The 72,089-nt window shown below is 41.1% G+C and overlaps 1 protein-coding gene and 1 long non-coding RNA gene across 2 annotated transcripts; one reads left to right on the forward strand and one right to left on the reverse strand.

Moving 5' to 3' along the window:
• Nucleotides 1-28,929: 28,929 nt before the first annotated feature.
• On the forward strand, nt 28,930-56,285 carry LOC311491315 (uncharacterized protein; the record flags this gene model as incomplete). The annotated part of the gene is made up of 3 exons (XM_084549221.1): nt 28,930-29,012; nt 46,564-46,784; nt 55,309-56,285. 3 exons carry the CDS (start codon nt 28,930-28,932, stop codon nt 56,283-56,285), a joined length of 1,281 nt encoding a protein of 426 aa, XP_084405347.1.
• Nucleotides 56,286-69,272: 12,987 nt separating this feature from the next.
• Nucleotides 69,273-70,289, reverse strand: LOC311491615. The gene is made up of 3 exons (XR_014699182.1): nt 69,679-70,289; nt 69,430-69,525; nt 69,273-69,349 (listed from the first exon to the last, which is right to left on the reverse strand). It is a non-coding gene; the product is annotated as an uncharacterized lncRNA (long non-coding RNA).
• Between the last annotated feature and the right edge of the window lie 1,800 nt (nt 70,290-72,089).

The following is a 72,089-nucleotide window of genomic DNA, read 5'->3' on the forward strand; positions in this document are numbered from 1 at the left end:
TCAGATCTGTTTCTCAGGTCAAGATCGTCTTCCCCGCAAGGATTCCCATCATACATGCTCCTACAACCGTGACCAATCCTCTCTCCTCGCCCCCACCCGGTGAGCTGAGATGTGGAGCTAAATGCACTTGACCTTGGCAGAACAGTGGGGCCACCCAACGGGGGGCCAGTACTGGCATCTTGGGTCCCTGGCTTTGTGCCATAGTGCTGATGGTGCTGGGAGGGTTTGGCAGGGATTGTGGTCTTTGGGTGAGGATCACTGTGGCATGTTGAAATAGAAGAGGAGGCTGGGCTGTTTTTCTGGGGCTCCATCTCACAAAACCACACACACAATCACTAGAAACACACACACATATATATATATATATATATATATATAAGTATGGATTGCTGCGGTATTCAAATACTTGCCGTTGCTTTTATATATGCAGCAGACGCTGACTCACTCACTTCCCTGTCTCATTTTCTGACAACTCTTTGTATTTAAGTAGACTATCACTCTATTAAACAGAAGCTTCTGCACAGTGACGGTGTGCAACACATATCCTTTATGTTCACATACGGGTAAGCAGAGAAGGACGTGGACAATTCTTGAGCAAACAGATCTTCGTACCGATCCACAGTAGATTTGAAATTGAACTGAAGATACTTTCAATGATGTGCTGAATCTTGAACAAGATTGTGTCTTGTGACTGAACATACTGTAATCCTAAATGTAGTTATATGTTAGGACTGTATTTACTGATCAAACACCTCTCTGCATGAATGACGCCCTCAACCTGGCACAGCACTGACTCCCTGCTGAAACACATTTTGGCAGCAGGCATTTTCTTTATGTTGAAATGTTCCATTGCAGTGTTTAACCAGAGCAGGTTAAATTCAAAGACAACGGAGCAAAGAAACCTGTTTATTTGTATCTAAGATAATCACAGATTTTGAGGACACAGGCTTCACAGGATGACTCCGAAAGAAACCTACGCCTCCTGGTACTTGTTCAATGAAGGAGAGCAGCAGTTTGCCAAGCTGAAAACAGAGCCATTTGGAGACACTTGCAGGGGCAGCAGTAACGATGGCAGACATTGGCAGGGGGCAGCCAGACTCATTAGAGTCATTAGTTTCAACTCATTTCTGTGTCAAGTCTTCTTTGCCACGCTCGCTAAGAGGGGGGTGAGAGTTAGGGCAGAGGGGGTGTTGGGGATGTTTTGGGAATGGTTGGGAGGGTGCAGCCATTAGCATCAGGCCGTGATGGATGCGACTGGCTGGGGTGCCGCCGAGGCAGAATTTGCACAGTCAGCAGCTCAAATTCCTCTCACTTTCTTTCATCCTTTCTTCCTCTCCCTTTTCTTAACACTAACAGGCTGGGGGAACATGATAGCATAAGGATGAATGTTTCAGACTGGTAAAACAAAAAGATACTTTTAATACTACTAGGTCATTACAAAGCACCAAAGCTTATTGTGAATTGGACAGTAACACTATCAGATGTGAATGCTACATTGAGATTCAGGGCGTCCCTTTCTGACTGTTTTCACAGATGGAATTCAGCTGTACTGTTTAGCACTAGAACCTAGCTCTAGAACCTCATGCTAATGATCAACCTACATCTGCTTTTAGTCAGATCAATGAGTTTAGCTAATTCATGTTTGAATATTTGATGGCAAGCATATTTGTCCCTCAAACACATGAAGTAAGAAATGGGTCCCCTTTCCGGTGAACTGTTCAATACATTATCAATAGTGTAAAGGCACGTTGTTAAGGAGGCCAATAAATATGAGAGAAAGACAGCTTGCACACAGCTGTCTAGAGTGTAATAGAGGATAACATATTATTATATTTGCTGATATTCTGAAGTGTTAAAATCCATTAGTATAACCTGCTTAAAACACAGTAAAAGCTTTATAAAAGCATTTGGCTTTTTTAATGAAATTGCACCATAATTTAGAACTGGATGCATTAAAAATAAGAATAATTATGTGATGTGGTTTTGTTGTGTTGGAAAGACAGAACTGCTCTAGTGTTTCATTTAATTCCTGGTCAAATACATTTTCTTAAGTTGTTATCCTCTGAGGCCATGTGGGAGGTGAACGATGAAGAATTTACTGTTAGATGGAAAATAATAATAGAAAATGCTGTGTATACACAGTAAGAAAAGCAGAATTCAAGCAAACTATCCGGTTACAATCTCATTTATCTTCAAATGTTTTCTGGAAAACAGCCAAAATAGGACTCATTTAGTGTAAATGAGCCCTAGTCCAAGACAACACATTTTATATAAACTACAAAGGTTGTTGTCTCTTTCCAAATGTATGATTCTGAGGAGTAAGGTTAAGTATTTAATATGATGGAACATTCAAGCCCATATGCCCACACAGTCTCTCTACAGCATCACTTAAAGATTGGTTGATTGCTTTGTACATTTGTGCTGCTTTTATTTATTCCATCAGCACTTTAGACAGATTGAAGCCATCATAATTCAATTCAATGAGTGTCAAGTCCTCACACAGGCATTAAAACCACAGAGAGGATAACACAAAGCTGCGTGTATTGCTAAATGCAGCCAAGCTGCTTTTGTTTGGTCTCTAGTATGACTATGTGGCCTGGACTATGTGTGCACCTTACACTCCCAGTGGGCAGCAGTCTTTAACAGACACCTGTTTTCTTCTCATCTTTCTTGTTTTCAAGCAGTCCCTCACACTGGGATAACACAGATTTAGTCTACGCTAGGCCCAGTTTTACTCTGTTTTCCCATCCCTCTTTATTTCTCTTTTTCTCTCACTGCAGCCATCTCAAGGCAGACAACCACCCTCTGTCCTCTTTCTCTGGCTTTCTATGCTTGGCTCTCATGCTTGCTGGTCTCATAGGTCAGAAGTGTCCAAGTGGATTTGCCTGTGGCCCAGCAACAACAGTAACATGAAATGAAATGCATGCTTATCCTGGACACTATAGCTTGTTTGCCCTCTTGATATTAAAGCCACCTTAGGCACAAATAACAAATACTGTAACTACACACACACACACACACACACACACACACACCCACACACACACACGTAGACAATAAAAGGTTTAATTACAAAAGAAGGTTGTGCCTTCAACTCCACATTCAGTGTGCCTTATTGGATGATATGCTGTGCCACTCTTCCTGTTCCAAGTTTTCTTTTAGCCTGATCATTGGCCTTAAAATGTTGTCCTAATCCTTTGCATACATTATATAGCGTATATGATAAAACCCCATAAGTCAAAGTGTCATTCTAAATCTATTGAACTGTTTGGCCACACGAGTGGGTTCATCTCCATCTTTACTTATAAAAAGGCCATCTCACAAAGTTTTTGGCTGCATCTGTCCTAGCATTTTTGGAAAAAATTAAATGAGAGCATTTTGTTAAAATAACTAAGCAGAAAAAATAATGTATTTCTTACTTTCAACATTAAAAATGTCTCTCTCTCTCTCGCTCTCTCTCTCTCTCTATACGGTCCGGTATGCACCTCGGTGTGGGGGTCAGGGTTCGGTACGGTTTGGTACAAGAGGAAAAAAGCAACAAAAACAAAAACTCACACATATGTAAGACTAGCTTTTTCATCTATTTTGAACAGACACCGACTGACCAAATGCTCCTTAAATCCTCCATCACACAGCACAGACAATACTAAATCTAATACTAACTGACTAAATGATGGGTTCTTTTTACAAATATGAAAATGTTTCACCTCGATCATCATCAAGAAAAACGCAGTAGTTTTCTTTGTTGTTGTAATTTTCTTGTTTATCAGTTAATTTGAGATAATTGATTAAACATAGCTTTATTTGGGACCATGGAGGTGCTCAGTGTGACTCTATGAACACATTTTTGACTACACAGAACAGTCTGAACGAACAAATACAGAAAAGATACCTTGGTATTTACTGTATTTACAGTTGCAAGCAAACACATAACTCAGTCACAGACTCTTTAAATTGAACTGAAACTGAACTCTTTAAATTAAAATGTGTGGAAATCAGACTCATTCTATTGTTTTTCTTTATTTCAACAATTATCTCAAGTGGAAAAATGGCTGAAATTATCTAAAGGGTTTTGTTAAAATATTCCTGTGCTGCAGAGAGTAAGTTCATTAGAGTTACTAGCCTCAAAGAACACCATTTAACGGCACCTCAGATTAGAGCCTAATGCTTCCAAGAGTTCAAGCAGCAGACACATCTCAATGTCAACTGCATGGAACAGGTCTTCACAGCTGAACTGCTGCAAAGAAACCACCACTGAGGGAAATGAATAGGAAGAGAACTTCTTTGGACAAGAAATACAGTGAATGGTCATTAGACTTTTAAGAATAAGAATAATCCTTATTATTATCATCCTCCTAGAGATAGAGAGATACATGTTGTTGTTGGTTCCTTTTTCATTTATTCAGTCCACTCTGCTGCACAATAAATAATAAATGTAAAGCTCTTCTGTCTGTAGCATCTGTCTTTGTTTTTCTTTTCCTATTTTCTGTTTCTTCAGTGCCATCCATGAAGGAATAATCTTTCTGTATTTTCCATTATCCATGAACAATATGTTTGTATCAGAGACTGATATGTTGAGATGGTTTTTGATCTTGTTTAAGTGCAAGAATGTGTATATTCTTTGGAGGGGCCGGGGGGCAATGGTTAAAAACATTTATTCCATTTTTAAGGCAATTTAAGAGTTTTATTGGGAGAATGAAGATGCTTTGCATTGTTTGTGGTTCTTTTTTTGCTTTTGACAGAAATCTACACGCTGTTTCACAGTAGTGTACCGTGGACTACAGAACGGTCTATCCAAACCTTTGCCTGTACATCCTCTTATACTTTGTATTATCAGGACTTCTAATAGAGTTATCACACTTCCATTTAGGTCTAAGTGCATGGCATACACAATAATAACAGCCATGGCTTGGGGCAGCTGTCCAGTTGATAAACTGAAAGAAGTCCTAGAACTTTCTTGAAGATGAACAGTGATGCACAGGCCCAATGACCTGCAAGTACCCTCATCCTTTTTCATGCAATCATAACATAAATCGTGCAATCTTTTCTTAAAGTGCATTGGCTCATTCCGGTTTATCCCGGTGTGGCGCTGCAGGCCCTGTTGGACGCTGTCCAGTTCAGGAGGAGGAACTGGCACTTTTCTGCTTTTCCAAAACCCAACCTCTCTGTGTTTCCATCTGTCTGTCTTTGTCATTGCATCTCTGGGGAAATCTGAGGCCCACTGCTGACACACCTCTCTCACTTTCTCTCTGTCTCACACACACACATACACATCCACTTTCTCTCTCTTTCAATACATCACTATTGTTATTTCCTTCTGTCCATCCATCTCCCTTCCTTGTGCCTCTCCTTCTCTAGGGTATTTGAGGCCAGAGCAGCCGCTGTCACATCAGGAGTCATCCAGTGTGACAGAATGACGAGCATCACACAGGCTCAGGCCTGGTGGACCAGCCAACAACAGACACATATACAGAGATAGAGGGATTCAAACATGTTGATTATACCCTTTCTATTCTGTCAGTACATCTTGAAGTCCTGTCTATGACACAATAAATAATAAATGCTAGGCTCTTCTTTCTGTAGCATCTGTCTTTGTTTTTCTTTCCATTCCTATTGAATATTATTCAATTATATACTATTCAATAATCTATCAAAAAATAATTAATATCTTATTCGTTTCCTTCCCCAAGATGTTCAGATGGTTTTTAATCTTATGCAAGTCCAAGAAAGCAAGTTTAACAATGGTTCAAAAGAAAAAGGAAAAAGACAATCAAAAGCATGAAACCTTTAGGTAGCAAAACATATCGTACCTAAAATCACAAAACCATATCACGCTTTACATGTATTGAGATATTTTGGTTGGTCAGCAGAACCAGAATAAAAGCTAAGAATAAGGGCATGGTCTTCTTTAGTGCTGCTTCAACTTTTTTCCACGCCGTGTTCCAGTTCAAACTATTTTCAGGCATTTACAAACCTTTAAGTGCACAAGTTCCTTATTCACACATATGAAGGACCATAATAGTTGAGTAAGTTAAAATATGCTGAAATAATGATTCAGTCAACTAATCACATTTTACCTCAAAACATCCATGCAACATTTTTTGTTTTAAAACACAAATATCACTGCAAATGAAGATGAATAATGGTCATGTGGCATGTACATGAAATATCTTCCAGTGCGTTGCCATGACAAGAAAGGGAAATGTGATGGGGATGTGTCACGCTGTTTTGTTTAATTTTTAATTCCGCGATATCACATACACGGCATCATGAGCTATTAAGCAATGTGTAGCTGATGTGTAGTAGTCTGTATGAAAGCCTGCTCTTGAGCTAAACGTTTCCTGTGACCGACAAAAGGATAAATCAACCCTCTAGAGTGCAAACCTTCGTGTACCAATAACTGACTTGAGGATTTAGGGAAAGGAGGGAGCACTGAAGTCTCACCTTGGTCAGACAGCCATCGGCAAAGATCTTTCTGCCTTCCTCGCCATCAGTCTCCTCTATCACTGTATTTCTATTATTTCATCTCCAAAGGTTTATAACTTCCTTCAAAAACATCATTCGAACATCAGTTCCTGGTTTGACTTTACCTTGCAGTCGCTCCTGCACATCTGCAGTTAAATGTCGAAAAAAAAAAAAAAAAAAAAGCTCTCTCTTCTTCTCTACAAGTCATTTGGCAGCAGAGGCGATGTATCCCACTCAGCACTTTCTTCTCTCCGCTGGCTGAGCTCCCAACCGGGTCTGTCCACATCATCTGTTTCTTAAAACTTTATAGTGCTATCACATACTGGGTCTCTGGAGGTAAGACAGCTGACTTTACTGAAGTAATCTGAGCCCTCCTTGACATCCATCCCTCTGTCCACGTCAGTGATGTCATGGCCAAGCAATCCCTCGAGATTCACCATGAACGTGAGTCGGAGGCCTCCACAGTTGGGAGCCTTATAAGAATGTGTTAATTTCTGCTCTCACTCCCTCTATATCCAAGAGCTTCGAACATTTTAGCTGCCTTTTCAGTTTGCTCCTGTAGTTGCTAAATTTTACTACTGTCCCTCTCCAAGGTTTATTAGTCATTCTGATTCTTTCTGGACCATGCAGGACCTACTTAAATATGATGGCTTTGCAGTGATGGGAAGCTAAGAGTGTTAGTTTAATTTTAAAGAACAGATTGCCTATTATTTTAATTTACAGACCTCCTAAATTTACACCCAGTTTTATTCAGGAATTTTGAGATCTTTAATCAGTCATTATGTAAAAGAGTTTTTTCATTTTTTTTTATTGATTTTATTATTCTTCATTTTTGTAACCTGTCCTCCTAGTTTGTTTTGGACTTTATCAAACATTGTGATTATTTTAATTTAACCTGTCATGCCATATACACACACCTGACCTCGTGCTCTCTCGTGGTTTCTCTCAAAGCAGGAACACAATGCATGTGGCGTCCAACGACAAGTGTTGTACTGAAGCACTGCCTTAGCACTCTTGGCCAAATTGTTGACTGTCATTGGTTTATTCTTTGTTTATTATTATTGTGCATTAAAACAAATCTCAGTTATTTTGGGGAAATGAAAATTGTTCCAGGACCAGATACTCTGTAGGAGGCTCCAGAGGAAAGCCAGGAGACTGAGCAGCTTCTCGGCAGCAGCATTGACCCAATGCAGTGCCAAACATCTAGACCTGCATGATGATGCTGTATTTAGGATTGATTCCACTGAATTTGAATTCTCAGATGTGAACTGTTGAGGTTTATCTGAGTAAAATCTTTCTCTAACATCTGAGCGGTTTAGTTGAGTGTGTGCTTATGTTTGAGAACATTTCCATTTGTTTTATTGTTTGACAGGCAGTGGGAGAGCACTCAATACATAAATCAATTAAACAAAGAACTAGAGATCATCAAATGCTCAAAAATATATACCTATCATTTAATTACTTCAATATGAAAACAGAAAGATGCAGAGTTGTGTTCTCATCCTGTGTCCCAGGTGAGCTGAAGTGGTGTTGTTGTCAAGCTGTTCTTCCGCTTACAGAAAGAACGTCCTGTGTCGTCCAGAGTTTGTAGTCTAGAAAAAGCTGCTGCCATGATAACCGTGTCCCCATTTAAAGAGTGAAATTCCTTATCAGGATGTTCATTCCAGATGCAAGATCTAATGACAACAGCAGGTGTATTCAGAAGGCATAAAGTTCAACAGAGCAAACAAAAGCGAGAGTGACAGACCGAGTGAGGCAAGAATAAACAAGCCACAGACTAGTTGAGCAAGTTTGATAGATAAACAGTGAAACAGAGAGGAGAAACATGTTACAGAAGGCTGAGGATTGGGGCAGGCATGTCAGCTGCTTGAGACACAATCGATTGACGGATAAAATGAAATTGGCTTGTCTATGTCCCTGTTTCACACCCAGCACTCTCTCCCTGGTACTGACAGCTTGATAGAAAACAACAAGAACAGAGGAATGAGGGAATGAATGAGTGCTGTAGCGGGAGGCAGACGCAGAGGGAATATGTGTTTGAGGGTTGACAAAGGAATGAGTCTTGGTGGAGAGTGGGTGCTCTCATTAGCAGGTATATAGGACATATCTGATTTGACATGTGTGACAACTAGATGCCAGATTATTGATCTGAGATAAAATAAGGCAAGTTAAGATAATCCTTTATTCATCCCACAGTGGGGAAAAAACACACACATCCACGCACGCATGGGGTTTCTGTCCGGGCCATTTGTGCTGGAGAATGGATGTGGTGTAGCTTTGCTTGTCTCAGGATATCAGCCAGATCTGGGTCAGTTGCACAGGAGAGACAGATAGAGAGGACAAGGAGGATTTACAATCAGCCACTCAGGAGCTATGAAAGGCACTTTGTGCTAGAAATTACAAAAACCCCATGAATATGTCCGGGTTTCATATAGACATGACTTATGTTTCTCAGATACTAAAAGCCAAATGGCTCGTATTCAGTGTGAAAATAGGTCACAGTTCCCCAAGGAACAATGGCATTTATCAAACGTGTCTTAATTGTCTTAAATGTGCCTTTTTCTCATTTCTTAGTTTTTTGGGTCACCTTACCCCTACTGACAGACATTATTGTGAAAACTATATATACATATATATATATACATATATATATATAAAAAATGAAGTCGTGTAAAATGAACAGTGTCGCTCATACAATTAGTGTTTTATGACCTTTCAGCTCGTGTGTTTGATGTTACAATCCATGTTAACTCTTGTGGTTCGTCTCAGTGGAGTCATCAGTCTGGAGCGAGGTGCTGTAACCTGCCTGCTCAGAAGCAAAGCAAGCGGCAGGCAGACAACTGGATCTGTCATTCACACCAGCTGGAGAAATAGTGGAGTGTTTGATTTTTCGGTTTTTGATGTGTGCAGCCGTGGTCACTGGCTAGGCTAAATAAACTGAAAACCACAATTGGAAGAATGATGGGACTGGTAATGTTTTCTTATTTCTTGTTCCTAAATATTCAGAGCAGGTATTCTGTAGTTGATGCAAAAAATAAACATGCAGTATTAAAATTATAGTTTTATGACTAAAATATTGGTGGTAATCCATCACAGTATTTCTTGTGTTTGCTGTGTTTCTCTTATTTTTTTTTTCCATTTCTTCATCCATATTTAGAGCATTTGCACATCCATTTGATGGTGCTCGGTGCTGGCACCTCTGCTGGGTTTGACTTAAACACTCAAATAAATAGAAACCAGTTGTTGCACTTACAGATGGTATGCTTTTACACTGTCATTTTTATACAGAGACATCTGTTGTTAGGTTCTAAAATTAGAAAAAGCCACAACCCTGGTATAGTCATTTAAGCAGAATCTATTGTTCCGGTGAATATCTGTCTTCAAGAGCTCAGGCATGCTCTCTGGCTCTCCCTGGTTAGGCCCCAGGCTACACTCACTATCATAATTTAATTTCCCCTCTCTTCTGCTTGACATCAAATTGCATGACTACTGTCCCAGCGTGCACCTCTCCACTAGCATATCAATACTGATTGTCAGCTGTAATTATAATGTAATGTTTGATAGAAACAGCCTCTGAATGAGACATTATCAATATTTATGCCACTGCTGATTTCATAACATCCCTATTTTAAGGGCACAGGGACGCATTATGCAAAATTATGGATTATGATAAAACAATAAGTGAAGCTCAAAGTGCTGACCTTATAGTTGTCCTTCCTTTGTTATCAGCGCTGCAGATAGCCTGATAAAACAATGGGCCTGCAAAATGTGACAACACAGAGAGGGGACAAAGACCTGAACATGAGACAAATAATAATAATATAATGAGACAAATATAAATGCACTATATAGCAGTAAGTACAAAGATAGTCTCTAGAATGCTCTGAAAAGGATACACACAGGGTCAGGGTCTCACAGGTGGTCTAAAGTTGCACTCTGCACTGTCTCTACTACTGTACCGCCTGCATCTCCACCAGCATGGAGCATATCAGCTTTACTTTTCCCTTGATTATATTAGTGGTGCAGAAAAGGATGGAATCTACTGCCTAGGCAACAGCTTGTCTCTATAAACATATGCAAGCCAGTGTTCCGGAGAGACCTCTCCAGGACTACGTCACTGTCACAATGATCATAGTTACTGGGAATAAGCCACATCATGATTTGGTGCCGAGTGCAGTGTTCCTACAGTGGGAGAGGTCTTGTACCTCACTGGGAAGCTACCATCAGCCTCTGAGGAAATCACTACACATTCTTCTGGCAGTAAAAGGCACCTGAAGAGAAGAGAGAGCGCAGCTTCTCCATCAGGAACAGCATCAGTAGTGGCATCACACCCCCGTCTGAAGGCCCCTGAATCTCTACTCCTCAGTCATCAGTGCTTACAATGCCATTTCACTTCCCCCTCAGTTTCCAAGGACAAGTTGTACAGGGAACTCACGGCCATAGTCCATGATTCGCCCCACCAGCTGTTCATTCAACTCAAATATCAGAGTGTGAGCAGCAGGCTATCCAGCCTGAATGGATGAGAGCCTTTACATTACCAGCACCCTCTTTGGAACACAACCAAGCCAGTCTCCTGCATGCATCCAAGGTCTAAGAACTGGCATTAGCGAGCCCTAATCCTAACAAGAGTCTGACACTGAGACAACTCAGAGAAACCACATCTACAGGAGACATACGCAACATCAGGGGTGTCACCCAGGGCCCCACCCAGTAAAAATCTTCCCTCTATTCAGCTCTGCCGTCCATAAACCAGGAGGGGCTCCACATTAATAGGATGTTCTCGTAGCCAGATGCATTGACAGAAAGAAACAAGCTAATGGCTAAGACAATTAATTGCACAGTTGAGAACTTCCTCCCTCCACCTCCTCCTACGTTCCTTAAATATGACTGTTTAATTAAGCAGCAATATTAATTAGGTCTTTATGATATTAAGATGTCTGGATGTGGGTGGGGAGGAGGGGGGCTAATCTGAGATTGGTTAGAGTAAATGAGTTTAAGACAAATGACATACAAGTAGATGTGTACCATGCTCAGTGCTTAATGACACCCAGAATGACAATGTGATAGAGCTAGTAGATGATGATGAGAAGCATCCATTTTCCACTGAGTTAATATGGTGTTAATGACAGTGGAGGACACCATTAGCGCCGTGCAGTAGGTGGATAGGCTGTGAGCGGCTAAATGGGTTCATGAGGTTTTGTTTGAATTGCCTGACTCCACAAAATATATCGTTCATGTGAGTTTTTTTATGTAAACCAACAAACAGTGAATCCCCTCACAATTACCCAGATCCACGTTGTCAGTATCTCTCAGAGAGTATCTTTGTGTCTGAGTCAAATCTTGTTAAATAATGGAAACAAGCAACCCAGATTCTTTTTGAAAGACAGAGTACTTTTTAATTTGTTACTGAAAGGCTTTTCATTACTAAATTAAATGGTTCTTGTATAAACATTCTAGTGCACTGAGCGATAAATTAGGTGTGCTGTGAGTTGCATAACAAAGTTCCCTGTCTCAGCACTGCACATGGTGATCCACCTTGCTCCGTGGGTAAAAGGCTGAATAGCCCTGTAATGCAGTCGATCTGGCAGTACATACTTGTTTCTTTAATTTGATTCCAGTGACATTCAAAAGATGTACCCAAAATAAATTCAACTTTATGTTCTGTTTAATCCAACTGTCAGTGTGTGCATGCTGGGTTACAGGTTTGGTTACAGAATTGGTAGGGAGCCATCAGATGGCTTTTCTGGGTTTTCAGGTTCAATTGAAAAAAAAAAATTAGCTTTCATTTAATGTGTTTACATAGACACCAGTGTACAGGTTATGGGCAGATTTTTAAAGTATCCCATGTTTGTCTTTGTACATGTAATAAAATAATTGATTTCACGAATGTGCATAAGCCCATATTCAGGTTTTGAGAAACAAAGTACAGTAGCTTGAGTTAAATAGTGTTGTATTTATATAATGCTTTTCTACCTACTGGTACTCAAAGCTCTAGACATTCTATGAAAATGAGTTGAAATGGAAATAAAAAAACATAAATATACATCTTTAAACATTTCCTTCATTTCAATACATTCAGCATGAAAAAGGTAAGTATACATTCATCACACCATAAATGGAGTAATAGCTTCTGAGGGCCATACTAGCGTCAGAGGCCAAAGTTGCTCTTAGTGACATCCATTCACTGTTTTGTTGAATAAATCTCTGAAAAAGAGACTTTATTTTTTTTTTTTTTTTCCGCAGTTGTATGCAGTACCACCGTTGCAGTCACTGTATGGGGTTTTTGATTTTTCATATTGTTGGTAATGTTTGATGATACTCGTAGTGATGGAGACAAATTGATTGACAGCTACAAGTCACGTTGTTGTTGTGTAACTAAGAGAGAGCTCAAATTCCCATTACGGATTCTCAGTGAATGTTGGTCCTTCCATACATCCACAATGTTTGTGAATGCTATGGAGATTGGAGATCATCTCTAGGTGTAGCTGAACAGCAGGATATAAAGGATCTTTTTTTTTCAACTGTGTCCCTGCTTTACTTAAAATGACTAATCTAACTGGCCCTGTTTATTAAAAGCAGGACTTCCATCAGTGCAGTTTATGTAAGATGATGAATCGGAGTGATATCACTGATGATCCGTTGGATTATGAACTCAGAACAGCTCATGTCAAGACTCAGTAACATCCACATGAATGCCAGGTCCAATAGTTTCCCAGCAGAACATTGGATCGTCACAAGATGGTCAATGTTATTTACTTCACCTTTCAGTGGTTCTAATGTTGTGGCTTAATATTTTGGCTCATCATTGTACATACTGTTTTTTTATGCAAGCAATCTAAATGGAAGTGGTTATTGTACTTTAGTATATAATTGAGACAAGCAGAAAATAAATAATTGTGTTTTATTTCTTTGAGATGTTGCCTGGATGTGAGAAAGTACCGTATAAGCAGCCAAACATCTGACTGCCTCAAAGCTAAATTGTAACATTTCTAGAACCTTAAATGTTTGGGACCACAAAGCCCAATAGTACATAAGCCAACATTGTGAAGATGATTCAAAGAGAAGACCTAGAGCAGCATCATAGTATTTAAATGAGACAGACTTATGTGCTCACTTTCTGCTGTAATGTCCTAAAGGCTCTTACTGGTCATTGAATCCCTTGACTGAGGCTTAAATGACAGACTAAATTCAATGAGGAACATATTCACCTTTATGACGACTAGCACTATTCTGTAAATACAGCATTTATGGTGGGGTGCCGGCACTCAGAGACAGCTCAGGAACTGCACCAGCCACTTTTAGAGAGCAAGAGGCCCAGAAGTGGCACAGAACTGGGAGGACAAAGATGTGGGAGTAAGTGAAGGAAGAACAAGGACTGGTGGACCTTGGAGGGTCCTTGACCTCGTCTCATGGGTCAACTATCCTGCATTAGCTCTGGTCAGAACGTGGTAATGAGCAGTCACATAGTATGAGGGCTGTTGAAAAACTAGGCCACATGAGTGGGGTTGGGAGTGGGGATAGATGGGGGGGGGGGGGGGGGGGGGGGGGGGGGTATGGTTGCTATGCCATCCACCACCAAGGTGAGTCTGGGCCGAGGTGAGTTACACTGCTAAGATATTGAACTTCCAGTTTGAGTTCTTGGAAATATTAGAAAGCAAAAGTCAGAGAATCAGGCAAAACAGAAATCCAAAGCTCCTGTGTGCTCTTCAATCCGTGTCTCTTTCTCTCTGGAATCCACTTTGTTGTATAAAATATGAGACGAGACTTTGGAATAGGAGTATTTTTTTTTATTTTATTTTTTTTCTCTAGAGCTGTCACACCAGAGATTTTGAATTCATGACATGGATCTGCATAATGGGGTGCAGGGGACATGCAAAATGAAAGAGAGCAAAGGAAAGGGAAAGAGACAGCGATAGGGGGAAAAAAAACTCAGTTGAAGGGGACTACACTTGTAATTAAATTTCAAGCTAAAAGCCCTGTTCATTGTGCACTCTCATTTGCATCCAAATATGCATGAATTTGTTTTGCATGAGCAGGCACAGTGTCTAAATGTGAGCCATCACACATTATTTGCCTGGAAAAAAATAAAGAAAAAGACAATATTTAACCATTTGGTCTGAGGTGAGCTATCAGAGAGACTTTTGGATGTTTTTAGTCTGACATTTTCACATCTTGTAAGAGACGCTCTGCAGCACCAACGTCAAACCAGTGCCCCAGTATATTCAATATTCTGTTTTGTAATATATTCTGTGTCTAACACAATATACTATATAATTCCTGGCCTCCTCTTCTAATATGCCTTTATAAGAATCTAATGAGCTGCAGATGATTGCTGTACAAGGATTAATAGGTTACATGCTTTAAAAACACAGACACACAGAACAACATCTATTGCAAGCTTTTCTGTGGAGGTTGAGAAACAACTGCGCCCAGATTTATATATAACTTTTATATAACTCATAATGGAGATAAAGGAGAATTAAAGCAGAGTGGAACTGAGCTTTTGCATGAAATACAAGGTAGTTCATTAATTTACAGTTTTTTGGATATCTGATCATATGTGTTTAGGCAATGGAGAAATGTGTCATCGGAGGAACAGAGTTGCTCTCTGATGCATTTCAATCATTTTGGGACAACAGTGAGAATCTAAACTTTAAAAATAAATGTTTTGGCTCAACGGCAAAAAAATAAAAAATAAAATAAAAAATCATAAAAATCTATGCAAAGGTGTGCATTAGTCTTTTAGTCTTTTTGACTTATGGCAGATTCTAATAAAATTAGTTTTTACCAAAGCTGAAAACTTAAAAACAAAAAACAGTACAAAAAAATAAATAAAATAGCTTCTTCACATTACTTAAAAGAATATTTCAGTGTTATATGCTTAATTTGGATATTTTTTTTAAGTTGGCCACCATTTTAATTTAAAGGTTCCAATTGCATGTTTCCATTAGCTTTCTCGTGCTTTCATTCGTGTAGAAATGAATTAATTCAACCACAGCACTTTAGGCTATTACATTTTGACTATTATTAAACTGCAGTATTTGAATGCACAATAACAAAAAAAATAAAAAATGACAGTATTAAAAAGATGACTCGCAAGTTGTAAACATACTCGAGTATCACAGCAAATTTCCAGAGTTTAACAAGCACAAAATCAAAATGCCTTTATTGTCCTTGCACGCAGTAGAATGACAGTTCAAAGTCATCTCCTATGTGGTTTGTGTTGGAGGAAAAGGCAGACAGCATAAAGGAAAGACATCAGAGTAAAAAAACACAATATGAAAAAAAAAAAACTGTGTAAAAAAAACACCATAAAATAAACAGTACATCAAAAATAGAATAAGGTGCAGATAAGAGAACACCGTATATATTAGAAAAACACTCAAGAACAACTTGACAGTAATAAATAGGTCAAACAGCAGGAATAAACATGTGTAAGTGAGGTGGATTTTTCGGGTGAGCATGTTAGAAATAAATTGGAGAATGGTTTTTAGACTGGAACTCTTAACTTCATTTCGAGAATACTCAGACGTTCTTGTATCTGTATTTAGTTTAGTTTTATCACAACAATAACCAAAATCTAAAATGATTTCACATGCAATCACATACAGTAGATATATCTTTCTGTACATGTTGTAGACATAAAAGGATCACTGGATACAGTGAGCAAGCAAGACAAAGACAAGAAACAGTCTGTCTTCGCTTCTTTTGTCTCTCTGTCCACTGTCTAAAAGCTAATATATCTGTACAAACAGCAATATACATTCTACAAAAGTAGAAGACTATCAAGTATGACACCAAAAACGAAATTACTTTACATGTGTTGATGGTTACCTAGCCATGCTTGTCCTCCACAGTCCAAAAGAGCCCCTAGCTTTAGCAGCACTGATTAGTTCACTTGTTCACACGTTAAACCAATTACACCACTAAAGAAGGCTGGAATTAACTCTGTACAGTAGTAAAGCCCAAGTTATGCTTCCGCGTTGACAGCGCGAGGGCGTGTACGGACCTATTACGGACCTATTGCGTCCTTGCGGACCCCCGTGCGTCCTACGCAAGGGCCAGACGTGCACCTCCCAAAAATCCTCGACGCGCGTCGAGGCGACGCAACACCAACGCAGCAGCAACGCAGCGGCATTGGCTGTGATTGGTCCGCTAACTACATCCGCTGGAGACCACTTTTCCGGTTTCCACTCATAAACATAATTGTCTCCTTTGTCGTGCCCTAATTTGCAATAGAAGTATTTCTTCCTCTGCTTGAATAATTTGGAGCTCCAACGCCAGTCTCTCTGTCTCGGTGTCCATCGTTCACTGTGACTACGACAAAAGCCGGAAGGTAAATAACGAGGCGAGATACGTCACAAGAGTCTCGGTCGGTCGGTCACAAAAAATCATAGCGCCCTCTACCGGTGTGGCATGCATTTCGACACGTAAACCCCACGCAGAACCATCATGGTCTCACGACTGCGTCCGAGCAACTGCGTGGCCATTGCGTGACCATTGCGTGATCACTACGCGGAAGCATAATCTAGCCTTAAAGCATTGACTGTTTTATCAAATGCATCCTAACGCCTGTACACAAGTTGGTTGGTTACAACTGAAGGTGTTCCCAAATACACTGCTTCTGTATAATTCATTTGTAAATGAGATGATACTCACCTTGAAACGTGCTTTGTATCAGAGTTCCCAAGTCTTAACTGAACTAACATGTTCAAAGCAGGGACACTGAGACTAGGGACTAGAAAAATCCTGATCTGGTGGACAAAAATGATGGCCATGAGGCCCCTCCAGTAATTTACTACAACATGAACTTTGTGTAATACTGAGTAAGGCAGAAATCTCAGTTTATACTGCACACAGTATCAAGCTAATTGTATTAGTCTCTACGCAATGCATCAAATATTGTTTGTAAATTAAAAGTTTTATCTAAATCAATGCATTTGATTTGATTTTTTATATTCCAACCAATCATTTCATTAAAATATGAATGTATGCGGAATAAGACGTCTCAGGTTTTGATACACTCACCATCAAACGATGTATGAGAATGTTTCATGGACTCGTTGTTGGTTTCTGCAAATAGTATTTGTTGACACTTAATCTTTAAGTTGCATTGTTGAGCTATCTGGGTCAACATAGAAAACCAGACAGGGAGCCAAAAGTAGAATTTCATGGACTGCCAGACACTGAATGAATAGCATCCCATTGTGAAGCCTCTGTGTTTTAATAAATCACCCGAGCAAATGCTTTGTGTTCACTAAATGGTCTGCTCTCTTTCTATTATCATCACATTTAAGCCCGGTGCTCTGTGAGGACAAGAGCATTCCGCACAACGGCATTCCACTACATATTTAACACCGTGGGAGCAGCAGAGGAAGGATCACACTTTGTAAATAAGTAAAAAACAAAAAGAATGAGTGTGTGCGCAAGAGAGGGAGAGCAAGACTGGGTGGGGGTTGCACATGAGGGAAAGACCTAGTCAGAGAGATTATTCATGGCTAGAAGTGTAACAATGCTTCTCTGTTCCAACTTGCATTATTCAAAAAACATCCTCATCCTGTTGTGTTCTGCTTCGCTTCAGGCTGGGTCCTGAGACACTTTGAGTTCTCTTCAATTGAGACATCATTGTACAGAGAAAGAGGGAGAGACAGACAGGGAGAGAGAGCGAGAGAGAAAGTGCATGACTCTATTTTGCTCGACGCTCGTTGGAGCAAATCACAGTTCCATGTTTACGGTGCAGCAACCATTTATTTTTTTCCTTCATTCCCAGAACACACTTTGCATTTTAATGAGGGCCTGGCCTGCATACTAAGTGCACATTAAGCTGGCTCTGTGGGGGTGAGTGCACCGATACATCACGGTCAAAGTGAAGAAGCACTCTTCAAATTTTAAAATGAACAAAAGCTGAAGTTTTTCAGTTCACGGGAGCAGGGGGACTTGAGGGGGGAGGAGGAGGGGCCCTAAGTAGATGTGTTGATGATTTGTAAGAGGTTATGTGGTTGCACTGGAGAGATTCGAAAGGCTGGTGGGTGGGGGTCGGGGGGACTGGTTGCTTTAAAAGGACAGCAGTTGTGGAGACGTGGAGAAGAGTTAGATTGCAGGGCTTCCTGAATAGTTTATTGTGAGGGTGATTACAGCTGAAGTGGTCGGTGATGAGGAGGGGGGAAAAAAAGAAAGATGAGGAGGGAAGGCTCACACACTCACGCACAGATTCACCACAGATACAAGTGGCTTCCCAACTCCATACTGATTGCAACCAGTGTCTAATACATGCTAACCGTCACAGTAAAAATGTACTTTACTATTTTGTACTAAAAGGAAATAACGGTACATGTGACAGGCGACTTTAATCAAATGACTACTGAGAAATGTCACTGCTAATTACACTTCATACAGTGAATGTGGCATAATTAATATAGTAAGGATAATAACTTGACCTTTACATGTTCAATTTAATTTCACTCCCACTCATGAATTCAACACATTTACAACTTAGACCTTGGTACACTGCCATTACAAAAGTGTGTGTATATTCCTCAGTGTCTGCAATGGGAAATATGCAACTATATAACTAATACTGATATAATTATAATGTATCTGGGGGGCTCCAGGGTCACTGTATGTACACTTATTTTTCCCACACCTCCAAACAAATGTGAGGATCCATAAATAGATGCAAAATGTCAAAGACTCTACATCAAAAGCTGCTTCACCTAAAGGAAAGAGACAGTCTAGATGCACTTTATTGCATGAGTTGGTCACGTTTCCTACTTGTAGTATCCATCCCATTTGATCTGAACACATTATAGGGATGTCAAGAACAGCCCTTTTCCAGAGTTTTTGTGTGATAAGTAATATATCTGCATTGTACGCCAACTCTCTCAGTGTTTTTTATGGTTGCAAAGAAAGAAAAGTGGTGTCAGTTACAGGGCAATTTCCCTTCAAGTTGATAATTACCTTGATGAAGCGACAAACAATTTAACACCAATACACTCTTGATACAACCTAGTGTGTCAACAACAACACCGACACCACACAAAGAGGAGGTGCAGGACCAACAACTCCTCCCCCCAACAAATGGTAAATGGTAAATGGCCTTGCTTTTATATAGTGCTTTTCTACCTATTGGTACTCAAAGCGCTTTACAGTCACAGACACATCTACCCATTCGTTCACACAAGCACACACACATTCACACACCAGTGCCACGCACTGGGAGCAACTGGGGGTTCAGTGTCTTGCTCAAGGACACTTCGGCATGTGGCACATTCCGGGGATCGAACCGCTAACCCTCTGGTTCGTGGACAACCCGCTCTACCTACTGAGCCACAGCCGCCAACAGCCCATTGACAGTCGACAGCTCTGTAGTGGAGAGGGTCAGCAGCACTAAGTTCCTGGGGGTGCCCATCTCCTGGAGCGAAAACACCACAGCACTCACCAAGAGGGCTCGGCAACGTCTCTACTTCCTGACGACACTAACGAGAGAACGTATCCCCCCACCCATCATGACAACCTTCTACAGAGGCACCATCGAGAGGATCTTAAATCAGTCTTTACTTTGATATTCATATATAAATAGCCAGTGGTGTGCGACTGACGGAGCAGTAGTTAAAAAGCCACAGTGTGAGTATGAAGAAACTGGAAACCTACATCTTTGCTGCTATGTGTTTTGCCAGGAGAAGTATCACACGCAAAGAGAGTCTATGGCAAAATGTCACATTTGAGTTTGAACATCTGAATTAATGTTAGCAAAGGGGTTAGGATTAGACAAGCAGTGGTTATGGTTAAAGTACATCTCCAGGCAATTAAAGTCAGTGTAATAGGTGGTTTAGGCTTCTGCGTCAATTTGAGACCGTAGCTATAGTGACAGCCTAGACCCTACGCAGACCCTACTCAGACCCTAATGCAGTAGCCTGACGTGCACCTTGATAGAACTACATGCCACGGTGAGGCGTACCGCAAGAGCTGTGATTGCTCCGCTTGGTAGTAGCGTGTTTCCACTTTAGTGTTTATGCTTCTCAATTTCCACAATTTTTGAATTGATTGTTTTGGATCAATAAAGATGGAACACATTGAGGAAAGGAGGTTCGGAGATACAAACATTTGTATGATGCACAATTATATGGCTCACACCGGCAAAGACTATGTGCGTATGTTACGGCTAGTCCCACAGAGGCATAAACTCCGCTGAAGCGTTCTTCGATAGAAACATGGCAGCGCATTCCAATGTCTCTAGGTGGTTTGACACATTCACGGAGAGGTTATGTCAGCCTTGTTTTGTACACACTTTACTTCAATCCTCTCTGACAGGCCCTGATTAAACATTACTGACGCTGAGAGCAGTTGGATATGGCTGTAGACTGAGAGGCAGAAGTTCAATTCATGGACACAAATGGCAAAGAGGGATAAAAAGCTTCTCATTTTATGCACATTCATATGGAAATTAAGGTTCTGGTTTTAATCCCCTCATGTGTCTCCATCAGTGATGGTGAGTGCATACTGTGTGTACTGTAGCATTTCTGCATTTTGGAGACATTCATAAAAGTAATCAAGTTAACCTAATAATCAGAAGTTGGAGCTTCTTGATACACTGACCTTATTTTTCTACCTTGAACTTTGCAATAAATGGAGACATATTTCTAAACACATTTCTACAACCTATGGGATGTATTAAGTCATTTTCAAGTGAAGTAATGGAACACAATAACTGGACAAAGAGACTGGTTTACTTAGGGGCCGTCCACACGGAAACGCAAAAACGCTGAAACGCATAAGTTTTTCATCGTTTTGGCCGATCGTCCACACGTATCCTGTAAACGCATTGCCCTAAAACGCACTTTTTTGAAAACGGGTCCCAGGGTGGAGAAATTCGCAAACGCAGCTCTTGCGTTTCTGTGTAGACGGCGAAAACGGGGAAAACGATGACATCATCGCCACACTCCCGAGCAGCCTTCCACCTCCCGCGAGACGTCTCGTAACAACATCAACAACAATGGCGGACTACATGCTAGTTTTCATGCTGGAGACGATATTGAGCCTATTAGGGTTACTAGGGCAAAATATCATGCTCCTGTGCCACCACGCTGAGCAAAAAAGGCGATTTGTAAACAGCGCTCAAGATTTGTGCGTATGCTCCGCCTCTTCCTCTCCATTTTTGGTGAATTTCTGAAACTGAAACAGCGCCACCTATAGGCCTGGAATATGAAGTAGCATTTTCGGTCGTGCTGAAACGGACCTGTGTGGACGCGGATATTTCTTGAAACGATGCCCTCGAAAACGGAGAGGGAAAAGACCGTTTTCGTACGTGTGGACGAGGCCTTAGAATACCACAGCACTCTGAAATGCTCTTTCCAAGAAAATGGGGGTTTGGATCAGCTGATAAACACAGTCACACTCCAGGGCTAAGTGATGCAGATGCGAAAGTGTGTTTTAGAAGCAGACGTGTGAGAGGCAACCTCTGAAAGGTTAGGTACTATTGTGTTTGAAGTCAGTTTTAATAAGCTTAAAACTAGCACCTCATTTGCTGGACAAGAAACCTCTAGACTACAGTTACCAATACTTTGAGGTATCAACACACGATACAAAAGTGTCTGATTGACTTTAGTTACAGGAATAACCTGGGCTTGTTTCATGGTAAATGGTAATGGACAGCCACAATGACACATTTACCCACAGGTTACCAGAAGCTGTCACTCAAAAATTAAAAATGAATCAAAGTCGCAGGATAAATTAAAATCCTAATTACGTGTTGCCATGCTTGCTCTCACATACAACAAATTTATCTTGGTGTAACAAAGACTAATAAGAGTGACAAAGCCACAGTGACAAAACGTGTTAACCAAAGACAAGCAGGCCCTTTTATTACCCGACATTCCAAAAGTAATTCTGTGAAGATGACCAGATTTAGTTTCAGATGGGATAAAAAAAAAAAATGTTCCTCAAAACTGGACCCAAATACACACACTGACACAAAGCCAAGGAATTGAACAGTTTAATAAAAGGGTAAAAAGAAACACAAGAGGTGGAAAATGGTTGAAGATAGTGGAATCCCCAGGCAGCTGAAGGCAGGTGGTCGCAGACTGGAGAGAGCAGGACTGAATGCAGAGGTTCGTAGAGGTTGATTAAAGCTCACCAAAGTGAACTGTGGATGAAGAATAAAACAAAGGTCAAAAAAGTCAAGAAGCAGGCAGGAACTAGAACAACCTAAGAAATCTCAAAGGCGTTGTCGCATAATCACCACTGAATGAGACGGAACGAACCGGTGAAGGTTGATTGAGAGGCTGGGTCTTAAATGGAGGCTTGATGAGCAGATGGGTTACAGGTGAGTTCAATCAACCAGCTGCCCTGGGATTAAGATGAGTGATGTGTTCTACAGAGATGGAGGTCCTGAAAGAAATACCAAAACCTTTATTTACCCTTTTAATAAAATTAAACAAAGAGAGTTCGAGTTTTTTTGCCTTTCATCAGTCCCAGCAACGTGCTTTCATGCGATTCCTCCATTTTGGTAGCGGTTATCCGAGCTCTGATGTGTGAATCAGGGTAAACAGTGTACCAGGAAATTGTGCTCTGACAAAAGTTCCGCGTTGTTTGGAATGCAAACTACGATTAAATGCGTTAACTCGTTCATTTTTTGTAATTAATTACTCGTAATTAACGCGTTAAAGTCCCACCCCAGATGAAACCATAATGAAGATATTTTGCAGTCTTACAGATTTAAGACACATGGGGATTATTGCATATTTTGGCGGAAGTAAATGAGTATCAGAGAGTAAAGTACTTTCTGGTTTTCTTCCATTAGCACCAGAAGAGAGCAGCTTTGTTATCTCCCTCCACTAACAGCCCTGGACCAGGCACAGTCGCAAACAAACAGTGCGTCCCCCACCCCTTTGAGTTGCAGACTCCATGGATCAGACTTCTTTATCCAGCACATCCTATAGATGCTCAATTGGGCTCCAAATTCTCTAGATTTCAATCCAAGTCAACACTTTGAACTTGGTGTGTTCCACAAATTGCAGTTTCTTGCTCTGTGAAAGAGTCCACCGCCACCAGGGAATGTCTGATCCATTAAATGGTGTACCAGGTCTGCCACAATGCTTAGGTAGGTGGGCCATCATTGTCACTCAGATGCTTCTACCTCTAACTAAATGTTATATCCACGACTTAAAAGCTATTTGGGAAAACATTAAATATACTAAAAACTGGAAATAAAAATAGTGCTATCAAAAATCTCACCAGCTTGTCACAACTGACCATGTGTTTTTTTTTGTCTGCTATCATCCACCAGAAATCTGACATTTCAACACAGCATTAAACTCTAGTTTTGTACATTACGTTCCGACCAGGCCGAGACATTCTCTGAAATTCATGTCTGAAAACTGGTTCAGTGAATCTATCATTTACTTTTCCCCAGTCAGTCTAACTGTTCAGGGCATCAGTATCAGCCAGCCTGCTCTCTTAAGCCAAACTATTACTTAAGTGTTTCTTCCAGAAAGCCTGTAACGACACAGCTCTTTCTGTTCATCAGCAGCCCCTCCAGTATGTTAAAAAACAATGTCTCTGTCTCTGAGTGTGTGTGTGTGTGTGTGGTTCTACTTAATGCATATTCCTCTTACACTTGTTGATGAATAAGAAATGAAGTGCCGAGCCAATCACTGCAGGGGAGAGATTCCCTGAGGAGGCCTTCCTAAAGGCACACAGGCACATGCTTACACACACAGCTTGTAGCTGCTTGCACACACTGTTAACGCTTCTCTGAGCTTACTTCTTGGTCTGTAGTAAAGCTCTTCATTTGACCATTTAAATATTCCCCAGGATGCGTGAGGAAGACAGTGCAGCACCCACATAATTACAACCTGGCAGCAGGCTGCAGGGTGTACACGTGTGTGTGTGTGTGTGTGTGCACATGGACGTCGGTATATTTATCTGTGTGTTTGTATCTGGATATGCATCTAAATGCTTATTTAAGCATTTGTGTTTGTTTTAAATCACCATAATTTATGTCACACAAGCTGTAGAGGGAACGTCCCCAGAGTGCCTTGGTTACTGTATGCTTTCTAACAAACAATAATTAATTAATTCATGAATTGTGTTCATTAGAAATGAGAAAACAGTTTTTGCATTGTGGCAAATGTGGTGCAAAATTGTAGCGGCAAGTATAAAACTGAACTCTAAGAAGAAAATAGAATAAAAAGAAAAACACTGCATGCAAACAGAGCATGCATGCAACAATAATGTGTAAACGTAATTACACAGTAACTGCTCAGTGCATCAATCTTACCGGTCAGACAACCAAATAAACAGTTGGCTTTAGACAGTTCTCCATCTGTCAACAACCAACAAAAATGGTCACATTTATATATTTAAAAAAAAATTGAAATGATTATAATTTTATATTCGGTGCAGAAGACTCCCTTTAAAGGATGTTAACCTTTGGATGAGACTCAGGGAGACAGCATAGAGAGTCTAGAAGTGGGAAACCATATCGTTTTCTAAGTTCTCTTGAGCTCACAAAAGAATGGTGCCATCCAGGTGGTGTGAAATTGTTCCATCTTTGCTACTTGGCTACATAATTATCGCTGTTTTTTTTTTTTCTGCTCCCAGATTTTCAGCTGTTCTCTGTTATGCTGCTTGTGTTCCTCTGCAGCTTTCCTCAAGAGGAAATTAAACAGGAAGTATAATGTTTCCCTTGGGAAAGCTGGTTAACATTCTTAATAAAAACATTTGACTTTTTTTTTTTTTCATGATGGCACAGCTAAAAATGTTTCTGTCATTAGCCAAAAGCGATCCCTGACATTTACCCATGGATTACTTTGAGCTATGAGTTTACCTATGAGCTTTGTGTCAATGGTGCTACTGCTCCAACTGCTGTCCATCTTGATTAGTTATTAAATGAGCATCCCAACTGTAATGACTAATTTGCCATTGTTTTACCTACAAAAAAAAAACCTGTCCCTTTCACGCCACACTCTGCGTATTCCTCAATTCCCTCCACCTTTGACACCTCACCGTTTGAAAATGCTGGCAGCACTGTTTCTAATGAACCAATTTGTCTCCCAAATTAAAAATTGTCCTTTTAATCCAGCGTCAGTCAAACCTTAGTCAATATTTGAAGAAGAAGAGACAGAAGGAGCCCACACACACAGCTGCAATTACAGTTTGTGGTAACTGTCATTTACAGAGTTTTAGAGGCATTGACAGATGAGTCCCGCTGCTGTCTGTCAGTCTGATGGATTAGAAAATAATGACTGTAGCTGCAACATGGTTACTTACATAATCTATCTTTTTTTTTTAAATGACAGTTTTACTTTACCCTAATCCTAACACTTTTAACCGGGGAAACCTTGTTCCAGTCTGAATTCCAGAGTAGTCTGTTCCACATGAAGGGGCAGTACTTTCTGACAGCCCAAAGTATAATGAGGTGAAGTTTGCACTAATGAACATCACTGGAATTTTGTTTTTAATATAATTTTATTTCTTTTTACCTTCAGATCAGTCAAACAATTTGTCTCACTGTAATAATGGGGACATATTCCAAGGGATCTCCCACAACAACCCTCTCAATGCTGTACTTCATTTAGCACAGTTGTTCACATGAAAATATGGTTTGAGTGTGCTGTACATGTATATACATGCTGGTGAGGTCCTCACAGCACAAAAATAAAAACATACATACAAATTATGGTTGTTGTTTTTTTTGTTGTTGTTTTTTTTTATTAGAGTGAATGAGTCACACACTTTTAAGCTCTGATTGTATCTAAGTATGGACAAACCCCACTCTTGATCCTCTAGCTCCAATAGCTAGGCCCTGTTTTTATAATAACAGGGCCCTGCCAATCTCGCTAACTGACAGGCAGCATTAGCATAACATCTGTTCCACTTGATTTTTCTGTGAAGAGCTAACGTGTTTTTATACAAAACTTCACTTTCCGTGATTACCAGGGGGCTTATGGTCAACATGCTGTCCCATTGTTGATCACACTTTATGGAAATAAGTCATTTGTTGTGTTCCGATTCTGCCTGAAGTTGGGGAATGGGGAAGAATGAGAACTTGTAGAAGAATTGTGAGTAGGCAATTAAGACTTGAGCAAAGCAGGAGTAATTAAGGGCTGAAACAATGCACTGCTCCATGATATGATATGATATGATATGATATGATATGATATGATATGATATGATATGGATAAATGAGTATTTTGTGTACATTTTGTGCAGTCTCCAGGACAGATTTCCATGCAGCTGTGTGATTCTCTGTGGAACTGTGATTAATCTACAAGTGAGTAAGTGACAGTGTGTGTGTGTGCGTGTGTGCGTGTGTGTATGTGTGTGTGTGCGCTCTCCTCCAGAGCAGGGATTAGCTAAACAGCATCTGGATGCTTACTAATTGGCTCTCCTCTGCACACAACCATGAAAAAAACAGCACACCTCACCTCCTTGTGTGTTTGTGTGTGTGTGTTTGTGTGAATGTAAAGTGCATCATGTGACACTAATTTGAGATATGGTGAGACATGTTCAGTGAAAAAAAAAATATCGCATACAGCTGTTAAAAAAAACAGTTAACTAGCTTCTGCTATTGTCTTCTGGTACACAACACTTTCACTTAACAATATGATGAACCTGCTGCCACTATCATTACACACTAGCTGCAACAATCAAGGATGTTAGGGAGGATGACTCACCCCAATGGAAAACCAATAATAGAAAGCAGTACAGACGAAATGTATGCAGAGGGAGCACGGAACCTACACAATAAATGTAAAAATGTCTGTTCAGTTCAATTCATTTAATTTCACTTCATTTCATTTGAATTTATACAGCTCTGATGACAGTCTAAATTGTCTCAGTGAGCATAAGGTGACAAGGAAAGACTCCCTTTAAGTCAGTGGCGATTATCTCAGCTTGTCACAAAGACCATTCAGATGAAGATGTAGAAAAGTCTATAGGTATGATTACAAATTTAGTGAATCAAGAGTATGTGTGATGAAATATTTATTACATGTTCATAGTCGGCTTTGGTGTTCTTAAGGATCTTGTCTAGAGAGCATCTGTCCTTCTCAGGGGCAGTCTTTGTCCACAGGTTCAGAAAGTCGTTGTATAAAGCCAGTTCCTTGAGGGCCATGCTGCACATGGTGTCTGCAGAGCATAACATTTTTCATTCAGAATTAATAATGAATTAATGTCGCTCTAAACCTTGACAGGTCAGATCATAGAACTCAATGGCCCGCCTCACTTTCGGTGCAGCGTCCACGTACATTTTGGAGACAGCAGTGAGGAAGCGTTCAGTGTAGCTCCTTCCTGTTGAAAAGATGTGAGCTGCTCCAGTGTTGTCCACCAGCTGGTGCAGGTGTTGTGCCATGTTCTCTCTTACAGCAACACAGCGATGACTGAGGAAAGACAAAGACAGAGGAATAAGAGACACACAAATCAAGTGACGATGTTTCGTTACACTTCACTTCAGTGTTTTCACTGATAATTAATACACCCTCTCCTCACCTCTTACCTCAGCCCTGTGTTCAACAGAGCGCTCACAATCTGACCATGGCTGCAGTGTTGCACCATGGCATCAAGGGCCAGATTGGTCTGTTGGTGAATGACGGCACTGGTTGTTTGTGCCAGTTTAAGCAGCAGGGCTCATCCTTTCCCTCCTCCTCTGGGTCCATGGCCTTCTGGAGGTGAACTTCTGGAAGCTCTGCTACGGTGTTCATAGCTGCATATGCAAGGGCAGAGCATAGGTTTTTCACCTGCACAGGAACAATGAACATCATCGGTCAGTGCAAACACTCACACACAAATGAACACACATAGAAACTGCATGAAATCATGAGACCTAGAACTGAAGAAGCTACTCGGATGAGTGGTGAAACGTCTTCTTGAAAAACTCTACAAGTCTAGTTGCCTTTCTTTAAACCTTTTTTTGTGGATGAAACCATAAAATAAAGATATAAAGAGGAAAGAGTGTAAAATATCTCCTCAGTGAAGAGAGGACACACTTCATGTAGTTTTGTCTCCAGTCTCAGAGTGGTGCTGGGCCAGAGGTTGGAGGATTTTCAAACCGCCCATTTTCTTCATCCTGTTTATTTAATATTAAAACAATTAACTGTAATGTCATGTAACTGACAAAAGAACCAGCACTCCCTCCGCTGGTGCAGACTTCTTTCTAGTGTCAGTGTCTTACCAGTCATCTGAGGAGAGCAGTGTGAAGCAGTGCGACAAACTCTACAGGTTTGGTCAGAGTCTTCACAGTCTTCAGGCTGCAGTCACTGGTTGCCTTAGATAAGATAGAACCGTCTGTTAAGATGGATAGAACCGTTCTAACTGATGTTCCTACAGCACGCTTACTAAGTAAAAATATAAATGCAGCTGATTTATGGTAAAGTAACCTTTCTAAAGACAATCCTCGATAGTTCAGAAAAGTAGCTCTTCTTTTCAGTCTCACCAACGCTGGCAGTCGAGACGCTCTGCTCCTAGATGCAGGAACTTGCCGAGGAGGAGATGGCAGGACGGGTGAAAACTCAACAGGGCTTTCCAAAAGACAGTTGCCCCTCAGCTCAGTAGGTGTGTGGGACTCCACAGAGCTGAGGACTGAGGCTGAGGCTGCTCTCTGAGCTAAAGGAAGACCTTGAGGTCTTGTGTCCGTCACCTGCCATTAGAGGCTTCCTGCAAGCAAGGGCAACCATCTGACTGCTGAGAAAGACTTGTACCCAGAAGTCTTCTGCTGGCACGGACAGACTTCTAGATGATGGGCTGGAGGAGAGGTCCTAATTTTTGTCTATTGAAAGTATTTTGAAATAGTTCATCACGTTTGCACTTAAGTAAAGGGACATAATAAGTACACAGTGTAAATGTAGCTGATGTCTATGTAGTAAATGTTATAAAACGTGTTTTATCGGTCAAAGTCTAAAGTTACAAGGAAACAAATCCATGATGTATAAGTGTATCTACAGACCAGTGTCAGTCATTGTCCTCCTCCATCCAGGAGAGGGCTGATCCTCCATCCTCCTGAGAACAGTTTCTTTCTTTGTGAAGGGCTGGTGTTGAGGTGAAGTCAGTGTGATAGGCTGAACGGTGAATCTCTCCAGAACAACATCTTTTCAGGCTTACTGCAAAGCGCTCAACCCCTCTGCATGTCACATTAATGCATCCCTCTTAGCTTTGTCAGCCTTTTGTACATCCAGTATCCTGGACTCTCCAGTGACACCAAAAGGGTGTTCCTGTCTACAATGGCTTCCAGTGTGCTGTGGAGCGTCGTGTTATAAAAGTATTATTACTGACTACATGTGTAAAAGTTTTTTCTGTGATTCAGTTTTTTTTGGGTTTTTTTTTGTTTTTGAGCGTTTGAGTGCTTTCAGTCAAAAACTTCAGTAGATCATTAGTGTTGTTACTTACACCACCATTGTTACACTTCATGTGGGTCCAGTGATAAAAGTGATAGAAGATATTTGATGATTTGTTTTTTTTCCATCTTCACAATGAAAGATGATGAAAGACCGGAGAAACCTGTGGTTAAACAAGATAAAATCTGAGGACTGGACGGAGGCAATCATCAAATGCTTGTGTCTGCGTTCACAAAATAGCATTTTCTAGCTCCTACTAGAAAGTTAGCTAATGTTAGAAAGATGAGCTTATGCTGCTACGTTGATAGCAAGCATAATTTATTTCATATTTTGCTAAATATCACACAGCTAACAGCATTTTGTTTTTGTTTCTTAGCCATTAGCTTCTGTTATAGCCTCCATTGACATATCTATTAGCCTATATAAATATCAGGTATATAGTTAACTTGACAGTTGACAATTACCAAATATAGGTCAATTTCCCAACCATGCTAGTGCAGTTAGCTGTCAAATAGTAGTAGTGTTTTCTGACTGAACTTCAGCTCGCTCAACACATAACTCATATGTTAAATCTTTGTAAGTTAAGTCTTGTTCATGACCATTCAGCACATAGCTGTAGGTAGGTAAAGGATTTATATGTACTCATTTTCTCTTTAGTGTACACCCTTGGTTTCTCTATCAAGTGTCTGACCGTTGCACAGTAGATAATCCTGTCAGATCCCCCATCATTTATGTTATTGCGTAGGCTATGGGTCGGCCAATCTGGTCCCTGTTTTTCAAGTAACACTCATGGTTCTGGAGAGTGACCGTGCATAATTGGAACTGGAATGACTGACATTAACCACAGTTTAATAGTTTGAATCACACATGTATATAAGTTGTCTGACAAACAGTCCTGCCATGGTTGCCCATGTTGTACAGGATCTGTACAATGATAGGAGCTAACATTAAAAATCATTTTACTGGTTAACAGACAGAAACCTTGAGCAGAACCCAGGACCCATCTGCTTGAAACAAAAACAGAGAGGAGAAAGGAGGCGAAGAGAGCATCAGGAGGAATGAGATGAAGTTATACATATATCTGGATAAAGCATACATGCTTCATATAAGCATGATACAAGTCAAGAGTACAAGGTACTAAGTGATACATGTTCCATGAGAGATTGATTCAAAATAAAAATGAAATATAGAACAAGCATTTAAAATATTCATTGTGGAAATGTTTAGTGGGTATACAGTTTGCTCATACAGTTACAGAACAAACAAGAGCTTAGGCACAAACTGTAGGTATCAGGCCTCCTGAGGCCACATATATTTTGCACCCAAGACAAACAACAAAGATAGACAGTCATTGTTCAGTATGTAAAAATAATTTGTAATATTTCATAAATGTTCATTGTCTGGCCCTGAAATCAGGGGAGATTGAGATGTTATGGAGTTGCCACACAATATCCAGTCTGAGGTCCATAAACCTTTTAAAGCTTCAAGCTGCCTCTTTAAACTGATCAACAGCACCCTTATTTCATTTCCACTGTGATTCTTCATGACCCAAATAGATTCAACACCCCACCCCACCCCCCTATCTGTTTCTTTATTAATCTCTCATCCATGTATGATCCATTTAGGGAGAGCCTCCTCTGATTCGTTGAGATGGAGTTTCATTATGGTAATGGTGGATTAAGCAACTAGGGAGATCTGAGCGGATGTTTTGCCTGATTCTGCTGCCTTTGCTACAGTGTAACTCAAAAAATGTATATGTATGTGTGTATATTGTATTTATGTATCATCATATTTAAGAGTCTCATTATATGCACATGACATGTAACGGGATGGCGTGTGTAGAGTTGTGTCAGGAGGGAGCCCTGTGGGAAGGTTAGCAGTGACAATGACAGTACTCCTACTGTAGTTTAAAGCTTGTCAGCCCTCAGGGGCCCCTACTGGCTCCAAGCAGTTGCCTGCCATGCCTGTTGACAAGCTGCGACTCTTGGCGCAGGAGATTTGAGCCTCCCTTGCACATGTCTGGCTGTGTTTAAAGCGTGGTCAGAGCCTGTGTCTGTAGTCCTGTGATGCCCACTTTGAAGAGAGGATGTTAGTGGGAGACCTGTATGTGTGAACCATAACCTGTATGTGTGAAACATAACTCACTTATCATCTAAGCAGTGGGACAAAGCCACTTACCCAATAATGTAACTATGGGAAATCACAACAATAATAGTCAATGGACAAACAAACAGTAGTTAAATGGATCTATAAGCTATATGTATGTCCAGTTAGTTACCTGTACGTAAAAGGAAAATATTTCATCATCATTACTGGATGATTGCATTTGTTGTTGTGATCCATGTGGAGGAGAGCTGTGGTTACAATGCAGTGTAGTCTTTCTGTGCTATCTTCTACAGGCTGAAGGAAACTGGTCACTTTCTTGCGTAGTTAGCAGCACAGTGCCAACTTCTGTTGTTGCTCCTTTTTCTTGTAAAGTTAGAATGTAAGTTCCAGGACACCTGAAGAAGAAACTGAATGAAAGGTATAACTTCGTTTTTCACACCAATCAGGCATAACATTATGACCACCTTCCTAATATTGTGTAGGTCTCCCTTGTGTCTCCAAAATAGTTGGGACTCATCAGAGAATCAGCCAGCAAAACGTACTGTCACAAGATATATATATATATTTCTTTTCATTACAGTTTCAGGATCAGACGATATGTATATAATGTCCATTATAGTTGCTGAGATACAGTTTGTTTAATTTGGGCATGTAATATTTAGCAGTAACTAAACAATATGGACTCAAGCTGAACAATAATACAACTGATCCTTCACGCCCTCAATTTATTATGCTTCTCAACTTTTAAAAGAGGAAGCATATTCTGAACAGCTGTGTCCACCAGAGGAGCTTATTTTCTGTAAAGTGGTGGTAAACAGTGGCCTTTGGCAGCACAGATGTTTCTGCTCGAGTGGGAACATACAATCATGGTGGGAAACAGTTAAGGCGTGTTTTATGCCGAAAACTTGAGAATGAAGGACTCGTTAACCCATTCACAGCCTCTTTGTTCTGACAAGATGATATTGATAACAAATGATGGAACAACATGTGATCTATGGGCCTCTTTGTGGAATGCAGATGTGACACAGTAAGTCACTCTTCTTATTTTGCACACATGCTCCCTTAGATAAGCACTTTGCAGGTATCAGTCACAAAGCTATTATATTCATGAATCTTATTCTACATGAATAACAGTTCTTATGAACTATATGTATGTAGTTAGCAGTTACCTCTGAAAATAAGGTTGTTCAAATTGATTAGTTTTATTAATCTAACGTCCCAGGCAAACCTGGGTGCTGACCCCAAATTTGAATGATTGCAAATATGAATAACCAAAGTGTAGTATTTAAGAAGCTGTGTGTTCATTCATTCATTCATTCATCTTCTGTACCCGCTTATTCCTGTTAAGGGTCGCGGGGGTCTGCTGGAGCCTATCCCAGCTGTCATCGGGCGAGAGGCGGGGGTACACCCTGGACAGGTCGCCAGTCCATCGCAGGGCCAACACAGAGAGACAGACAACCATTCACACTCACACTCACACCTACGGCCAATTTAGAATCACCAGTTAACCTAATGAGCATGTCTTTGGATGGTGGGAGGAAGCTGGAGAACCTGGAGAGAACCCACGCAGACACAGGGAGAACATGCAAACTCCAGACAGAAACACACTCCACACTCGCTGTGAGGCATCAGTGCTAACCACCTCACCACTGTGCCGCCCTGAAACTGGGTGTTGTTTTGGTGAAATTATGTGAAAAACACTACAAAAAAACTAACCATAAACATTACTTTTGTGTCAGAAAAGCGATCGCTTCATTTTGTAATTGAAGTGCGACTATTCTTTGTGCAGGGCTGAAAACAGACCATTTGCCCCTGCAATTACCTTAACACACCCTATATGTTAATACTGTATGTCTTTGTTGTTGTTGTTGTTCCATGGAATATTAATTAATATTACTAACCTAATGGCAGGTCCATTGCCTTGATTGTGTGACCTGGTGAATAAGGCGGCTCGATCATTGGGTCTCAAAGAGAGCTTGGTCTTAACCATGTGGATCACAATGCCAGTAAATGCACTCTGTCTGTCTCTCTCTGTCTCTCTCTCTCTCTCTCTCTCTCACACACACACACACACGCGCGCGCACACTATCAGAGAAGCGGTCGAATTCCACTTCTGCAATTATCAAAGTGCCCCTTCACGTCCATATTGAGGAATGCATTTTAATTCACTTAAATGCCATTTCAGTGACAGAGACTCGAATCGTGCCAGATTATGGATTAAAGTAATCCCATAGGATCTGAGAGGGAGGGAGAAAGGAAGGGATGGAGGGAGTGTTTGGGAATAAGAGGAGGAGTTTTCAATCATTCATTCAAGTGAATATAGCAAGGGGGTGGTCCAGTAAACATAGCAATAAAATAAAATAAAAAAAATCTGATTGAGGGCTGCTGCTGATTCTGCTTATTTCCTGTCAGACAAGAGAAGAGTGGAAAGTTGCCACTGAAAATTATAGTCAAACTAATCCTTTCGTACAATATCAAAGCGAAATCCTCCATTCGTTCCTGATCACTGCGTTGCCTTAACCACTTCCTTCATGTGGATCAGGGTGACATTTCTGCTGAAGGCTAAAAAAAAAGGATAAATACCTGAATGTTAAGATATGTTAATATTGTAGAGCTAAAACGAATGCATGTACAGTACATATTTTGAACATACACTATGTCTGGAAGGAAAACATAGTGGATATAAATTGTCTAAAAGTATTTCTTATTCAGTGCATTTTGAAATGCTCTGAATATTGAATAAATGTGGATTTCTCCAACTCAGAAAACAGTAAATGCTAAAACGGTAATTAAATCCACTTTCCGTTAACTTACTTTTTGAAATAAACATTTAGCAGTATATTGGGGACTGTTTTTAACCTTTTGTATCTTCAGTAGGAATTTACAGGGTGACACACATCGTTTTTGGTCTTTTTGTGGAATTTATTGAAATAAATAATGGTTTTAAAGGAAAGCAAAATGCCAAACACCAGGAAAGTGCTCACAGTTGTTAGTGATGGCAAGCTTTTACATTAACCAAACCAGTCATTCCGAATAACTCTACATTCTACACATTCATCTCTCAGAAATGTATTGTGTTTTCAGTTATGTCAGCAGATCTTTTCAGGTTCACATTTGTCCCTGATGAGTAATGTTACCTGATTTATCACAGTTAAGACTGAGATGGAAATTTTTAATCTGGGAGATTTGGAATGTGGGATGGATTTCATAGACATAGACAGTTTCAACTTAACAACTGATAGGTTAATGACAGAGACAAATTGAAATGCACCAGTGTAATGTGGAGATAATCAGTCCTCAAGGATATGTTTTTGGAGTTGACCCACACTTTCTGACCTGGTTGCTGAGAAGGAGCTGGGGTCATGTGACGGTCTGCACAGGTTATGGTCAGTGGTACAGACCAGTATGATAAAGGGATCTCTCCAGATCTCGCGACACCTCCAGAGATGAGTCTGGATGTTTGGCATGGCAATGTCACCTTCCTGAAAGGGAAACCCAGGAGGAAGGTAGCCCACAGAACACTAAAAGAGAAACACACTGATGACTGTGCTGTTACAGGAGTGGTTTTCCAGCACATATTTAATCTTAATAGTTAATCTATGCCATTTGAAGGCTCTGGGAAGACAGATTTTGGCACAAACACAGACACAGTTTACAGATCCTGGCTGACTAACTCACTGAACTCACTGAAGCACCAAAGGCTTGACAAAAAGATTGTGTTTGGTGATCTAGAGACTATGTCAGAGGGGATGGACACAAAACACATGGCACACTAGGAGGTCAGCAGTCTCGTGTTGTTGGAAGCTTTGGGAGAGTCACAAATTAAACTGGCTTAGAGAACTGATCCACAATCGTGGTTTTAACTTACTTTGAGAGGGTGGTAGACCTTAGAATCCAGTGCAGTGTGAGGCCTGATGCTTTGAGCCTGGGTCATAAGTGACGATGAAATTAAACCTGCCAAAGAAGTGGACTTAAGGCATCTGGCTGACTGTATGTGAGCCAGGAATTTATGGTCAGTCCAGACATCAAAATGATGTTCAGCCCCCTCGAGCCAGTGTCTCCATTCCTCCAGAGCTAGTCTGGCAGCCAGCAGCTCTCAGTTTCTGACATCATGAGGGGCAGCGGAGCTCATTCTCCAACAGACTGATCCAGCTCCGCTCCCGCACTGAACGCTACAGGATGTCAGTCATACCATTTTCAGTCCAGCTGTACAACAACTCACCTTTCTGTAACAGATAACTCCATGTTATTCATGTTAATGGACACTATTGCACCTTACTATCATCCCTTTGTATATAATGTATATTCTTCAGTCTCTATTTCTTGTACATTTTTCCATATGCTAATTTGTACATTTTTGCTTATACTATTTTTATTTTATTTTACTAGATTTTATTTTACTTATTTTTATTTTATTTTATTCAATCTTTCTTTTATATGTGGTTCTTAAGAGTGATTAGATTTAGACTTAGATAAACTTCATTCATCCACAAGGGAAATTGCTTGGTCACAGTAGCTTAGTTGCACATAAAAAACATAGTTACAAAAGGATGATGTTTCTGATCAGCAGGACATTTAGACAAAACAACTTCTACCGTAAAGTTCTTTATGGTTATGTAGTTGAGCCCACTAAAGTCAATACAAGGACAAAGAGTTTGATCTTTCTTAGTCACAATAAATATGTACTTCTCCTTCCCTCTCAGGGTGTGATAAGTAGTACAGACAACTGGGGACGGCAGATCTATAGCACAATCATGAGAGGGCACTGATGGGAATTGTTCCTTCCTGAAGATCTCACCCATGTCATGATACTCAGCAGGAACTGGATATAGATCAGGGGAACTGGAGATGGAGGGAGCAGCAGTGACCTTTGTTGGGGTAAGAGTATGAGTGGCAGAATGAATTCCAGAGTGCTATCTTACCTTTAGTACGTTCAATATGAAGATAATTTTGTTCTGTTTTCATTAATCAGGGCTATCAAAAAACTAGAGCAGTTTGTGAAAAGGAGATGAGATGGATCTGCTGAAGCAGAGAAGCTGGGGCTCAGGATCTTGGGATGTAGAGCAAATTCCTTGAGTGGGTGAGTGTGAGGTAGATGGAGGGAGATTTCAGCTGGCCCTTTCCCATGGATGCTCCCACCGGCGAATACTAAGCCTGACTGACAAAAAAATAAGAGAGTCTGAAAAAAAAATTCATCTTTCACAGACAACTCATCTTCAGTCTGTTCACTCTGGAGAAAAGCCCCTTGAAGGGACTCATCATTCCATCCTCATTTAAAGGCCCAAACTCTGACATCTGGTGAATACTCTGCCACACTTCTTGAATCCTGGCCAAGTATGAAGAGATGTTTAACTGATTCTTTACCTTGAATTGGATGATCAGAGACTTTCTTCAGCAACAAAAGTAGCACAGGAGGTGTGCTAATGATGATGATTCCAAGCAGATGAACCTCAAACTTAAACCCTCCCCTGTAATAGTCCCATAATAAAACAAATCTTTGCTTCGTCAGTAGCACAGGTTAAAAACTTCTGTCTAAACACAAAGAACAGTTGAGGACAAAAGACTTGCTATTGCACATGTCTCCAGAGTAATGTTCTGGTTCCAAAACATGACATTCGGTCAGCTGAGGAGCTGGCAGTGGAGGAGGGGAGTTGGCAGGAACAGACTGACCCTGTTGGTGTCCTGACATTGAGAGAGTTGCATTCACATAGTAGCAAGCACAATTCAAATAAAATTTAATTGCATTTATTCAAGATGCTTTACAGAACGCAGAGCCTGAAATGCCCAGAGCAAGCACCAAGGCAACAGTGGCAAGGAAGAAATCTTGAGCAGATCCCAGTTCATATGGAGGGACCCATCTGCTTGAGGCCGGCATTCACTGCCTCTCAGTTTCTTCACTATATTTGAATTCCTTTGCAGTTACTTGGTAACTACAGTTGCTTTAATTGCAGGATATGGAGCAACCCATACAAACATTATTTATTGATTGCTGTTATTGATGCCTAACAGCGAGAAAGTCCCGGGTTCGAATCCATGGGCCAACTGGACTTTTCTGTGTGGAGGTTCTCCCTGTGTCTGCATGGGTTCTCTCCAGGTACTCCGGCTTCCTCCCACTCTAAATTGGCCCTAAATTGGCTGTTAGCCCTGCGATAGACTGGCGACCTGTTCAGGGTGTACCCCGCCTCTCGCCCGATGACAGCTGAGATAGGCTCCAGCAGACCCCGGGACTCTTAACAGGAACAAGCGGTTACAGAAGATGAATGAATGAATGAATGAATGAAGATAACTTCTGTCGTACTTGATTGCATATTAGGCTGAGCACACGTAGTACCTACACCAATTCAGTCCTTCCACTGGATATGGAAATATTCTGCAAGAGTCAGTTCTTTGCAATTTGGGCTATAGAAGTTTCCCCCTATAGGAATATCTCCTGCACTCCGCTTATCTGTTTCATTATTTTAAGACACATATGTGGGATCATAGGAGAACAGTTGGCAACCTGACGTTATCAATTGCGTACTTCCTCTGTAAGCAGCTGAGTGGAAGACCTCAAAGACTGTGCAAACAAGTACACACACACACAGAGGGGCTTCTAATAACCTCTTTTCTCTCCACAAAACAGCAAAGCGCTCTGGCAGCAAGTGCTGAATTCAAATGGAGCCCAGTGGCAACAATCTTAAAGGGCAAATGAGTAGCGAGCAAGAGAAAACATTAGCAGCAGTTGAAAGGCATTTAGAAGCTTTGAAGGCTTGACTGAATTAAAAGGAGATAATGAATTTCAAATGGCTGTTTATTTGTGGCTGTGGTAAACGCAGGGATTCTAAGTGCCGCTAGGGCGCTAGGGAAGCCATCCTGGAGAGCGTTGGGTGTACGTGAGAGATGTAAGTCAAGCAGATCTATGGTCAGTGAGATGGAAGAATAGTCTGCTAGATCAACCAGGAGGCCTTTGTCTCAGGACAGTCTGCACACAAGAAGCCTTCGGAGATCCTGTGCTAAGCTGTCAATGAGTTTGCACATAAAAGTTGGAGTGGAGGTCTGCAGAAGTAGCAGCAGCATGCAAGCAGCGCCGGGATGTTATAGCAGAAAGTTAGTTTGTCTGAGTTAACAATTGAGTCCTATGATACCACAAATAAATACTGAGAAATCACCCACAAGTCTGCTGACGAAGTCTTTTTATTAACTTATTCATGATTTTCTAAACAATTACCATTATTCATTCAATAAATGTGTTTTTGTTGTTTCAAGGCTGCCATATATTGTGCCGGGCTTTTTCAGGAGTAAATGTGGTTATTGACTGATGACTGTTACTTAGAATTTATAAAACTCTTTAATAATATTAATTATTATGGCGTAACAAAGTTGTACGATAAATAAAATGAATACAATACCAGTCTGTGTATATCCTATCTGTCTAGTCACAGGCAGCCAACACACTGAAATGTACACATTTTTTTTTCCTATTCAAACAGCTTAATTTAATACATTTTTTAAATTTATAAAAGGGAAAAGTGAAGCCTCCTCTTTATGCTAGACCTGAATAATGATATGCATACTTCACTTGGCTGGATGTCGTGTTTTTATTTTTTTTCTTTACAATAGAAAGGATACTGTAATCATACACAACTGCTGCCTTCTGTCGACACGCTTTTCTCTGCCAGGTAGTTGCAAGTCACAGCCAATGTCCATTCTGTGGTGCTCTGTATCTATGGTTAAACACTATATTTCATAACTATATTCCAATTTAATAAAACCAGATGATAATGTGAGAAACAACTAATTCAATAAAGTGATTGAAAATTCTTCATTTGCTTTCCAGTCAATATTTTTATTTGAGTCCTACACTGGGAATAGCATATTGTCTTTCATTATTGTTGCATGCTGCAGCACAACTCTGCCCCTCTTAAAAAGTGTTGACTGCTCTGCACTGTTTGTCCTTGTAGACTTGCTGTTGTTTGTCTTGTACTTAAAAAGTCTTTGACCCATATGTCCACCAATATGTCTCTCAGTAATATTTGCCTATATGTGGAGCTCATATGTATGGATCATTTGAAACAGTCCATATTTAGTTTGAAAAACATAATAAACAAGCATGATTCTTGTCTGTTGGTATGTCTATGGCATTTCCAATGTTAATTTAGACTTGAAACTAATCACTAGTTAACTGCAGTTGTTACTCTGGATAATCTCAGCACATATTAATGTTTGTTAATGCAAAATGACGACTAAAAGTACAAACTGTTTTTGTACTTCAAGCTACAAACATGTGCAAGCATCATATGTGCTCAGAGAAGCTGAAGTGATAAAAGCTCTGAAGATAAGAAAGGGATACTGCTGAGGTGGCTTTAAAGAAGGCTGAGCTTGGGGGGAAAAAAAAAGAACAAATCAAATAATGAAATCTACAAATTACCTGCTCAGCACACATTTACACAGAATGTCATTCCAAATGTTCTTCATGTTCAACATCCAACCAGGGACACCTAGCTTAAGCAAGAGCACTCCCACAATTCAGCATTAAGTCATGACAACCAGCCTCCTGAGCTACATGCAGATGCTGCTTCCAGAACTAATTAGTCCAGTTCATCAGCTACAGCCATGTTGGCCTAGTATTCAGTACAAAATGAAATGGAAAGCTCTAGGTTATTCGAATTTGATGATCATGAAAATGATTGGGCATGGAAAGCATCTTCCCTTTGTTCGACTGAAGACCTAAACCCAGAACACTCTGTATGAATGTCTACCTGGTTTTAACTACCTGGACACCATACTCCCTTCACCACAAGTGGGTCTATCTAGCATCTCATCACAAAGAAAATAAATACATAAAGTTACCCACCATTCTTCATCTTTGTGACAGAGCATAGATACTTAACAATCCAAATTTTCCCACAAACAAGAAAGGAGGCAGGAGAATCACTTAAAACACGAGATCAAAGGACCAACTTCTGCCCGGGAGAAGGGTTGGCCATTCCAGTCAGGCAGTGTCCACTCCATAACAAGTTACCACTTGGGAAATGTTGTGGCTTTAGAAGATAAGAATATTTGCTTCAAAATGGGAAAACTCATATTCTACTCCCCACTCTAATTGAATGTGCATGCTTCTAGACTACAAATCTGATGTCGCTGCAGGCATCCTTATTTGGCCTGGCCAAGGGCACATTGGTTTGAGAGCTATGTAATGCATCACACAACACCCCCTATGCCCAGTGTCTTGACCTGTTTGGGGTGATGTTCGCCAAACTAATCTCCTAAGTCAAAAATGTTGCAGTGTAACTGTTCACATGTTTGGCAATGGCCCTTATGTAAGGGTTACCATATATGGTTAGAGAAGAACTGCCCTGTAAGAGCAGGAAGAAGACTGCATGGAAGACAAGCAGTCCATCCTATGCATCTTTTTTACCTTTTCAATAGACCTTCCTCATTATCCAGTGACAACACCTTTAACATCTTGGAAAAATATCAAAAAAGTGTTAGGTGACCCAAACATTTGACTGCAAGATGTAGCCTTCAACCATAATGGATGTGTTTCCATCTGAGGATTAGAGGTGAAAGACCTAGAGCTAGGTGTTGATCCAGTACTCCTGCAGCGAAGCTTAGGCCTTAACCGGCACCTCCAAGCTGACAGTTTTCTTTTTCTTTGCTCCCGACAGTAGAAGCCATTTACTCGTAGAGGTATTCTCTCAGACATCAGCAGCTTATGTGATCTGTTGATTTGGTAGCTGCAAGAACCTTCACTGAGTTGCCCTATTGCCATGCTCTCTACATAGCACAGGCATTATATGTATATATGGGGCGTCTTGTGTGAGCAAATGGGTAGATGTGTCTGTGACTGTAAAGAGCTTTGAGTACCAATAGGTAGAAAAGCGCTATATAAAAACGAGACCATCCATGGCCATTTTTGCTGTGGTCTGCCATCAACAAAAGACATATTCACATTAGATTGTGTTTACAAAATCAAAATTAGCACCACATCACTCACATACGATGCCTTGTCTGGAGGTTAGTGCAGTCATTTTTGCATTATATCTTGGATATCAAAATCCACATACTGAAGTATGACAGCACAGAATTTTTATATTACTTAGAGATGCTATTTATACATCATAAACACTGGAAGTCAACACAATCTGCCATACTATGACACATGACCTATATCAGAAAATAAAGGACAATAACTGTCCACATTGCACAGCACAAGGCCTTAAATAAGAAACCAATAACTTATAAAGGATAGACAGACTCAAAATAGCATCATGGATAGCATCATGGATACAGGTCGCGTGGTAAGAACTGGGAGCCACATGCAATAAGTGTTAATTCTTTGGGAAGAGAAACATCCAAATATCCTCCCTTAAAAACTTAGTGTTCAGGCTCATTTAAAGTACTGCGGGACTAGACACGGTTGCTTACACACACCGCCTACACACGTCGCCTCGTCGTCGTCAGTCTGCCTCGCTCTTCCTCTACTTCCTGCTTCACTTTCAACCATGCCGACTGAAACTTTCGCCAAAATTTCCGCTGGGGTTGCCTTCTAAATTTAAGATGTTTTGTTCCACTCTTTTTGTCTTTCATATGAACCAAATATTCCCAGCTCTGTGCTTCTGTGTTATTACAGGTTTAAAAAATGATAAAATCACATGTGTGTACATAATTTCTGCACTATGTTATATCAATATTTTGTCATTATGTCTATCTTTGTTCCTCTTGGGTTTGGATCTGTAATGTAGTCAACATGCTATAGCTAAGACCATGCTTGTTAGGTGTGCTTGCTGCACATGTCATTGTTGTTTGTGGATCTTTATGTGCCTTAAGTTTTGATAGAAGGCTCCCTTATCAGTGTGTTTGTCTGGCAATTGTCTTGTAATGTACCACCCCTTTTAAATTAAACCACATACTGAGTGTTGGTAGCAGGGATCAACTTAGTGTCAGTAGACAGTATGCTTATATGAGAAATAAAGAAAAAGTAGTTAAATAAATTTATATCAGTGAGTGTCTTGACACACGTCGAATAAACAAACAACACCTGTAACAACCTAATTCTTCAATATGAGAATACATACTTGTAAATGTAAACACATACATGAGAATTAGCACGGCTGATGAAAATATTTACTAACCCTACGTCAGAAAAAAAACAAGATGTCACAATGTCACTTCAGACAGCATAGGATTATCTTTCAAACTTCCCACATACCAGTGACTGCAAGGAAAGAGAGAGTTAGATTCAATATAAGAACTAATCAAATTACCAGCATCACTTTGGAGCCGTAGCTGTTACGGCTAGGAATACTAAACAATAGTGGATATGTTATGAGCCTCTAAGTACTTTTCAGTTGCCATTAAATGCAACTCTGGCTTTGATGACACTTAAGGTTTAGGCTGCATAAATGGCTATCAGCAGATTGTTGAAACATTTATGTTGATAAAGCCTATTTGTAACTGTAGAACCTCCAAAAGAGCCACAGTTTAAATATACAGAACACATAGCAACTGAGAACACATATTTGTAGCTGCCCTAAGTCCTTGTTGCAGAGTTTTTTTTGTTTTTTTTTAATATTCCATAACATATTCAGTACCCAAACTGTTTACGAACAAAAGAGAGAGCGTTAGAGTGGCCTTCAATACTGTAATAGTGCTCCTGGCTTCTTTTGAGTAACTATCTGCAGAAAAGCAGAGAAAGTTGCAATATGAAATGTTGCTTTACACTGCAGAGGTGATAAGTTGTCCAGCTCTGCAGGCCACTACCATGACACTGGAATTATTGGATACAACCATGAGTGAAAAATACTTACTCAGTCACAGTCGCACTATGTTCTGCTACATGGAGTATAGAGAGCAGGCACATAGAAAAATGTGTTTTTACACAAATTCCAGTGCTGGTGCCTAAAATGGGCTTTCTCGCTGTCCCCAAGCCAAAACTGGGGCTTATAGTAAATGTAATACATTTTACTCTGAAACACCGTTTACTGTGGTTTTCACTGCTCAGTTTGGATTGCCTTACCTTTTTGATGTTCAGAAGGTATCCGGGCCAATGCAAGGTTTTCTTAAAATAAAGCAGATCGAAACTGGAGTAACTTGATGACAGACAGCAATAAAACTAAGCTGTATGACTGTGCACAACTCCAAGTGCAAAAACTGTATCTGCAAATGAGTCTTCTCTCCATCATTTCTGTAATTTATTTCTTGAATGAGAACCCCTTCAGTTTTTTCATAAAGTAGCTCAAAAATAAGATCCAAGGCAGAATGTCTAAAAATGTAAAAGCTATTATTTTAATGATAAGATTCATGTTCAGTTTACATTTATGTAAATATAAACGTCAAATATTGTCAACAAGCTGTAAACAATACTAGAGCCCCTCCAAATTTCACGTCAAATGGAATTCAGTTTGGATTTGCAAAGCTGACTAGGGGCTGTACCGACAAGTCGACTTGTCCACTTTACTGCTGTGCCACGACGCTTTAAGCAGGTATGATAAGTAATGATAAGTATGTTGTGTTTTATTAGTTGACAATGTTGCTGTGGTTGTAGAGCATTATATATATATATATATATATATACATATATGCTAGAGCCACATATTAGAAGTGTCAGACTGAATGTTCAAACTTCAGTTACCTTCCAGAAAAGCTTCTTTTGTGTGAGATGCTACAATATGTATTCAGAATATAGATTTCATTGTTGCATAGCATTACAACGTCGATTTGACTTTCCCCACATATGTTGACTTTAAAAAATTGGAAGTGGTGCAACCCCTATTGTAGACTGTTCCTGAAATGTAAGGTCATTTCAGGAATTGTTCCTGCTGGAAACCCTGGTTGTACATGTATGCATGTGACATAAAATGTACATCTAGGTCAGGTCCATCAGCAGTTCACTCTAAGAAATGGCTGTAGCTTTTACAGTACAGAACATCAAAAGTCCTACAGAATTATACAATATTACAATATTACTGCACAGTACTGGAGCTAATATTGCATCTTGGGTAATATTTGCAAGGCGGGATTATTGTACAGTAGTTTACGGTACATTTCATGTTTACTGTACAACGAGATTCTATTTGCTGTAACCAAAGAGCTCTTTGTTGTAACTCTGCTCTCACTCTGCTGTACGTTTCGGCACCTGACGTCTCTTCAGCCAGTCACTCCAGCTTGCGAGTCGAGACCACCCACAGCGACACAGTCTAACTTCAGGACCAACAAATAATACGTTAAACACGTTAAACACGTTACATAAGGTAAGCCACTGTTTAAGTTTCAGATACTGTTCACTTAAAGCAAGCACGTAATTAGCCATTTACGCACTTCCGCATTTTTCGACCGGAAACATGTCATTGTAGCGTTGTAGAACTTCCTGTTATCGTAGCGGCAGATACGGAAAATGGCAGAGTCTACGAGTCGCAATTTCTGTTGTGTTCCAGGCTGTTCGTCTTCCACCCAAAAACAGCCCTACCTTTCATTTCATTCTTTTCCTGTGGATCCAAACATGAAACCCAAATGGATACAGGCGATCCGAAGAGAGGAAGGGAACAAGTTTACAGTAAAAAGAGGCAGCACTTATGTCTGCAGCCGGCACTTCGCTACGGATGATTACATTGGTGGCTGCATCGTTCGTCGCCTGAAGAGTGATGTTGTCCCAAGCCTATTCCCTTGGAACAATTTTACTGCTCCTTTGAGGAGGGAGTCAGTATATGACAGAACTTTCAAACGTCAGTCTATGCAACTACCCTGTGAAGATTGCTAAGGCAGTAAGGATGGATCACGACTACGTTTCACACCCAACTGCAGGTAAGATTGTTCATGACAGTAGGCAAAGGCTACTATTAGCAAAGATTAGGCCGCAAGGTGAACCACGAAAAGTCTTTTAGAAAATGATTCCCGCTCCACAGTCTGGCATCTACACAATCTTTAGTTCATAAAAAAGAACGAGTCGTCCGAAGCTACTAAAAAAAAGTTCGTCGCTAAAATGCCAGTCGATTGCCGATGCGTCTATGTTTTATGCAGAACTAGTTTCTTCAGAGCGTAATAAGATCTTGGTCGGGAGTGGTGGCACGGTTGGTCACGTGATCGTTCTACACCAATGGGAATGGCTAGGCGCTACGTCGTCATGTCCAAAAAAAGCCACTTCCGTGTCCATTCGCTAATATTCTAACGGTTACGGTGCTCTGTCAAACTGGACTACAACGGCATTAAAATGGTGCAGTGCTGTGTCCCGTGTTGCAATAACAGAAACGACGTGAACAAAACGATCTCTTATTACCGATTTCCCCTCGACGAAAAAGAGAAGAAGAGATGGCTGAAGTTGATACGGTAAGTTGGATCTCAAATGATGAACATTAATAACAAAAATAATAATAATAACCGGCTAGCAATTACTAGCGAGCTAACGTTACTAGCTAGGTACTACTAGCTACTGCTAGCTGTTTGTTTTGTCAGCACTTCGACGTGTTTTCAAGGTTATCCTTATCGTTCTTGAACTGCTCCCAGTAATGTTGCACAGCCAGTGTCTGTGCTGCATAGGAAATCGTTAGACTTTGAAGTGAAACTGACTTTGACTCTAGTAGACCAAGCTAAACAACACAGCTGATAATAGAAGTTGGTTCTGCAAGTTGGAAGGAGCCTGAGATGTAGGATGTCAATTGCCATAAATAATTTTTTCGTTTTGCAGGCGTGACAAGTTCACCCCGAACTACAACTCAAGGGTCTGTGGGTGGCATTTTCCTGATGGCAAAGCAGCTGGGCCAACACGGTTCGCATGGAATGACGGAAAGGCTTTCCCCGACCACATCCCCACCAGACGTAAAAAAGGAATGGTCCCTGCGAGCGTGGAGGATGAAAGAACAGCTGGACCAGGCCCAACCCACCTTGACGTTGCTGCACAGACCCCTGGTACTAGAGATGCACCGATTACAATTTTCCCGGCCGATTCCGATTTCCGATTTTTCATTGAGTTTGACCTGCCGATACCGATTTTAGCCGATTCCGATTTCATTTTTTCTAACCACTTTACAACACACACAAAGATTTATTTTCTCTTCTTTAATAGAATATTAATATTATCTTTTCTTTATTAGAATATTTTTTGAACAGATAATCGCTATCACTATAAAAATAGAACTATATAAATTACTCCTGGTGTGTGGAAAAAACAAAAATTAAAATAGGCCTATTTGTGGAAAAAAATATGTAATATTTGAGTTACATAAAAGCTTTTTATTTGTTTTCTTCCTAATTGTCCTTGAAATAGTGGTCAAGAACCCCCCCACCCCAACACAAAAATGGTTTGGCCACTGATCAAAATTTGATTGTTTGCCGTTTGATTTGAAGTTCAGTACGCTCAAAATGTCCAGTCAGCATAAGTCTGGTCCTCAGAAAAGGAAAGAAAAGAGAAGAAGAGAAAATAGAGACCTTAAAGATTTTCTTAACAAATATTTAAAAAAAGGTGGTGACGGTGAAGCTGGGACGAGTAAAGTGAACGTAGGTTAGAAACAGCGCAGCCAACGTTTACCAGCCTTGTAACGTAACCTAACAGGCTAGCTCTAATGTTAACGTCCATTAGCTTGTATAAAAGCCCGACACAACATGTTATCTTTGACAGAAACAGTTGAGTTTGGTAGGTCCGTCAGAGAGGATGACACAGAGAGGAGAGAGATCCGGCTGCAGTCAGGTGACAGAGAGAGTGATGCGGGAGGGGCCCGCTGTCCCGGAGCGGAGGGACAGAGTCAGGCTACCGTTGAGAGAAGAGAGAGAAGGTCACAGTGGAGCGCGGGGGGGGGCATTTAGGATTATCTCGTCCCGGGCCCAGGCAAGACTGTCAGCTGGCCTGCATGTGATGCTGATGTTGCGCGATGTAAATCATGCGCCGCCCGAGTGCATTTGACCGGCAAAAAATCGGCATGTCAGACTGACCGGCCGGTCTCCGGTCATGGCCGATCACGTGAAAATCGGCCGATTCCGGTCACCAGCTGATAAATCGGTGCATCTCTACCTGGTACTTCAAGTGCTGTGGTGCTTGAAATTGAAAATGATATGCTTAAAAAAGAAAATGAACAACTGAAACGAGAATTGGACAAACAAAAACAAACATTTTCATTCAGTCAAATCTCCTCCCACCCTGACAAAGTCAATTATTACACTGGCTTGCCAGCTGCTGAAACTGTCCTCTTTTTAGAAGACCTTCTCTCCTCGCATTCTGTCAGAAATGTAAAATGGTTAGTGTATTGACCCTGCATTCATGACCTATTCTAGTGCAGGATTTCATTCTGCTGCCGCTTGCCGGGCCACCAAGGTATTTCTTCTGTTTTGTTGCACATTCTCATCACACAGTACATAACACACTACACATAGTCAGATGCCATTTACACTGATAGCCCTAGTCTCTTTAAGGGTAAGGCCTCATTTTATCATCATTCATGATATAATTTTATCAAATCACAATTTATATTGTTCTACTGCGTGGTCTTCCATATTTTGTTGTGCTTGCTTTGACCCAGGCGCGTGTGATATCAAGAGCAATCAAATGGAAATGTTCACAGTTAAAGGAACAGTATGTAGGATTGTGGCCAAAACCGGCCAAAACTGGTACTGCAATCACTTTCAAAATACTGTAGAACGGTAGCCTGGGTGTTCCCATACTGCTTTGCGCGCGATTTCATTCTCACTGCAAAAGCAGTCTGGAAACCATCGCCCTTATTTTCGCCTGAGATAGGGAACCAATCACAGAACGGGTGGGGGGGGCAGCAAGACGATGACGACGTCTATGCGCGACACCGAAGCTTGTAGTGTGTTAATCCAACATGGCAGCGGACCTAACGTTACCGTTCGATGCAGCCTTAGACAGTGTTTTAAGTAGCTTAGAACGCAAGTTTATTTTAAAAAAGAGCAACGTTTGGCGTTGAAAGACTTCACTGCCAAGAAGGATGTGTTTGCTCTGCTACCAACAGGCTTTGGCAAAGCCTTATTTACCAGCTAGCCCCGTTGGTGGCTAAGGCTATGGGGCTTAGCGAGATAGACTCTGTGGTTTTTTTGATACAAATAGGTCTGCAGAGTGACCGTATATGCCTTCTACCCTCATATTGACTTTGCACAAACGGCAATAATCATTAAACGCCATCGTCTTCTCATGGACAGTAAAGCTTCTTCTTCCTCGTCGAATTTCTGTCGCTCTACATACGTCATCTGGTATAACTGATACGATTGGCTATGAATCGCGCGCAAGGCAGCATGGGAATTACCATGCAATTGATAGACATTCGTAGCGCCCAATAAACGGCTCTAGGCATTTGTAAAACCACGCCTCAAATACGAGAAAATGAACACGTAGTTTCCAGACCAGCATCTCATTGAGATGTGCAGTCGCGTCAGCCAGGCTAGTAGAACGGTGTATCCCCTCAGCCTCCCCCCTGACTCGAGGTTGCCAGCTAAGCTGCAGGATCCAGCAGGAACGTAGGCTGCTACAAGGAGCTTCCAATGGCAAGTGACGAGTCCTACACAGTACGTTTTTTTTTCTGTTAATAAAGTTTATGCTTCATGAGAGATGTTTTGCGAAGTAATTATGTATCGCAAAAATTTACTAATGGCGATTAGCCAAATATTTCGTAAAGATGTACTGTAATACCACATTTCAGTCGGAACATAGATTGTTTTCATACCCTGCTCGTGGTGCGATATAAAGCTTTTTATGAACGCATTTAGCATGGGCGACCATGGAAAATCCACTGTCTATATGTACGGAAGCACGGGGCTTTTAGCCTATACCAACAAACATGGTAGAATATAGCATCCAAAAGTCGAGGGTCAATTCCATGCCATTCCGGACTTTGTCACGACGTATTTCGGATTCATAACGAGGTCTTTTAGGTTTAGTAACGTTATACATGTTTTATCCGACACTTTCGTAGCTGCAGCTGTGGTAACTAGAGCAGAGCTGGCAACCCGGAAGACGAAACTCTACTGACTTCGTGATTAGTAGATAGCTTGAGGGTGGCGCCTCAGGCCAAAACACAACATGACAACATCAACATCAGTTGAGGGCTGCAACTTTCACTTTTAAATGACAATATCCTGGCCGGACCACTGTTGTCAGTGATATAAGTATTTGAAATGAACATGATTTCTTCATGTCTAGTGACATATCAGGGCCATTTTATGATTAATTGAAATACATTTCTTACATACGGTTCCTTTAACAATAAACTGACTGGGAGTGGGAGCAACTGTGTGATTTTTTTGTCTGCCAGTTCAGCTTGTTTTGCACATAGCCTGTCAAAGTATATGTCCAAGTAATTCCCTCAATTATTCATCCCACTGATGGTGGCTTAAACGCAATGATTTTGATGTGACAGACAAAAATATAGACATGAGTAAAACAATAACATTTATTTTTGTGACAGACAATTCATGCTATTTCACGGAGAATGGGCTTCTGTAAATTCGTAAGACAAACATACTTTCAGGATCTTGTTGGCATGCTTCTTATACTGGTACAGTGTTTCCCACAGATTTGAAAGCAATGTGTGGTGGTCGGCCGGGGGGGGGGGATTCCTAAAGGGATTTCCTAATTCCTAAAGGTTAATAATTAAAAAAACAGTTAATAATTGGTTACACAGAACTTTATTAATTTCCGGACTATAAGGCGCACCTGAATATAAGCCGCACCAGCAAAATTTTGGGGAAAATACAGATTGTTCCATATAAGCGGCACCCGACTATAAGCCGCTGGTGTTTTAATGTTTAATTACCGTAAGGGTTTCTTCTACCACGGAGGAGATTGTCGGGACAGAAATGACTGTTTGGAAACGCAAAGCGTCCCATTTATTTACATTTGAGAAACACAATAAATCTTTCAATCAATCGATCGATCAAACTTTCACATCTTTGACATTACAAACAGCATTCGTGCAGTGCTCAAATAATACAACGGTGCGCTCCTAGCGCACTTCCTGCAGTCATAGTAGCTACCGTAGTGCAGTATAACAAAAAACAAAGCTTACAACGCTTGACGAGGCAATAACGTTAAATGGCTAATTTTAATTCGTTTTTAAAAGTGCTTGCCTGTAACACGGCAGCAAAAGTGCAGTAACCCGGCTGCTCAACTAAATAACCAGCATCTTTTTCGAAAACAGCCAACACAGCAGTAAAGGTGCAGTAACACGGCCGTTTACTGTATCAAAATAACCAGCCTACTATACCAGAAAAGTCAGTCAGATCGATCGCCTTGAACTTAAAAGCAGCTCTCGTACTGCATTTGGACTCACTTGGTTTGTTTTGCTCTCGTTACCTGCGCGAACTGTCTGTCTCGCTCCTGCGCTTCCATAATAGTGCGCCCCTGGTGACCGTTAGCTGTAAAAATCCATATATCCGTTGTATAAGCCGCAGGGTCCAAAGCAAGTGACAAAAGTAGCGGCTTATAGTCCGGAAATTACGGTATGTGTGTGTGAGAGAGAGAGAGAGAGCGAGAGCAGGGAAAGGAAATGCAGCTGAACGAATACGCTGCGTGTTTTAAATAGCGTAAAAAAAAAATAACGAAACGCAATATGTGACGGTCGGTGTTGAATCTTTTATTTTTATTTTTTTTGGTCGGTGTTGAATCTGTGGCGGTCGGAGTTGAATCTGTGGCGCACCGCCACAGATTCGTCTATGTGTGGGAAACACTGTGGTATGGGATGTAGGTCAAAATGTCAAACGATTTTCCAGTCATTCCATGCGAACCGTGTTGGCCCAGCTGCTTTGCCATCAGGAAAATGCCACCCACAGACCCTTGAGTTGTAGTTCGGGGTGAACTTGTCACACCTGCAAAACGAAAAAAATAATAAAATAACTAAGTGGCAATTGACATCTTACATCTCAGGCTCCCTGCAACTTGCAGAACCAACTTCTATTATCAGCTGTGTTGTTTAGCTTGGTCTACTAGAGTCAAAGTCAGTTTCACTTCAAAGTCTAACGATTTCCTATGCAGCACAGACACTGGCTGTGCAACATTACTGGGAGCAGTTCAAGAACGATAACGATAACCTTGAAAACACGTCGAAGTGCTGACAAAACAAACAGCTAGCAGTAGCTAGTAGTACCTAGCTAGTAACGTTAGCTCGCTAGTAATTGCTAGCCGGTTATTATTATTATTTTTGTTATTAATGTTCATCATTTGAGATCCAACTTACCGTATCAACTTCAGCCATCTCTTCTTCTCTTTTTCGTCGAGGGGAAATCGGTAATAAGAGATCGTTTTGTTCACGTCGTTTCTGTTATTGCAACACGGGACACAGCACTGCACCATTTTAATGCCGTTGTAGTCCAGTTTGACAGAGCACCGTAACCGTTAGAATATTAGCGAATGGACACGGAAGTGGCTTTTTTGGACATGATGACGTCACACTAGCCATTCCCATATGGTAGCTGCTTTTTGTCAACAGAATGGCAAGATGGCTGCCGCCATGTCTTCATCGAGCAGTACAGACGACGAAGAAAACATACAAAAAAGTACTGACAAGTCCAAATTAATAAAACACAAGCATTGCTATATGCACATTGTTTCTGTGAAGCACGAGGAAGTCAACAATTTTACCACCACTCGATGGAATACATTCAAGACATACAACAGAGGCTCGAGTTGGAGGGTGAGTCTCGGGACGTGGCTGAGACTTACAAACACTGTGTTGATGTGGATTTTGAAAATATTCCCGAGGATGCTGGCTTCCATCATACGTGCTACCGTAGGTTTACGGACAAAAACGCAATAGCAAAGCTTGTAAGACGTCTCGCACGTGAGAGAGAGCTTACGGAAGTTACGGAAGACCACGATGCATTCGAGGCCAGTCCATCTACTAGCTGCACGGTCCAGAGTCCAACTAAGAAACTGCGATCCAGGTCAGGCCTGCCAATTGCAGGCTCTGGCCCCGTCCTTCCTGCCCTCTGCATAATATCTATCTATAAATCAAGAAGCGTCTGTGTGTCTGTCTGTCTGTCTGTGGCACGCATATCTCGCGAACCGTTAGCCCGATTGATTGAAACTGGGCAGGTGTCTCGCTACGGGCACGAAGATGTGCACTGCTAAGTTTGACGTTGTTTGGATAAGAAATGTAAAATATATCGGTAAAATAGGTTTTCTCCGCTCTAATATTTCCACTACTCCGGTTGCTCTCGACATACTCTCTTGTACTCTCGACATGACCCGATTTATAATGATTTTCACCTCGTTTGATGCTTCTGCCTTTGTCCTGGAAGAAGACGGTAAAGATGTCTTGGGACTTCGCCCCCCTACTTCCGGGTTATGGGACCTATCTTTCGAAAAAATATGAACGGCAGTCTATGGAGAGATAATAATTATTTTTTGGTCCCGATCGAATTGTGGCATGAATTTCACATATGATGTGTGTGAATTTAAAAGATAATTTTTCACGTCAAGAGATAAATTATTTGACGTAAATAAGCTGAACAACATTAGGTTTTGTATGAGATCGCTTAGTGAACTACATCTCTCGTCTGAGAACTATGGCTGTCTCCTTGTTGAGCTTTACCGTCTTCTTCCAGGACGAAGGCAGAAGCATCAAACGAGGTGAAAATCATTATAAATCGGGTCATGTCGAGAGCTGTAGTTACACCAAGGGAGTTTTGGTCGGTTCTGTACGCGCCAGCATGCGGGACTTGTAGTTCGTTTAATTACGTATTTTCCATAGCGTTTTACTTAACTATCTTGCGACAAACTGTGACATTCTTGACATATAAAATCATTTTTTATTCTGAAAAACAACATATGTATAATCCAAGGCACAAGTCGATCGGGACCAGAAAATAATTTGTCTTTCGCCATAGACTGCCGTTCATATTTTTTCGAACGATAGGTCCCATAACCCGGAAGTAGAGGGGGCGGGACTTCGGCTCTCTATAGGCTCAATATCTTCTCCGGCAGGAAAACTAGCATGTAGTCCGCCATCTATCTATAAATCAAGAAGCGTCTGTGTGTGTGTGTGTGTGTGTGTGTGTGTGTGTGTGTGTGGCACGCATATCTCGCGAACCGTTGGCCCGATTGATTTGAAACTGGGCAGGTGTCTCGCTACGGGCACGAAGATGTGCATTGCTAAGTTTGACGTTGTTTGGATAAGAAATGTAAAATATATCGGTAAAATAGGTTTTCTCCGCTCTAATATTTCCACTAATCCTCATACACAGCACCTGTAGGCTCCCACTATAGGAATACATACTTCCGACGGGCACTGCACTAGTGCAAGAAAAAGGAAAGACTGATCAACAAAGCAGGCAAGAAGTGTCATTATTCTGTTAATATGTTATTCCTTATTCCATTTTGTACAGTTTTATGTTTCATATTTTTCATAAAGATCTTTTTTATGGTTGATCAGTGTTGTTTTCATTTGTGGATGAATGAACGAATGGTCATTGGTATAAGGAGGTTTATTTCACATACATAGAAATAGTAACGTAAAGCATGTAGTGAAATTTCATTTGGTGTTATACCTTTTCTGTGTGTGAAGACAGAAAGACCAAGAAATATTTGTAATAAATAGCAAGAGGGAGTATAAAGTGCAGTGTGTGTACAGTCCATGTGCAAGTGTGAAAAGTTTATATAGTCATTGTGTGTGTGGATACGGAATGCTTGAGGAAAGAAGCTCCTCTGTTCTGGCCTTGTAGCAGCAGACACGTTTGTACACTTCCCATACCAAGTGATGATGCTGTCATGACACTCCACAGCTGTGGAGTAAAAGGCCTTCAAGATGGGTGCTGATACTTTGGACTTCCTCAGCTGACGTAGGAAGTGCAGTCTTTGCCTTGATTTCTTCAGTGTGTGCTGGGTGTTCACAGTCCATGTTAGATCGTCAGTAACGTTAAGGTATACTCCCAGGTATTTCAAACTTGATCTAAATGACTTAACATAAACATAACATTATCGTATATTTGCCTCGTTGTTCTTCTTGGACGCGGCTAAGTATACAGCGCTGTTTAGAATCCATTTGGCCCACTTAAGATGATGTTCGGGTGTTTTCCTCTTTATCGGTAATGTTGAATCTAACCATGGTGGCCACCATCTTGCCATTCTGTTGACAAAAAGCAGCTACCGTATTGGTGTAGAACGATCACGTGACCAACCGTGCCACCACTCGCGACCAAGATCTTATTACGCTCTGAAGAAACTAGTTCTGCATAAAACATAGACGCATCGGCAATCGACTGGAATTTTTGCGACAAACTTCTTTTGGGTAGCTTAGCATGACTCGTTATGTTTTATGAACTAAAGATTGTGTAGATGCCAGACTGTGGAGCGGGATGAAACGATAACAGGGTTCACCTTACGGCCTATATGTGTACCGTTAATGGATAAATGCAATTCTAACTGAACAACTTCACATGTCTATATCATGAAATTCAACTAACATTAGCCTACATCTGTAACTCTTTGCAGGTGCTCTGGATGAGGCCAGGTTGCAAAAGACTGACCTACCACCTCCTACTCTCTTCAGCCGATACTGCTCATCGGACGACCAAATTCGTTTCTACACCAAATTTCCATCCGAGAGGGTTTTTACTATTTTTTGGGAGTCGATTGCACCATCTGCCCTTACACTTGTGTACTGGACCAAAGCAAAGAGGGCAGGAGAGGAAGGTTGCGAAGATCCCAGCCCACCACGCAGCATGCCATTAATCGATGAGTTCCTGATGTATTCCATGCGGGTTGCTGTTGGCATGAAGGAGCAGCTCATTGCTGACATGTTTAATGTGAGCATTGCCAGGGTCAGCAGGGTTACCATCACCTGGGCCAATTATCTTTTTATGATGCTAGGCTCACTTCCCATCTGGATAAGCAGGGAAAAGGTTAAGTCCACTATGCCCCTTAAATTCCAGAAGTATTATCCCAATGTCAGAGTAATACTGGACTGCACAGAAATTGCCCTGGAGACAGCCTCATCCCTGACCTTACAGTCAGAAACATTTTCAAACTACAAAAACAGGACAACATTGAAAGGGCTGATTGGAGTTGCTCCCAATGGTTTGGTGACATTCGTCTCACCCCTGTACACTGGGTGCATCTCAGATAAGGAGATCACCAGGATCAGTGGAGTTCTTCCCTTGCTGGAGCCAGGAGATGATATCATGGCAGACAAAGGGTTCCTCATTCAAGACCTCCTTGCTGACGTTGGAGCTAAGCTCGTTATTCCACCTTTTAAGCGTTCAGCTCAATTCAGCAAAGAGGAAACAGAAGAAAAAACCCAAGCCATTGCCCGCCTCAGAATTATAGTGGAGAGAATGATCGGTAGGATAAAGTCCTTTCACATCTGGGACTCTCCCGTGCCGCTCACACTGATTGGCAGTGTGAATCAGATCTGGCTTAACTGCTGTTTTCTAGCAAATTATCAAGAACCTTTTAGTTTTGAAGAGTGAATGAATTGTTTTGTATGTAAATAATGTATAAATAATGTGTGAATAATTTAGTGTTCGCACATATTCTTAAACATTAAATATAATTGTTATATTCTGAATATAATGAATATTATTTTAATTATATTTTTCTCTTGAAATGTGACTGATTTCACTAAAACATTAGATGAACAATTAAAGCAGTTTTGTTCAAAATGATGCATCCTTTATTTTTTATGCATGTGTAACATACTAAACCACCTTCTGTGAACCAACTGTACACTACTGTCTACACTGCACTATATTTCTTGTCCTGTCTATGCACCACCTGTCTATACTTTGTATATATATTGCACTTTTCTGCGTTTCTGCACTTCTGGTTAGACACAGACTGTATTTCTTTGTCTTTGTGCTTGTACTCTGCACAATGACAATAAAGTTGAATCTAATCTAATCTAATGAACTGATTAATAACAACTGATTCAATCAATAACAATAACAACTGATTCAATCGATAACAATAACAAACATTCAACTGATTCAATCAATAACAAACACTTACAATAAAACAGGACAGAAGGCAAAACTGATTGGTATAGACAAGATTAGTGGAATTTAAGGTATGCATTCATGTATGTGCCATAGTAATATACATCTAATTTCTCTTTCATTTCCACTATGAATGAATCATCACGCCAAATTCTTTCTACAGTTAAATCTGATAGGGTATCGGTAACAAAGTCACACCATGCCAGTCCTGTGATTGCCAGTTGGCCCTGAACCTGCCAGTAGTATTTATGTTTACGTCTCAGACTGGCGTGGCCTTCCTGCACCTTGAGGTGAGCAACCTGAGAAGGATAATTTTTTGTGCTGCTCTTCACTAGCCTAGACTCTAGACGCGCCCCTAGCGGCAGCAAATTACATTTGCTTCCAGGGGCAGTCTAGTTACTCTCCGTTGACTTGAGATTTCGAAAAATCCAAGATGGAGCGGGGCAATCACGAGTCGGTGGGCGGGCTCAACATGATGACGACTCACCTGCGACCATAAATTCTGTGAATTACGCGTGAATTCCCCATCCTGCTAGAACTACCAGAGCGATGGCTGCTGCTAGCGAACAACTTTCTTTCGAATTGGCTTTGGCCGCCACTCTGAAAGACTTGAAGTTAAGCTTTTCTCTGGGAAAGGAACTCTCTTTTCCGTCGCTCTGACTACGTCACCTTCTTCGTTGCTCTGATTGGTTGTAGCGCTGTCCTATTGCGTGGAGAGGGAGTTTGAAAGACAACCGTTTATCCCACCCCTCCAGTTGAGCCCTGTCTATGGAGAGTGCCCAGACTCTACATTTAATGTGGGTCTGGCTCGTCAGGCTAGCTCTTCACCTCAACCAGGCCAAAAGGAGGCGACTCTGAAGGGTCATACACCCATCCGTCTGGACTGGCCCCGAGATGTTGTGCGTCAGGGTGAATGATGAAACCTGCTGGTAACACATTACATTGCATTAATCCAGCATAGTTTGCCAGCACTTCAGGCTCCATCAGCAGACCACGCTTCATTGCAGCTGTTTGCATTGTGGAGCCTCTGATCAAATAAACAGCTGCAGCCTCCTGCTCAGCACTACCCGCCCTACTACTGCAAGCATCCCGAAAACGACTGGCAGTCAGCCTTGGTCGCCGTAGTTGTGTCCACGCAGGACATCTGGACTGCTGCCGGGTTTCTTCCTCTATCTTGCTGGACAGCTCTGGTGACACCTGAAGAGACTCGAGATGCATTTGCTGATGTAGTGTCGGGACGAAATGCAAGGTGTGATGGAAGGTGTGCTGCATCAGCGGAAGGGATGGAAATTCTGGAGCCATGTGGTGTATGATGAGGTCACTGGACTTCTTGGGTGGACAGTGATAGGACAGGGGGGATCCACGAGGGACAGACCCAAATCTAGATGGTGTCAGCTCCATCTCAGAAAGCCCATCAAAAAAAACAGCCATGAGAGGCTGGGGCTGTACCTGGCATAATTTTATTCCAGATGCCATCATATTTGGATCTGGCAGTGGTCCTAGACCAGTGGTTCCCAAACTTTTTCTGCTGGGACCCCCTTTGGTACATAAGAAAATCTTCACGCCCCCCCCCCCAAAAAAAAAAAAAAAATATATATATAAATGTTCAGACTCCTTTGTAGTTTTTTTCACACATTATAATTAATACAATCCTCAGCCTTTTTTGAACAAATAAAAGTAAACTTTACTGTGCACTATGTTCAATGTAACAGGTTTGCGTTTGCGTGGGAGCCCGTCAAAAAACATATCATTGCTCCCATCCCGGTTCCGAGACCACAAAAATACTCTCGTCATATCCCGATCACGCACAAAAAAAACCTGTCCCGCAAAATCCCGAGAGAAGGACTCCTAAATCCCGTCCCTATGTTGTTGTCTAAAGTTGGGCGCACTCACCGCATTGCAGCGTCATTTTTTAATTTAATCTCCGGCTCCGTCCTCCGTCCCGGTCCCGCCCGCTCTCGTTGATTATTTGCTCTGTCCTGTCCCTAACAGTGAAATTGACTCCCATACCGCGGGACTCCCGCGGGAATAAAGTGACTCACGGGAGTCCCGTAAAATTGTGACCCTCTAATTCGACCCAGGCCCTGCGCCCCCCCCTGCAATGGCTCTGCACCCCCCTTAGGGGGCGCGCCCCCCACTTTGGGAACCACTGTCCTAGACAAAAGAGCAAAGAGATGCACAAGATTATTGGTCACACAAAAGAAAAGTTAAGACATAAGTGCTTAACTACATTTACATTTATATTTTATTAATTGTATCTGTCAATACTAGTACTGGAGAATGGAGTGTCTACATTATAAGAACAAGTCAAAGTGTGATAGGATGAGAAAGTGGTAGATGAGGGAAGAGATGGAGGTGGAGAGAAACGGGGGGGAAAAGAGTGAAGAGCATGGTAAGTGTGCGTCATGCGTGTCAGGTTGTCAAAAAAAGTGATAGGAGAGGAGGTATCCTTGGAAGAGACGTGTCGTCAAGAAGAGTGTTTTGAAGACAGAGAGGGACATCCCCTGCTCTGGTGGCACTTGGCAGATCGTTCCACCAACGGGGGACCACAAATGGAAATGGTCTGGAATTAATAATGATGTTAGTCATAACATTAAAAAAAAACTTAATTTACTCTCACAAAGCAACAATCAAACAAATTAATCACTTGTATATGCCTTGTACATTGTGGACCTCAGACCGTTCTTGCCCACTGTTTTGGGCTTTTGCACCACCAGCTCACTAACAGGTTCAGGATGGATTCCCTTAAAAATAAAAGACAAAAAGCAGTTCCAGTCTGTAGTCACTACTGGGGGTGTTTTTATCCACAGCTAAACTAGGCTCGGTGTCACTTACCTAGCACCACCAGCCTAAAGAACGCTAGATCAAGTCAATGCAGCAGCAGGTAGCTAGCTTTGATACGTGAACGTTAAAATGCTTTGACGCAGTTAACCAACGTTCATCATTGCCGCTTGCGAATGCTTTTCTTTTACATTACTGTTCTTTTGCCATTTAAGGTTAAGTCGAAAAATGATCGTGCATATGTTTTTTTAGCCAGTGAGAGGAGATAACAGGCTACAGTTTTAGGCTAATTCGTTACGGGCATGGTCGCAGACCTGTCCGAAATCTTGTGAAAAGCAATGATAACCTACGCTTCATACTTCAGTTTTATAAATATTCAGTGTATCTGATTAGGATATTCTGACGACTTAATTCAAGTTTATCCACCACCACCACTCAGTGATTTTTGCTGTGACATTAAAACTTGAATTTAATCACACTATTTTTTTTTTCTTTCTGTGGATTTGTTTTATATTGTTAGTGAGCTTGTGTTGTGACAGTGAAGTTATTGCCCTAATGTGTTCACTTCCTTTGTCTTTGCCTACAGAGTGAAGTTTAAGTTCAGTGAAGGAAGAGGCACAGGCTCTCTGCAAGCCACAAAGGTATGGCTACCTTTAACTGCAAGTCATGCAGTTATTCAACTACTGTTGTACACACATTCATTACACATGCAAAAAGTCATAGGAATATGGCTAATTACTGGTATGCATGTGGTGTATCTCAATGCCCATGCAGTTTCAAGAAACTCCAGTCATTTAGATCCCACATGTATAGACATCACCATGACAAAAGTAAAACTGAAGCTAAGACACAACCCAGGGATGTTGTAATGTCTTGCCAGGTAGCAGGTTGCACATTTCATTGCACAGAGTTTTTAAATCTGTGTGCACACTTGAAGTGTCATATTGTGGATGGTAGGAAGGTAAACTGCCCCTACACAGGTTGTAAGAAAAACTTCAGGGTTAAGTCAAGTTTCACCTCTCATCTTAGTAGGTGCCACAAATTAATTGACTACGAAACATCCAGTCACAGGACACCCGCTAGCCAACCAGAGGAGCCCTGCATGTCTAATGAAAAAGTCAGTGAGGTTTCTGTTGAGGAGGATGTGGTGCCTGATGAAGCGCAATTCTTGAAAAACTTGGCTCTTTTTTACCTGAAAATGCAAGCCAAATTGTTGATCCCAGCTACTACCATTCAAACTATCCTAGAAGAATATCAAGAGGTTCACAATGCTGGCATGACATATCTAATGCCAAAACCTAAAGAAAAAATGACCACGTTGAACCTGTCTAACACTGAAATCAATCAGGTTCTCAATGATGTGTTCAAAGAGGATATTTTTAAACAGTGCCATGAAGGACCTCTTAGATCAGACCAGACTCGAGAAACTTTTTTCAAGAAAGCATTCAGTTATGTTGAACCCATGCAGATCTATTTGGGTTCTGACGCAGTTGGCATTGAACGGTATTTTCAGTATGTTCCAATCAAGGAGACCCTAAAGGCTCTCCTCACCCAGGAAACCGTCAAAGAGCAGTATAGACAAAGCAAGATTAAAGTAGGCCTGATGTCTGATTGTAAGAGTGATGTTTTGGTTGGATGTGGTAGATGGAAAAGTCATTACAGAGAATGTTTTGCTGAAAAAAGACCCCTCATCCCTGTCTATAGTATTATACCAGGACTCATTTGAGGTAACAAACCCTCTTGGATCTGCTCATGGAAAGCATAAAATCCTGGCTGTCTACATGACACTTTGTGACATATTACCCCACAATCGATCATGTGTTGATCCAATGCAGTTAGTTTTACTCTGCAGGGAGGAAGACGTTCGCTTTTTTGGACAAGCCAAGATTTTCTCTCCTCTTGTTTCTGATTTAAAGGACATTGAAGAATTTGGCTTTGAAAAAGAGGTTAGTGGCAATCTGAAAGCAGGATTGATAGCAATATCAGGGGACAATCTTGGTTCCCATTGTATTGGAGGATTTACTGAAAATTTCAGTAAAAGTAAGAACTTTTGCCGTTACTGCTCAATTAACAGGGAGGCATTTCAGGGGAATCCTGTAAAGGTAGCCCCCAAAAGGACAGTTGAAAATTACAAGGAAAGTTTTTTGCAGCTCCATGATGGCCAGCCTATTGTCGATGGAATAAAATTTGATTCTGTCTTCAACAGCCTCAAACACTTCCATGTGTGTAATCCAGGTCTGCCTCCTTGTTTGGGGCACGATTTGTTTGAGGGAGTGGTCTCTTATGATTTGGCACTTTACATTAAGCATCTAGTGAAAGTAGAGAAACACTTTACATATCGCCAGTTGAACAGGTCCATTTTACAATTTCATCATGCTGGGAATGATGCAAACAACAGGGCATGTGTGGTGAAAGAGGAAAAAGAGAAGCTGGGGGGGCATGCAGCCCAAAACTGGTGCCTTGTACGCTTGCTGCCTCTTTACGTTGGAGATTGAATTAAGAATCCAATAGACAGTCAAGTGTGGCAATTGTGCTTAAAGTTAAGAGAAATTGTTGAGCTGATTTGTGCAGCAAAAATCAGCCATGACCAAATTGCACACCTTAAGGTATTAACTGAAGAATACATTCACATTAGACACAATTTGTTCCCTGACTGCCCGCTAAAACCTAAGTATCACTATTTGTTGCACTACTCAGACCTTACTCTCCATTTTGGTCCTCTCATCCGCTTGTGGACGCTTCGATTCGAGAGTAAACACTGCTATTTTAAAAGATGTGCAAGGAGGCTGCACAATTTTAAAAACTTGTGCAGCTCTTTGGCTGAAAGGCATCAGTTATTGCAGTCGTATCTTGGCACAGGGCAGCTGTTTTCTCCGGATGTTCAGGTGGTTGGTCCAGCGACCAGGTTTGAGGATATGCTTTACTGTCCTTTGATTCAGGAAGCATTTGAAGGAAGATATCTTCTGTTGTCTACAAAAACATCAAATACAGTAAGGGCCTAGTTGTGGCAGTTTCACATAATGATGATGGCATCCTGTTTGGCAATATTGTGCTAATTTTGCTTAATCAGAACAGAGTTTATCTGATGGTGGAGAAGTGTGAATCTGTCTTTCTCGTTGATGTTGGACTTCACTGGCTGAATGAGCAGGGGGCGTACATGTGTGTGGACACTGACAGCCTGGCTGATCATTACCCCTTACCTATCTATCACATTGGCAATGTTTCAGTGGTTGCGCTCCATCACTCCATTGTGAGGCCAAGCACCAAGCAATGATACTTCCTCAGTATTCTTTTTCTTACAGTTAACTCCAAAATTATATGAACAGCAAGGCATATTTCTTTTGTTTCATTGTACATTGAAGACATTTGGTTTTAAGATAAAATAGGTGATTATGAGTCAAAAGTTAAGAAAGTCAGCTTTCGTTTTCTTGTATTTACACTTAAATATGTTAAACGTCTGAGGAGATAACACCATTTTTATTGACCACCGCATTTTCAAAGTGAGCAAAAGTATGGGGATAAAATAAATAACATTTAATATTTAGTTGCAAAACCGTTGCTTGCAATAACTGTTTTATGCCAGTGACCCATTAACATCAACGAGAAACATCTGTCAGTCACATGTTCACATACAGTCATATGAAAAAGTTTGGGCACCCCTCTTAATTATTTTGATTAGAGTTCTTCACTTGCTGGGGTTTCAATGCAGTAACTGCAGTAACGTCCTTTTAATATATGCCATACCTTATGGAAGTAGTAACTCTGAGTTTTGAAATTACGTTTATAGAATTAACTTTAAGGATGTTATGTGTCTCTTTGCAAAAACAGACAGGTGCAAAAGTTTAGACACCTCAATGGAATAAGGTAATAGGTGTGTGGTAGAGCCTCTTTTTGTAAACCATCAGCCTGTAGGATACGCTTTAGTCAGATATGTGTATCTATGACAGATGTATGTTTATCTTGCTGTTCTCTTCTCTCTTTGCTGTTCTCTTCTCTCTTTCTTCTGTCTGTACCCGGCTGGCCTTAGGCAGATGGGTCCCTCCATATGAGCTGGGTTCTGCTTGAGGTTTCTTCCTGTTAAAAGGGAGTTTTTCCTTGCCACCGTTGCCTTCAGGCTTGCTCTGGGGGTTTCAGGCCGGGTTTTTGTAAAGCGTCTTGAGACGATTTGTATTGTTATTGACGCTATATAAATAAAATTTAATTGAACTGAATTGTAGATACTCTTTCTTGTCACTGCTAAGTCTCAGATCACTGGTCATGGGTAGTTTCAACCTTTTTGCCTGATAAATAATCTCCTGTTTAGGGTAGTTTGGTGACTGTTAAGTGTGGACAGTCAAATTCAAATCACTCCATAAATTCCCAATGATGTTTGTTTCTGTGGACTGTGATTACTATTCTGAAGTGTTGTATATGGTATTGCATGCATTTCTTGGAAAATGTTCAACTATAAATTGGAGTATTACCAATATGACCAAATTAATCTTGCCAAGTATCACCTTCTTCACTGATTCTCTAACAATTTTCTCAAGATTCTACAGACACTGAGGGGAATCATTGTGCGCTTTATCTGTGTGATGCTTTCCAGTACCTGTGCTAAGTCATGCAGACCAATAAGGCATAACATGATGGACCTACCACTTAATCAATTTTTGTAGTTGGTTTGTAGTTTTCAAAACTATACCATTTTCTGTGTCATGGTACTGTTTTGGATGTGGCTAACAAGTCAACAGCAAATCATTCCAAAATAATTCTGGCTTGATTATAAGAGTGTGTTTTGCATATCCACATCTTGTCTGTTTCTGGTGAAATCGCCATTTCTACATAATTCTTCTATTGATGTTTGCACACACACCATTCCAGAATTGTAACCCCTTAATAAGCAAAACTTGAGTGATGGGACTATCATACTTTGGGTCTATTTGATAAGGCACAGGTCCTGGGAACCTTCACACAGATAAGGGGTGGCTTAAGTCTCATAAGAGGAGAGCAAATGAGTGAAAATGTTTTTTTTTACCACCTTCCACAAAAGTTTGTTTCCAGCCCATTTCCAGCCTGTAGTACAGCTACTGTACACTACACCCCCTACAACACCCACGGCAATGTCGTCTCTCTCTGGTGACACTACCATGTCTTCTCCCTACACTCTCCCGTCATCTCAGTGGCTCAAGGACTTCCAAATCCCTTGGGAAAAAATGCCTCTTGGACTCAGGCAATCCATGGACAGTGGACTACGGGCAGCCCAGTCTGACAGACTCAAGATGATAAGAATAACTGTTGATGCAATTAGATGTCACTGCATAAACCCAAGTAGGTCACAGTGTGCTGAGATAGCCAGGAATGTTGTCACTCAGTACCCCAAAACATTTGGGGATGTTACAGATGATGGAGATGTGTTAGGTTGTGGCTACACCCCCCTACTCAATCAAATAAAAACACGTGTTGAACACCTAAACCGGAACAACACCCTCTCGAAAGTTCGACAGCCAAAAAGAAAAGATGCTGAAAGCACCTTTCTAAGAAACAGCTTCAACCAGCAGGATAGTTATGGTTGCGTAAATTGGCAGCCTAAATACCTTCCAGAGGGTGAAACCCCAGATTCCCTTGAAGTCAAGAGGCAAATGTTAATTAATCTATTCACCACTGAAGGGCCAAGACGAGTTGATACAGGCCGTGTGGATGAGCTCATGGCCATCACGTATTGGAAGCAGCGTGACTTCATCAATTCTAGCCCGCCTCCACAAGTGTCGATGGCTATGCGCTCATTTTGAGACCCTATGGGGCCATTATTGTAGCAAAACTATCTACAAATGTGTATTTCAATCCGTGTGTGTGTAACTACATTTGCAAATGTGTAAAAAAAATCTGTGTGTGTGTAACTGGATTTGCAAACGTGTGAAAAAAATCCGTGTGTGTAACCAGATTTGCAAAAGTGTAAAAAACATCTGTGTCTATAACTAGATTTGCAAAAGTGTAAAAAAGATCCGTGTGTGTGTAACTGGATTTGCAAATGTGTAAAAAACATCTGTGTCTATAACTAGATTTGCAAAAGTGTAAAAAAAATCCGCGAATGCGTACCTCGATCTGTATGCGTAGATAAACCTGTAAATGTGTGATCTGTAAATATCTGGCCTCTCCATTGGATGTGTTCTTACACGTGACTTTTGCTACACTTTTGCCGCGGCAGATCCGCAAATGCGCGCAGCGATTTGCAAATGCGTGTGGAGATTTGTCTGTGTGCCTCCGTAGCTATACAGCTACATACCACCAGTGGGCGCTAGGCTAGCACCCAATTATATTAGCTACCGGCTACCTGGGCTGGCTGGTACCACAGACCATATACTGGTCCCGATCCCGATGCAATGGAGGCTGGATGTCGTGCTGTAACTACATAACAGGGCTCTCGAATGAGACACACACATTCAATAAGTTCACGCGCTCACACACCACGCTGAGAAGTGATAAAATTCGCCGCAAATTATTAACATAGGCTGTTTAAAATGAGTAATCTACGAATGGATGAGGCGAAAGCCGACTCCTCTGCTTGAATCAGCGACCTATCTATCAGCAAATCGATGGGACAAAATAGTATTTCTAGTCGCCAGGTGAAATAGTAGCGCGTGCACACGTCAAAGAACAGCTGGAAGTGGAAGCCCGGGAGGATGAACTTATTTTAATGCGTGAGAGCCCTGTTATGTAGTTACAGCACGACATCCAGCCTCCATTGCATCGGGATCGTGACCAGTGTTCGTCCCAGCCATCCAGTCTGTGGTACCAGCCAGCCCAGGTAGCCGGTAGCTTATATCATTGGGTGCTAGCCTAGCGCCCACTGGTGGTATGTAGCTGTATAGCTACGGAGGCACACAGACAAATCTCCACATGCATTTGCAAATCGCTGCGCGCATTTGCGGATCTGCCGCGGCAAAAGTGTAGCAAAAGTCACGTGTAAGAACACATCCAATGGAGAGGCCAGATATTTACAGATCACACATTTACAGGTTTATCTACGCATACAGATCGAGGTACGCATTCGTGGATTTTTTTTACACTTTTGCAAATCTAGTTATAGACACAGATGTTTTTTACACATTTGCAAATCCAGTTACACACACACGGATTTTTTTTACACTTTTGCAAATCTGGTTACACACACAGATTTTTTTCACACATTTGCAAATCCAGTTACACACACACAGATTTTTTTTACACATTTGCAAATGTAGTTACACACACACACGGATTGAAATACACATTTGTAGATAGTTTTGCTACAATAATGGCCCCATAAGACCCTAACAGGGATCGACCTTCTCAGCAGACTATCAGAGGCCTTCCAAAATAAGGGGAGGCAAATTGTAAACTTCTTTCAGCAGCGGTTGAAGTGGAAAGGAAGTGTCCTATCCCTATTGAAGGAGCTGAAGGAAGATGACCATAGGACATTTGAGGATCCCAACTTGGTGGCGATTGCAGCAGTTCTTCTCCTTATGGTGTTCTTCAAAGAACCAACTGAATCACTCTTCATCTTGGCTGATGTAAGTACTGTTTTTGTTTTGGAAATGTGACTCACATCATTCAGCTGGTGTCTCCTTGTCACCTGCTGTTTTTCTCTGGTCAATGATTACATCTTACATTTATTCTATGTAATACAGGGGACTGCAACTCAGGTGGACATTAGAGCTGTCCCAAACGATTATTTTTCAAACGATTAATCTAGCGATTATTTTTTCGATTAGTCGACTAATCTAACGACTAATTATACAATTAGTCTTGAGTTGTTGAAGTTGTGCATGGCTGTGGATGTGTGCCGCTGAACTGTGGGCATGTTGCAAATATAAAGTAAAAATAAATAAAGATGAACGTTTGTCTTGCTGTTTGTTTTGGAGTTGCAACAGATAAATGTTTTAGACTAACATCTTAAAAAAAAAAAAAACGGCGTTACGCGATCTACCCGCACTACCTTCGCGATCTAACGGTCGATCACGATCGACGTAATGACCACCCCGTCACAGATCATCTCGTCGTTTCTCTTCTCAAAAATTCTCAAATTCTCTTCAAATGCACTCTATTGTAGAGAGGTGCTACACCTTCTGGTTTGGTCTATGTGGAGAAGGATTCATGTTGCAGCATGATAACAACCCCAATCACACCTCAAAGCTCTGACAGTACCACTTGAAGACCAAAGACTATAATAATAAATAGCACTACACTCAACACAAACAAAAAATATGTCGGCTTGTGGTCTCAATTTGGACACAACTATACATGAAAAATGCTTACCGGCTTTTGACATGTACTTGGAACATATGGCTGCTCGGGAGAGGAAGCTGTTACCCTGTTCAACCTCCCCCCCATTTTAACTGTAACACATTTACATGAATGTTATCATTTGGAAAACAGAAAGTAGGGGCAGAAGACAGACAATCATAATGTGTGGTACAAATGGTAAGAAATACATCTAATTGTAATTATTACCTCACACATCCATGAATGCGCTTTTGCATGCATGATGGAGAGAAATGGACGCATGTTCAGCAAGTCCTCCAACTCTGGACAGTGGTCCACAACTCTCTCCAGATATGGCCAATATTTGCAGACCACATCAGAGCAAAAAAACTGGACGGTCTGTGAAGCTAGCTGTTTCTGGAGATATAATGGGTATGCAAATATTTCTCCACGGAACATATTCAGTCCCTTCAGCAAAACCCCATGACGGCAGACAGCAACTTCAACACCTTCCTCGTCTAGTTTGCTTGCAGACTTGTTGGCGGACTCTCGTGCTGCCGTCCACTGACCCGCACCACATCTTCCTTTCCCTGGATTCTTAAGCAGATGAGGGCAAATACAGACATTTAGACAGTTACATTTTACAAAATAAGCTGTAAATCATGGTACTGTGGCATAAAAAAAAAACAAAAAAAACAAATTATGTTTACATTTTGAAAAAAAAAATGGCAAGCATTCATAAAAATTTGAAATTGTGGTGTTATACATTTAGCTTACATGTCCAGTTGTTCCATGGATGTAATCAACAAAGGAGGACACCTCAGCATCACTGGCCAAAAAGACTCCATCAAAAAACCCATCAGGTCTTGAAAGAAATATATAGATGTGGGTTACATTTACTGTATAAAAGTAATTTGTGGCTCACTAGCATTTCATTGTACATGAATGTTACACACCCTGGTTGGCTTTTGAAGCGATATAATTTGCGGGTCCCATCCACTGCAACTGCCAACATGGAGGGAGTCCATGCAGGGCACTGAAAATGCTGGACCTGAGACAGCTTGTCAACCTCAAATTTGGCATAGGCCCATTCGAGGAAGGCCCTCTGCATTGTGTCCCCACATATCTTAACACTCTGAGAGCAAAAGTGAAAAAACAAAACAAAACAAAACAGTTAGTAACTGTTTTGAAGGTTGGCTTCAGACCGTGGTCATGACGAAAAAAAGGGCTCTGTGAAGAAATGTGTGCTGAAACTTTGGGGATAAAAGGTGATCCAAACAAGATAACTTAAATGATGAATCCACTCACTCGCCTGAAGAGTTTTGTTCGACCCTCGAGCATGCTGACAAAAGCTTGTCTCGACATCCCTGGGGCAGTGATTTTTAGATCCTCATACGTGGTGAACAAGTCCACCATGTACAAGGTCTCAAAATTAACAGTGGCTGGCCAGTAACCACTGTCAACCAGATCACTTATGGTCACTGGCAAGGTTTTTCCACAGGAGCAGTTTACCAATGGAAGGAAGAGGTTGTATCTTCCTGAAAATTCAGAGAAAAACAATTATCTCTTGTTCACAAGAAACAAAAAACACAATATGAAGATTAAAAAAATGTTTTACCATTCATTCCAATTAAAATAACTGTCTTTCCCTTGGAAAAGCTTGTTTGCCCGGTGGAGCAGTCGCAGCAGGGAGGAATGATTGGTAACATGCAATCTAAAAAGCAGAATTAGTTTACATATTAGAGTAAAATTAAACCAAAAACTCAACAGTGAAAAACAAAACTTCATCCAGCATGTTTGTTGGAGTAAACCAGGGTTTGTGTAAAATGTATTAAACAGCCTATATAACCTGAGACTTAAAAACTACCTTTTTCATGATAGGAGAATTTCCCTCCCTCATGCAGCTGAACAAAAGTGGATGGCGGCAGGTGTCTGAAGAACCCCTCCACCATGGATGCTCTGTTATGAAGCACCAGGGCCTCATGTTGGGAAAGGTCACAGGCTGTGCAGTAGAGTGACCGGGGTAAACAGTCCCTACACATCACTACTGCAGCCTTGTGTCCACAATGATGGCAAACCCCCTCCTTGGGCTTCTCAGATGACAGCATATTGTTCACCATGAAGGGCCTCATCACTGTCCAATTCTCCAGAGAGGAAGTTTGCCTGTTCCTCCAGTGTGAGGGGAGAGGTTGTTCAGCACCACTTCCCAAGAGGTCTCGGACATCTTGAATGAGGGAGTCTGAAAATGAAAAGGGAAGAAGGCAATGGTAAATCTGGGCAATTACCACATAACAAATTAGGAAGCAAGTATTAAGGGAAAAAAAAACAAAATTTTCGATGGTCAGTGTCTTCAGTTGTGTCGGTAGACGGAGCACAGGAGGGTGTTACGCTCGCTGAAGAAACTGCAAAAATATGAATATCCATTTAGAACTTGCTCAATGAATAATGAATGCAACTACTGATGAAAAACAAATAAAAAACCAACCAGTAGCTGAATCTCGCTTTCGTTTCTCCCAGCTCTACATCTTTTTGGCAGAGGTTGGCCATCTTTATCCTCATCAATCCAAACACACAGCTTTGTGGATTTTTTTTTTGACCCTCCACTTGTGGGTTCATGCTGATCCACCTAAATAAACAATTGAGCCACAGAATAAACCACCACCCACCAAGGTTATCGCCACCTACAAACATCTCATTATAAAACCAATGTTATAATATTACATTGTAAAAATTCAGTAGTTCAATAGTTGTGGTCCTGTACTGTACTGACAGATCTAGAAAACCCTTTCTACATTAAAGAAAAAGAAAATAAAGTGAAACGTTTTGACAGAATTCTGAATGAAACTCACTGGCGCTAAAGTGTGAACTCAGCTCAGCACTATAGTTTGCATTTGAATAAAGACATTGAACCAGTACTGTATAGTTCTCTCTTTGCTTGGAGTGTTTTCAGTTTTGCACCTTGATACTTCTTCCCTGCTACAACTCAGAGTCCATTATGGTCTTAGACCTTGTAATTAGCATGTAATTAGTATGCTTTTTCCATCACTGAGATGATGTTACTTACCTTGCACTCATCCAGGAAAGCATCAACCAGGAATATGGCATCTTCGGGGTCAAGGTGATTCATTTGTTCAGCTTGGTTAGTTTTCCACGCTTCTTTTTCCTCCTTGTTTACCTTTTCCTGCTTCTTTTCCCTCGTTTCTTTCTTTCTTTCTTTCTTTCTTTCCTTCTCCTTCTTCTTCTTCTTCTTCTTCTTCTTCGTCTTCTTCTTCTTCGTCTTCTTCTTCTTCTAACCCATCAATGAGCTCGCACCAGACAGGAAGTTAAATGCACAGAGGATCCGGTAGATTTCAAAATTAAACACAGTGGACAAACATCCGATCGTAAAGGCTGGATTATGCTTCCGCGTAGTGATCACGCAATGGTCACGCAATGGCCACGCAGTTGCTTGGACGCAGTCGTGAGACCGTGATGGTTCTGCGTGGGATTTACGTGTCGAAATGCATGCCACACCGGTAGAGGGCGCTATGATTTTTTGTGACCGACCGACCGAGACTCTTGTGACGCATCTCGCCTCGTATAGTTATTGTCGTAGTCACAGTGTACGATGGACACCAAGACAGAGATACTGGCGTTGGAGCTCCAAATTATTCAAGCAGAGGAAGAAATACTTCTATTGCAAATTAGGGCACGACAAAGGAGACAATGATGTTTATGAGTGGAAACCGGAAAAGCGGTCTCCAGCGGATGTAGTTAGCGGACCAATCACAGCCAATGCCGCTGCGTTGCTGCTGCGTTGCTGTTGCGTCACCTCGACGCGCGTCGAGGATTTTTGGGAGGTGCACGTCTGGCCCTTGCGTAGGACGCACGGGGGTCCGCAAGGACGCAATAGGTCCGTAATAGGTCCGTACGCGCCCTCGCGCTGTGTCAACGCGGAAGCATAACTTGGGCTTAACTCGTCACTTTGTCAACATTAGTTTCTCCCGCTGCGGAATAATGTGTTGATCAGAAAATCAACCTCCGACATGTAGTGGGCGAGGGTTTGATCCGTCAGACGGAGTGAAATCACAAGGGAGTCCTATGTGGAAACTGGGGCCACAGCTATGCTAGGCGATAGCAGCGTCTATAGCAACCAAAACGTTTCAGTTTCACATTATTCTGGCGAGATCTGAAAAATCTTCGCAACAACGAGCGAGCGAGTGATTATGTACATTCACTGAGTGAATATTATGAAAATAAAATATATATTTCTCGCTAGAAATATAATCAAAACGCATT

Source organism: Chelon labrosus (genome assembly GCF_963514085.1).
Source record: "Chelon labrosus genome assembly, chromosome: 8".
Lineage (NCBI taxonomy): Eukaryota > Metazoa > Chordata > Actinopteri > Mugiliformes > Mugilidae > Chelon > Chelon labrosus.